General features: G+C 36.4%; 5 protein-coding genes across 6 annotated transcripts in view; all 5 read left to right on the plus strand.

Moving 5' to 3' along the window:
* LOC141829563 (LRR receptor kinase SERK2) overlaps positions 1-16912 on the plus strand; it is a 17796-nt gene extending 884 nt beyond the window's left edge. The window contains exons 2-12 of the mRNA XM_074717075.1: positions 180-307; positions 7591-7723; positions 7869-7940; positions 12770-12913; positions 13000-13071; positions 13456-13521; positions 13604-13674; positions 13801-13941; positions 14206-14547; positions 15094-15488; positions 16367-16912. Coding sequence (XP_074573176.1) covers positions 241-307; positions 7591-7723; positions 7869-7940; positions 12770-12913; positions 13000-13071; positions 13456-13521; positions 13604-13674; positions 13801-13941; positions 14206-14547; positions 15094-15488; positions 16367-16681 — 1818 coding nt within the window. The 5' untranslated portion in view covers positions 180-240 and the 3' untranslated portion in view covers positions 16682-16912. The remainder of the gene's footprint in view (positions 1-179; positions 308-7590; positions 7724-7868; positions 7941-12769; positions 12914-12999; positions 13072-13455; positions 13522-13603; positions 13675-13800; positions 13942-14205; positions 14548-15093; positions 15489-16366) is intronic.
* Positions 16913-31429: 14517 nt separating this feature from the next.
* On the plus strand, positions 31430-35774 carry LOC141830206 (putative respiratory burst oxidase homolog protein H). The gene is made up of 15 exons (XM_074717689.1): positions 31430-31882; positions 32454-32616; positions 32700-32748; positions 32845-32958; positions 33075-33494; positions 33579-33965; positions 34039-34134; positions 34244-34359; positions 34437-34539; positions 34602-34690; positions 34785-34935; positions 35014-35160; positions 35241-35369; positions 35444-35522; positions 35590-35774. Exons 1-15 carry the CDS (start codon positions 31483-31485, stop codon positions 35697-35699), a joined length of 2553 nt encoding a protein of 850 aa, XP_074573790.1. The 5' UTR covers positions 31430-31482; the 3' UTR covers positions 35700-35774.
* Positions 35775-45134: 9360 nt separating this feature from the next.
* On the plus strand, positions 45135-53873 carry LOC141829385 (uncharacterized). Its single transcript, XM_074716843.1, has 5 exons — positions 45135-46404; positions 46521-46660; positions 47541-47764; positions 49325-51227; positions 53125-53873. The coding sequence occupies exons 1-4, from the start codon at positions 45135-45137 to the stop codon at positions 50025-50027; spliced, it is 2337 nt and encodes a 778-aa protein (XP_074572944.1). The 3' UTR covers positions 50028-51227; positions 53125-53873.
* Positions 53874-55434: 1561 nt separating this feature from the next.
* LOC141830028 (NAC domain-containing protein 22-like) lies at positions 55435-56538 on the plus strand. The gene is made up of 3 exons (XM_074717506.1): positions 55435-55585; positions 55663-55952; positions 56055-56538. The coding sequence occupies exons 1-3, from the start codon at positions 55435-55437 to the stop codon at positions 56493-56495; spliced, it is 882 nt and encodes a 293-aa protein (XP_074573607.1). The 3' UTR covers positions 56496-56538.
* A 6147-nt stretch (positions 56539-62685) lies between these two features.
* Positions 62686-70941, plus strand: LOC141829030 (O-fucosyltransferase 16-like). 2 transcript variants are annotated; one of them, XM_074716440.1, is made up of 9 exons: positions 62686-62972; positions 63197-63287; positions 63439-63515; positions 67635-67741; positions 67844-68030; positions 68310-68491; positions 69639-69741; positions 69814-70145; positions 70232-70941. In XM_074716440.1, exons 1-9 carry the CDS (start codon positions 62772-62774, stop codon positions 70686-70688), a joined length of 1737 nt encoding a protein of 578 aa, XP_074572541.1. In that variant the 5' UTR covers positions 62686-62771; the 3' UTR covers positions 70689-70941. The 2 variants fall into 2 exon arrangements, with proteins under 2 accessions (XP_074572541.1, XP_074572542.1); XM_074716441.1 differs by having other exon boundaries at positions 62687-62972; positions 67653-67741.
* The last annotated feature ends 881 nt before the right edge of the window (positions 70942-71822 follow it).

The raw sequence follows: 71822 nt of genomic DNA on the forward strand, positions 1-71822 counted from the left end.
TGGCCTAGAGTTTATCTGTTGGCTCATTTTTCTATGCCCCTATTGCTGTATTATTGAGCTGTGGATTGACGTTTTGTTTTTATATGACCTAGAGTTTATCTGTTAGCTAATTTTTCTGACTAAAGCACATTCATTTCTTGTATTTCTGTAACTTGGAAAACTGAAGCTACTTCTTATAGGGCTTCTTTATCTGACAACTACTTGATTAAATGAGCAAGGGGCAACGACTTGTCAAGAAATATGGTGGTTGTTTATCTATTCTGTATATTTATGTTTTTGCTGTCCAGAGTTGAATCCGATTGGCAAGGTACTCCACTTCCATTTAAGACTATCTCTAAAACTTGCATATAAGAAACATTTGTTGATCTGCTTATCTTCTAGTATCAGTTATATATACAGATCTGAAAAGGTAGAGCTACATAAATGAGAAAAGAAAAACATCTATGTCATCTGAGTGTTCATTGTTGATCTGATTGTCTTCTAATATTAGTGATATATACAAATCAGAAACGGTAGAGCTTCATAAATGAGAAAAGATATACATACATGTCATCTGAATATTTATTGTTGATCTGATTATCTTCTAGTATCGGTGATATATATGGATCCAAAAAGGTAGAGCTTCATAAATAAGAAAAGATATGCATCTATGTCATCTGAGTATTTGTAGGACCTGAAATAGTTTTATACATTAGTAGAGTTAACAATTTTTTTCCTTTCAGATTATTGATTTAATAATAAAAAAGTTTCATTGCCGTTGGATTTAGAAAGTTATTTTCAACACAATATACCTCTAGTTGTAGATGGTAGTCAAATTGTGCTTTGGTTATTCCTGATTTTTTATCAGGTTCTCATGGTGATTTACCAAATTATGTATCATAAATGGAAATTATCCGTTTGTTTAGAGATAATAGAAAGAGGGGGATTTTTTGCTTCCTTTATGAAATGGATAGAATTACTCTTAATCTATGCTAGACATACTTTAGGGATTTGATCTTACTTCCTTGTTGTGTACTAGTGTTTCTTTACATTTTTGAGTGATTAATTACCGATGGTGTCCTTTTCATTTGCTCGAGCTCCTCCTCTCCTGAAGCTACAACCGCCTCTCCAAGGTATCAAATTCGGCGGCTTGAGAAAAAAAAAACATGTTAGGGTTGGCTAGCATAGAATTAAGGATTTGATCTTACTTCTCTGTCGTGTATGAGTGTTTCTTTACATTTTTGAGTGATTCATTATTGATGGTGTCCTTTTCGTTTGCTTGGGTTCCTCCTCTTCCGAAGCTATGACCGCCTCTCTAAGGTACTAGATCCGATGGCTTGAGAAAAAAAAGCATATTAGAGTTGGTCAATTTTACCGCTGTGGCCACTCTGATGCCTAAGTTAGTTCCGATCTAAGGTGGAAGACTAGTAAAGATGCGAAGAAGAAGAAAGAAAGAAAGTGCAGAAAGGAAAGAGAGCTTGGGGAGAAGAGTTGTCTCCATGCAAAAAAAGAAAACCATGCCCCTCTCACTTACCTCCATTGGTTATTATATAGCTAGCGGCAAAAAATCTTCACGTGGGATGCACTTACCAGTTGTCTATCTGAGAGGCGGTTAGAACACTGGAGGTGACAACTGTTGAACTGCACTGTAACACTGTCAGGCTTTTGGCTAAGTGCTACCTTTTGTGAGTTGTCGGAGGTTGAGGCAAATAGTCGATTGTCGTTGACATGCTTCTTAAGTTCGAATGGGTATAACGAAGGCTGGATGCTCAGGAGCGTAGAGCAACTGGTCCGAGCTGAAGGTCGAGTTGGGAATTCTCAGGACGGGACTCTAGCTACTTGGGAATCAAGGCCAAGTGCTCGGGGAAGGTGACCAGTGAGTTGGGTTGCTTAGGAAAAGACTGGCGATTCAGGGTGCTTGGGAGGAATAACTCCAAATACCATGACATGCCCCCCTTCAAGATGAGTTGCGGAATGAAGTCGAATGAATTCTGATTAACTATATGGCGACTCGGGATGCTTGGGAATAACTCCGGATACCATCACATGTCCCACTTCAAGTTGGACTGAAGAGCAGATTTGAAGGGGGAATATGTGATAGTGTTTGGAGTTATTCTCGAGCATCCCGAGTCATCATATTCTTAATCAGACTTTATCCAATTTTGCTCCTCGATCTGACTTAAAGGGAGACATGTGATGGTATCTAGAATTATTCCCGAGCATCCTGAGTCGCCATATACTTAATTAGACTTTATTCGACTTCACTTCTTAGTCCGACTTGAAGGGGAAACATGCAGTGGTATCCAAAGTTATTCCTCTCGAGCACCCTGAGTCGTTAGAGTCCTTTTCTGAGCAACCCGACTCATTGGTCGCTTTCCTCGAGCACTTGGCCTCGATTTCTGAGTAGCCAAAGTTCCATCCCAAGCATTCCCAACTCGACCTTTAGCTCGAGCTAGTTTATTTGTGCTCTCGAGCATTCAGCCTTCATTATACCCATTCGGACTCAGGAAGCATGTCAGCGACAGCCGACTACTTGCCTCAATCTCTGACAACTCGCAGAAGGTGATACTTAGCCAAAGGCCCAACAGTGAGTAAGGTTCAACGGTTGTTGCCTTCGGTGTTTTAACCGTCTCTCAGATGGACAACTGGTAAGTGCATCCCACGTGGATATTCCTTTCCGCCAGCTATATAATGACCAACGGAGGACAGTGAGAGGGGCATGATTTCTTTTTGTGCGCAGAGTCCACTGAATCTGGTATCTTGGAGAGGCGGTCGTAGCTTCGGGAGAGGAGTCCGAGCAAACGAAAAAGACACTATTAAATACCAATAAATCTTGGAGTGTATCCAAATCTCCTTATTAAATTTCTTTGAATTAACTTTGTTTCTTACACCTCTAACTCTAGTTGATTCAACTTGTCTAATTGTAAACTCTTTTGAACATGTCAATACCATCTAAATATATTTTCTCTTGGATTAACATCTGTTGTAGTAACTGTGTTACTACACTAGTGTATTTTTATTTATCTTTTCTTAGGATGGCACACATCCATGTTATCGTTCTTATCTCTTTTACTATAATGCTTCATGTCTAGTTGGCTAACTCCTCAATGCTTTGATCTATAAAAGTATGGTAGGATGTATTGAAGTTTATAAAAATTAAGAAAACTTCTGTACATCTTTATTGTATTCTAAGTGGTATTACAATTCATTTTTTATAGTCTTCAAAATAACTAAAATAAAGATAAGAAGCTAGGCTATGTAAATATAAGGCTAAGGAAAGGTTATTATAAAAGTTTATAACCATTCTTTCTAATATCCTGTTCAAGTCAAAAGATAAATATCTATCATGCCTAACTTGTTACATAGAGATAAAAATAAATTACTAAAAAGATGTTTAGTAAAGATGCCGACAATTTGTTATTTGGAAGAAATGTATTATGTACTAATCCTCTTAGACATAATTGCATCTAGGATTTAAATGACATCTCAACTAAATGTGGTTTATGCCTTTATGTAATGCTATTATTTGCAATGTATTGTTTCATTATCACGATGGATATTCATTCATTCTATAATGTGAAAGTTGATATTTACATTTTATATACATTATCTTTATCATTGTTGTTTATTATGCTTTGACACTAAGTTGTATTAGAATATTTTATTTATTTATTTATTTTCATTTTCATGTTATAAGGTTGATGTGCAAAATAATGAAGTGGATTCTAATATTAATATTCAATAAAATATAATCAACATACTAATATTTGAGTGCCCATACTTCTAGCAAAGTAAACCTTTTCTAAGAATCTTTTAATATGTTAAAGGATCCTTAGCACCATCTCTCAATGGTAGTTCTTAGGTTGCTATATGAATTGACTCTCAACACCTATTGCAAATTATATATTAGCTTGGTAATTCTGAGATAGATGACTGCTTGATAGACTTTGATGACAATAAAACTCTTTAAATTCATTATCTTTTCATCATGGATTATGATTCAATATAGTTGGAGTTCTTACTGGTCTATATTGAAATATTATAATTTCTTGCAAAAGATTCATAATCTTTTCTTTGAGACAATGTTCCTTGAGAACTATAAGCAACTTCTATTCCTTCACAAATCTTTAATGAAAATCTCCGATATGATTTTTTTATGTCTATCATACGCTACATGTCACTTCCTTTTATTAGAATGTTATCAAGATTAACTAGTAAAATTAAAATACTTATGGTATTGTATTGGATAGTGTATGGTTAGCTTTGTTACATATGAGGCTAACTTGAGTAACTTTATTTGAGAATTTTTATACCATAATCAAGAACTTTATTTAAGACCATAACTTGTATTTTTAGTTATGTATTTTTTCCCTCCCCCTAAGTAACATAATTTTGAGGGGGCTCTATATAATTTTTTTAGAAATGTCGTGATATAAAAATGCATTTTTGGCTTCCACGTGATAATTCACTAACTCAAATCTATTAGAGGGATTAAAGTATAAAGATTAAAATAAGTTGAATAACAATTTAGAATATCTCAAAGTAGTCCATTTTAAAAATTTGTCTTTTGACAATGGATCTTGTCTTATAATGATTAATTTTACTATTAAGAGGACACTTTAACTATGAATACCCACCAACATGATATAGAGTACACTAGCATGAAGATGCATAAGTTCCAATGCATTTTATGATTGAAGAATATATATCTCCTTATTCATTACCTGGCTAATGTGGATCATAAGAGCTTTATGAAGTGACCTAGGAGTCTTTACACATGACAAGAAGATGGTGAACTCATGATAAGAACCTCGATTTTTAAAGGAAATTTGTGATTGGATGTATGGTAGTAGTATGTTTAGCTTTTCTGAGACCTTTGAGTAAGTAAATTTTTAATAGGAGGATTTAATGTTTGTAGACTTGCATTTTTTTTTGGTAATTTAGGTATCTAGCTTTTATGATCCAATTAATCTTGGAGATGATCAGTCCGGTCCTATGGAAGTTTCCGACCAACTACCAGGGTAAATCGAGAAGCGCAGATGGGTCTTGACGGATGGTCCAACATCACAAGTTTTTCAAATTGCCTAGGCGTAATGTGTCTTGGGTGAGATTTGAACCTTCATTGTCTAGGGATCCCATCCCACCTCTTACCATCGCACCATAGCCTTGAGGGCGTTTGTAGACTTGCAATTGAAATTGTGAGTGGAGCTTATAAATTTGAAGATATTTTTGTATGTTGACAATACACCTATTGCGGATTGATGGATAATTTTAGAGGAGAAGTGAATATGGCTAATGCCGGGAGTGGAATGTTTCAAATGGTGAAATATGGTGTAGTTTCAATAAAATAACATCAATATAAAGTTAAGGGAAACAAGACACTAGATTATGATACTTTACTCTTTTTTAGTGTGACGGTAGCTAAAAAGAATTTGATGAGTAATCTAGGACGGAGTTAATAATGTATAGGTCCTATAATATGTACAAAACATAAATATAATGTATAAACAATGTAAAACTCAAAGGTAAAGAAAAGACAATTAGGATAAAGGACATGAAAAAGGTTATTTTACCATCGAATACGGAAGAAGACGTATGGTTTATGAGAAACATGGGTTGTGGATGAAGAAATTTGTGTACAGTGAGTTTGGCAGGGGGGAATTGGTAGTTTAGGTAAAGGGAGAGAAAGGTTGGTTGGGTTGAAGCTGTCTTCATCTCAACTATGTCCTCAATGTCTGAAATTGTGTTGCTGAAGATGAATGAAATTGCATTGAGAATGGGCGCAAGTTTTGGAAAAGTCGATAAGCCTCATAATAACATAGCAAGTCTTACATGTATAGGATTGGAATAATGGTTTAGTAGTTTGGCAAGCATTAGAATCAACTTTTTTTCTCCTCACATGAGATATTGGAATGGCCATAAAAGGGTTTAGTGGAGTTTTTATGGGTTTGCTCGAGCTATTGAATGTAAAGGCATAATTTTCTTGTGTTGCAGACTTGTGTGGTCATTATTCAATGTAATTTTTCTCCTAGTGTTCATTATTTGATTTAATTTTTCTCCTAGCATCAATATGCATCTCTTTGATTGGCTCAGTCAAAATTCTTAGTTTGGTGGAAACAAGTAGATATACATAAATAACTATGAACCAATACATACCGTCATATGTCTTAGTAAAATTATTATAAGCAAGAATTTAATTCAATTTGTTCATTTGGGATCATAAGGTAGCATGAAAGATTCGGCAACTGGGACTAAGGCAAGTAGCATGTTGAATGATTTTTAAATAAGGCAAGCAACCTAGGACTCTTCTTGAGTAATACATATTTGGGGTCATAATGGTTCTTTAGTAAGGAGAACGGTCAGTAAAATGACTTAGACACTTTGATTGTCACATTGTTGGTAGTGTGATAAACTTTTCCTATGGGGCTGAATCAAGGATCCAAGGGGCTCTTTTGGGTTTAAGAATTGGAACTCACTTATAGGCTCTTGAGGTGCTAAGTTTGGTCTCATTCTTGGATTTCTAATTTCTTTGCTGAGTTTGAGACAAGTCATCAAGTGACTTTTCTGAAATTCAATTCTTTTGACTCACTTAAAAATTCCTTAATTTCTAGAGGGGTGACTAAAGCTCCAATTGCCGTCTTGAGATATTGACATCATTGTTGTATTTTTCTTGTCCTTCTTGACTTTTAGGTTTATGTAAAATTGAGGGGCATTTTTTGTTAATTACAATTTTTTTTTGGCAAGGTTGAGCATAGTGCTTCTTCCATTGTGTTTAAAAGCATTTATCATCTCTCTTTCATCCAGTGTAAGCAAGAGAGGTTGTACAACCAGAGTGTTCAAGTATGGGGGTAACTTTGATGGGAAAAATGTCACACCAAATTAAGTTTCCTAGTTTGTTCATTCTGGGCTTTATGGATTTCAGCTTGTTCTCCTTTTTTATTTGTATATTCTCACACTTAGTATATACATTCAATATTTTCTTGCATCTTGGGAATATTGCTATGATGTTAAGGTATGGTGAACTAGTTTTTGATCACACTACCATGTTTTTGTTTTTTTGATAAAAATCAATTAGTTGCTAATCATCCAACAAATTAAACAAAATACAATTCTCAGCAAAGAAACCATGGTTACATGAGGATGATATGGACCACAATGAAATGCACCTAGATCAATCATTTTATCTACATATATTAGTATTTTATGATAGGATTTTGCTTAGAGGTGTAATAAAATGCCTGTGCGATTATAAGTCTAAATGAATTCTCTAGAGCAGATGATGGAGCTGAGGTTATATTCCTTTTTTCTCCTAAGAATTGAGTTCCTTTTGAGGTATTATCTATTGGCTCTGATATTGCTTGTGAATCTTTCTTGGACGTTGATGTCATCAGAAATGGTCCTTATAGTGAAAGGTCCAAATTTGTAATTTCTCATGCTAGAAGTTTACATACATTTTCTGTTGGTAAATGTATTTGCTACTGTTGACAAATGATTATTTGAATCTTAGTGGACAGAATATAAAACGTTTATGTGGTTGGTTCATAGGGTTTCATGACCTTATTTACTTCATTGAATTATTTTATGGATTGCAAGGAATTAATATGTTTTCAGGTGATGCATTATATGACATGAAATTGAGGTTAAATGTCACTGGGAGTCAGCTTAGTGATTGGAATCAAAATCAGGTCAATCCTTGCACATGGAACTCTGTTATTTGTGATAGCAACAACAATGTCATTCAAGTGTAAGTCATTTGTTGTTCTCCTCTTAAAGTTATATGATTTGTATTATTATGTAGATTTTATGAATCAGTTGCAATGAATTGTAAGTTTCATCTGTTTGCTGTGTTATGAAAGCCATATTCTGTCATTGTGATTTTGTTGCCTCAGAACGTTGTCTTCAATGGGATTTAATGGAGTTCTATCACCAAGAATCGGAGAACTTCAATATCTAAATGTTTTGTAAGTATAGTTTTACCAATATTTAGTTACTATGTAACCAAACCATTTTGTCTTTCTTCAATAGATTAGGCACCAAAGAATTTGTTTCTAGAATTTATTCTACACCATACAAGTTAGTGAAGTCATTGTTTTCAACTTCTCAAACATGCTATGATTGCATTGTATAGTTTGATGCTCCTGTGTGGCAAAAAGGTGAAGTCACTCACCTCAAGCACCTCTCAATGTTGGTCCCACAACGATTTGAAGGGAGTAAATCATAGTAACCGAGCGACTTCTTCAGGTGGGAGAGATTTTATTCCCTAAGAGATTGTTCCCTCGGGAATTCGATCCCTGCTTTCATGTGGCAATCTACCACTCGAGTATCAACTCGACTATGTTTGTGGGGGCGTATAGTTTGATGTTCTTGCTAAGTGATGTTGAAATTGATAGAGTTTTGATATAATGTTTAGCTACATTCCACTTGAAATATACACCATCACCATGATTGGCTTGCCAAGTCCTATAACATCATTTTCTTGTTCCAACAAGGATATCTAATTGTAGAATGCAATTGTTACAATGATAAATTGGTAACATAGAGACATAAGATGGATGAAGTATGTTATTTATTATTCGTTTAAATCTAACCACTATCAACAAAGGGTATAGAAATCATGGTTTACAATATCGATCCATTTTGAAATTTCGATTTATGATTGGAACGATATGGTTTTGGTATCATAGCATAATGATATGTTTCTATATTTTTTAAATAAAAAATATATTAATTAAAATTAAAAAATTTGATCTAAATATTAAAAAAATTAAAATGCAAAAAATTTAAAAATTTTGGGATCGTAGGGGTGTCGCAATCCTTCTGGGACCTTGTGAGGTTGTCGGGGCCTCTATGACCCTCTGCAATTCCGCATAGGTCAACACGGGATCGCAACGCCTTCGTGCTCCACGAAGATTGCCGCGATTCTACTGCGACCTGTTGTGCCAGTGCCGAGCTATAGGTGGAATGGTAAATTTTGACCGTTTCACTCAACACGGTATGAAATTTTAAACCATGATAGAAATTACTAGTTACCTTAAATGCAGAATGTCGCAAGAGGCACAAGTGAAGCTATTCTGTTTATACCTGCTATTGTTAATTACTATTTATTATCATTATTATTATTTAGGTTTTTACTCCCTCACACATTTGAACAATGTTTGACTGTGGACATATACAGCTCACTATGGTTTCTTGTATAGGGTTCATGGCATGCAATAGCTGCAAAGTAGTTGGGGCATCAATCACTTATTATTGTTCTGATAGGAACCAAAATTTTGATACTTTGTACTTAGCTGAATGAGTTCAAAGTAAGTGATGACTTTGATCTACATGAACTTGTTATGCAAATGACAAAGATCATATCGCATAAGAATGATAAATACCAAGGATTGAAATTTCGAGCCGTATCATGCAATACGATCGAAATTTTTTATTCCGCCGATGGACTGGCACAGGCACAACACCGGCACTGCGGTTTCGACCGGGAAACGCCTTCGGAGGCATCGCCCGAGCGCGGCGATGCCTCTGGAGGTGTCGCTCGGGTGCGGCGATGCCTTCGGAGGTGTCGTGCAGCCTCGGCGAATCCTCCGGAAGCGTCGCTCGGGCGAGGCGACTCCATCGGAGGTGCTGCTGGGGCCCTGCGATGCCACCGGAGGCGCTGCGCGAGCCCGACGACACCTCCCCGCGATCTGTTGCAATTTTTATTTTTTTTATTTTTTAACGTAGTTTAATTAAGTTTTAATAATCAATTCTTAGCTATAGTTCGGGATAATTTAAATAAACTTTAATAAAATCCATAAAATTAAAATTAGCTTAAAATTTATTTTTTTTTTAAAATTTAGATTATTTTTTATTTTTTAATATATTTAGATTAAATTTTTTATTTTAGTTAATATACCGGGCTGCTCTTTTTATATTTTATTTTAAAATAGCGAAACTATACCGGCACGGTATGATACGGTACCGAAACTGTATCGTTCCGGTCGAAGATCGAAACCTCGGCATGACTCGATATTTTAAACCTTGATAAATACTTCAATATAATTTATCTAAACTTACTGTCTGTCAGAAATTGGCATTGGATCCATTCTATAGAAAGGTTGTGTCATATCATCCTTTCACATAATGTTTCTTCCATCACATAGTTATTCTATTGTGATCAACATGTTTTGTGTAACTTGTGTTGGTGTTTGGCAAAAATATGATGGCAAGGTTGATTTCTCTGATAGGAACCTGCGTCCTATCTTGCGAAAAATAAAAAAAAAAGAAGGGGATAGATGATTACTTCGAGGGGATCGACCTCCAATAATCAATAGAATTGATTAATCCAAATAAATTGCTTTATTGCTTGTCTTCAAAAGATTACATAATGACTCTATATATAACCCTATAATAATACCAAGTCAATATAAAAAATAATAATAAATCTAATAACCTATTCAAAAGATAATTATTAATAAATCTAATAACCTTATCTAAATTAATAACAAATCTAATAACATATTCTAAAAGATAATATTTTGAAGGGGTTATTTGAATAAGTCTATTTAGGGATCGTATCATTCCACTGCCCTTCAAAACAATCTTGTCCTCAAGGTTGATCTTTTTATTCTTCTTTTTCTTTCGATGATTTGTATAAAATAGCTTCTTATTGTCCACCAATTGAAATCTCCTTTTGACGAAGTCAAATGACCTTTTATAATTCCTTCTTAAACATGAAATTTTCCTTTAGGTCTTCATTGAAAATTTATGAGCATGCCAATACTTTCTTTTTCTTCACTTAACCTTACGTCGGGTCCTCATCGAGTTATGATGAAAAAATATTCCTTGATATGTCAGATGTTGTTGGAGATGACAAGGCATTATTGCTTTGTTCACTAGAACAATGATAAATCCCAGTTAGTCCCATTGACTATCTCTGGGGGTGACTGGCCTTTAAATTTTACAAAAAATTTGGAAATGTAAGCAAGGATTTAGTAACAGGAAGCTCAAAGAAAAGAACTACCTGTGTCGCAAGACCTGTTTTCTACATCTCTGCCACACTTACGAGATGCTAAGCCATCAAATTGACTGAGCACGTTCACTAGAACAATGGAAGTAGAGATTGGTGTAAATCCAATGACTTCAATTATGGGTGTCGCAAAGTTTAGCTCCTCATATATATATTGTCTTTGTAACTATCTCGTTGTTATTCAATGAATCCTTCTTCTTTTATTATTTGTGGAGGTTGTAATCCTTTTGATACATGAATTGATTTTATCGTCATGACATCTTGTTTTTCATTGACACTTTCTTGTATTTTTTCTTCATTGATATCATCTTTTTCCTTTGAATCCTCTATTGGTTCATCCATTAATACTCTTCTTTGTGTACATTAATGACTTCGATGCCACTCATCATTTCTTCGCGCTTCCTCATTGACTTGCTCTTCTTGAATTTGTGCAAAGGGTAATGCAACTTTTACAGTGCGAGGATAGCGCGTCTTCACCTCTTTTTAGATGTTAAGATGAAGTCCTTCAATAAATGTATTCAACAATTTTCGTTCTGATCAATTACGAGTTTGGTTAAAGAGTCGAAGAAAGCGATTATGATATTCTGTTACTGTGGTGATCTGTTGAGGTGTAAAACGAGTTAGAAGACCATCTACAAACTCTTTCCATATTATAGATCCATGATATGACATATATAATTGATACCATCGGAAAGCCTCTCCATCCAAATGCAAAGAAGCTATTTCGACTTTCGAATCATTTGATGTGTCGTGTAGAATAAAATATCTTTCTGCTTTTAAAAATAAATCCAGTAGGATCTCTACTTCGCCAACAAGGGAATTCATCTTCATAGGATCTCCAATTTGTCATAATATGAAATTAACCTTGCTTTGATACCAAGTTGATAGGAACCCGCGTCCTATCTTGCGAAAAATCGAAAAAAAATAAAAATGGGGATATATGATCACTTCGAGGGGATCGACCTCCAATAATCAATAGAATTGATTAATCCAAATAAATTGTTTCATTGCTTGTCCTCAAAAGATTATATAATGACTCTATATATAACCCCATAATAACGCCAAGTCAATATAAAAAATATTAATAAATCTAATAATCTATTCAAAAGATAATTATTAATAAATCTAATTACCTTATCTAAATTAATAACAAATCTAATAACATATTTAAAAGATAATATTTTGAAGGGGTTATTTGAATAAGTCTATCTAGGGATTGTATCATTCTCTAAGACTAGTTGGATGGTGAGACTGAATGTTTACCATTGGAGATTTAAGACAATATCAGCTATACATGAAACTTCTCAAGTTAACCATGACAACAACAAAAGGTATTCTTAGTCATCAAGCCAACCTGCCAACTCTAAACAATCATGTGTATGTCAAATTCATGCATGCACACAGCCTTTTTACATACCGAAACTGAACACCCACCTCTTCTCATTGACCTATATGTGTGTAAACATTCACACAAGTATGCAGACTATCTGCTAACAGGAGTTAGGATAGTTTCAATTTCAAGAGTAAAAAAAGCAGAGTGTAGGGAAACTGTTAAGATGATAAGAGATTGATGTAAATCAAGCTATTAGGAACTTATATGAGACCTTTCTTTTTAATGCATGAGTAATTGCCAGTTTTGCCCCTAATAAGTATGTCTCGTTGTACTTGAACATTGATCTGAATTACATAGAATTTTTTGTTACTTGGTAATGATGATGGCATCTTTGAATATTTCACTTGATAATCAGGTATCCTCAGATGATTTGACATGTAATTGTGTAGGTCATTGCCAGGTAATAATATAACCGGGGAAATACCAGAACAGTTTGGCAACCTCTCTAGTTTGACCAATTTGGATTTGGAAAATAATCGTTTCAGTGGAGATATACCAGCTTCCCTTGGCAAGCTTTCTAAGCTTCAGATATTGTCAGTGGGATCATAAAATTTTCTGATCTAAATCTTTTAAGTAGACTTAAAGACTTGCCTTAATTTTTTTTATTGTCATTATTCAGGATTCTTAGCCAAAATAATCTTACTGGGAAAATTCCTCCTTCCCTCACAAATCTTGGTGCCTTAAATGACATGTAAGTGTTATTTCTCACATAGACAGCGACTGTAGCTGCAGGAATCTTAGAGATACTGTTTTTTTTTTTAACCCTATGACTGAATTTATATTAAGAGTTTGTACATGAATGAAAGGATCAATCAAAGCAGCTGCAGTACATAGAGTACTGGGAGGAAGCATAGTAGCTGTAAATATTGTAACATGAAAAGAAAATACCTGGAGCTTGGATTCAGAATTATTGAAAAAGGAACAGTTTTGTTTTTTTGTTATTCAAGTGAAAACACATAGTTGCAATACACAGTGTTTTCTTTTTCAAAATGAAGTTTAATGTGCTTCTCCTATTGTTATTGACACATTGCCATTATATTTCACATAACATTCTACTATTGAATTGAATGGACAGTCGTCTAGCTTTCAATCATCTTTTTGGAGAAATACCTGGAGAGCTCTTTCAAGTAGCTAGATACAAGTATGAATAATCGTGTGTAAACTTTTGAGCTTGCTCTTTATGCTTTGAAACCATATCTATGTTATTTATTTTCCTTGTGCAGCTTCACAGGAAACAATCTGAACTGTGATATAAATTACCAACACCCTTGTGCTTCTATCATGCCTGTTCAAGGTAAACATTTTCAATAATTTCTTTTGGACTTAAGAGTTTCATCATCTATGGTATGTAACTTTTTGAAAGAAAAAAAATATTTTGCCTCATATTCCAAGCAGCTGAATATACTTTTGGTCTTGGTAGGAAAATCCCAAAATTCAAAAGTAGGAATTGTGCTTGGAATTGTTGGAGCTGTCATATTATTGCTTGTCATGGGTGTCATATTTTTCTTATGCAAGGGGCACAGGAAGGGTTATCGACACGAAGAATTTGTTGATGTTGCAGGTTTAGTACTTTCTTACACCTGTTTCTTTGGTTTTTGATAGGACCTTTTGCAAATCAATTTTGTTTCATGTGACGAGCCATTAACTTTGTCATGTTTCTTTCTTGTGCTCTACATTTGTTATACTACTTTTTTTTATTCTCGCTGAAACAAGAACATACACTGAATTAAACATCTTGCAAATCAGAACTGATATCTATGAATCAAGTACATAAATTTAATTATCAAAAGTTTACCTGATTGATTATTTTACATATGACATACAGGTGAAGATGATCGCAGAATTGCTTTTGGACAGTTAAAAAGATTTGCTTATCGAGAATTACAGATTGCAACAGATGGATTTAGTGAAAAAAATGTCCTTGGCCAGGGTGGTTTTGGAAAAGTATACAAAGGAGTGCTTCCAGATAGCTCTAAAATTGCTGTAAAACGATTAACTGACTATGAGAGTCCAGGTGGGGAAGCTGCTTTTTTACGTGAAGTAGAGATGATAAGTGTTGCTGTCCACAAAAATCTTTTGAGGTTGATTGGCTTTTGTACCACACCGACAGAACGTCTTCTTGTTTATCCTTTTATGCAAAATTTGAGTGTTGCATACCGGTTACGAGGTAACTCTCAGTTTATACTGAAATCTAATCTGGTTATCTCTCTCATGGCAGCAAAGCTAATAAAAGAGCAAAGGAATATAGTGCTGTGCACATGAATTTAACTATTTGTTTGTTAATTTATGCATTGGTTTCTTTTCTTCTCAGTTTAATGACCATATCTTGGGCCTTTAATCTGACAAGTTAAAACCTCTACCTTGGACTTTCATTGATTCATAATTTTTCTGTAAAGAGTTTAACAGATATCCTGCTAAAGAAATGGGCAAAGCAATCTAACATTTAGTCTTGGTTCTTCTTTGTATTCCTGCATTAAGTTCTTCATGTGGCATTCCAATCAGATTGATTGGTGGTAAGTGGTAACCGTAGAAGGTTTAGGAATTGATAACCTTCCAGCAACCAGATTGAAATGACAATTTTGTTATATCTACTTGATTTAAATTTATGTATCTTGTGCTTGTGATAAATAGGAAATTATGTTTATCCATTGATCACATTGCTATACTTTGTTCTGCAATTGATGTTGATGGTAATACTGTTAAGTGATTGCAGAATTTAAAATAGGGGAGGCAGTATTGAATTGGCCAACAAGAAAAAGAGTGGCACTAGGTACTGCACGTGGATTAGAGTACCTTCATGAACATTGCAGTCCCAAAATAATACACCGGGATGTTAAAGCTGCTAATATCTTACTTGATGAGGACTTTGAGGCTGTAGTAGGTGATTTTGGGTTAGCAAAATTGGTAGATGTGAGGAAGACATCTGTGACAACTCAAGTTCGGGGAACTATGGGTCACATTGCACCTGAGTATTTATCCACTGGAAAATCATCGGAGAGAACTGATGTTTTTGGTTATGGAATTATGCTTCTTGAACTTGTCACCGGACAACGTGCAATAGATTTTTCGCGCTTGGAGGAAGAAGATGATGTTTTATTGCTTGACCATGTAAGCTTCATTATCTTGATAAACATAATTTATTTATTTCAATTCAATAATTTCTATTAGCACAAGAAATTTTCCACAGTAAAACAATCCTCTATTTTTGTAGGTTTAGCATCATCTCATGTTTTAGTCTTCTGCTGATGCAACAAAAGTTACATATCTAAAACTCCTTGTAAACATCTTCCAAGAGAAAATTGCAACGTGCATTTATCTTGGATTTTAAGTCTCCCTTTCCTATCCAACTAATCATTTTAAAGTATTTTGAATTAGTTAATATAAGCGTTTATAGGCTTCAACCGTTAGAGAGTAAACTAAAGCTAATTTATTTTTTTGTCGGAGACCTTTCTGGTAGATTGATCCACTTCTATAGTAATTTCCTACTTCACAGTATAGACAAGACCAGTTTTACTTCATGAATTCATACATAGCATTTAATTAAGTCCTTACTTTTTCCTATTCTCTGTTCTATAATCCAATGTTTCTAAATTAAACTGGTCAATGAACTGATGTGGACGCTGATTCTACAATTCAATTGCCAAATCTTTGCCCAGATTGAATTAGAAAATGTAATTAGTAAAATTAGGTAGGCAGAAGTTAACTTGTGCTAGTTCTTGTCCCTTACCTCCTGGGTTAGGCCTCGAAGTGGACTTTGGTTGGGACAAGGTTCTCTGATTAACCAATTCAGTTGGACGTTCTGGTTTTCTAAGTATTGCTGTGCTATGATGCCAGACTCTATCAGTTTCCTATGACTGGAAAATTTATCAAGGGACATTAGTTTTGCATGACAGTTCTAGGTTACTATTTCTGATTTAAGATGAAGTTAGAAGTAAGATTGTTAGTGGTTTATGCCACCTCACTGCAAGTTTTATTTTTCTGCACAGGTGAAGAAGTTACAGAGAGAAAAACGTTTGGCTGACATTGTCGACAGAAATCTCAATAATGAATATGATGGCCATGAAGTCGAAATGATGATCCAAGTTGCTCTTCTTTGCACCCAAGCTTCACCGGAGGACCGCCCGACAATGTCCGAAGTGGTGCGGATGCTTGAAGGAGAGGGTCTTGCTGAGAGATGGGAAGAGTGGCAGCAAGTAGAAGTGACCAGAAGGCAAGAATATGAAAGGATGCAGAGAAGGTTCGACTGGGGAGAGGACTCTTTGTACAACCAAGATGCAATTGAGCTGTCCGGAGGAAGATAACACGTAAGATGTGAAGTAGGGAGGAAAAGACATGTCTACGTCTAATGCAAGCTGTACTGTTGAAGCCTTTTACTCTGTTTCCTCAGTGTTTCAAAATGGTTCTTGCATTTTGTACAATTTCAAGATGGTGCTTCTCCTGTTTTGGCAATTGAATTGCCATTTTCTCTTGCATCAAATTGCCTTGATGGAAAAACCAATTTGGGTCATGGTTTATTCACATTTCTTTGCGCTCCCTGTGGTCTGTTTTTCTTATTCTCCTTCTGAGGTTTTAGCTATGGAATTGAATCGATTAAGTTATTTTTCTTCCATCACAAGGCTTCCATTTCAGATCTGCTCATCTCTATCACCTGTGTGACTGTCTTCCAGAGCCTGTAACTTGAGTAGCAAAAGGTTGATAAGCTCCAAGTTTGATTTTCATTTGAATCCATATATTATTCCTTAAAATCACTTTGCAGTTTCAATGAAGAAAGAATGCACAAGAAGAGGGAGATTGCCTTGCCGCCTTAAGTTTCAATGGAGAAGACGAAGTATGCAAGGGAAATCCTGGAGGGGTTGTATTATATTCAATGGGATGCATATAACTTACATGTACGATCCCTCTTTACTTTATATTTTACTAAATTCTTGATTATGAATATAGATCGTATCAATGTGTTAATTATGCGATGATTAAGCCAATGATATGTTAGAGATGCTCGAATCGAAACACCATATGAGTGAGTTGACCCAAGAAATGATATTAAGGATCCTATTAACCTTTAACCCTTATTAGCCATTTTAGTGCACGACTAATATGATGCTTTCCTATTTGTTATTGCAATATTTGGCATCTCCAGACGTCAAACTTATTTTACAGCTTGTTTCAAGTAGGAAAAAATCTCTATTATGACACTTCAATAACTCTTGAGATTTAGAACCCAATCAACCTTGTTAATTGTCTTTCCTATTGTGATGTTTATTTGACTTTTTTAATTTTTTTTATGAAAGGTAAATGCTTTATAATGTCAAAAGTGGGATGTACAAGTTAGACACCTACAAAGCGGTAGACATGCATCTGAATCTTAAGAAACATCTTATCTACTCTGGGTACATGATTCTCATATTGATATCTATTTCTAGCTTGTCACAAAAGAAAGATCATACATGACAATTAGATATCTAGCCTTATGAGCCGCTCATCGCCTTGATATGCTTCGTCGACAAGTATGAAATAGGCACGCTGAGGTGGTTATCTCCTGTTGGATGCCTAGCTAGATCTTCACTTTAGCCCATATTGCCATGCTAACGGGGCATTGGAAGAAAAGGTGAGCACATGATTCATCCGCTGTGGCACAACAAACAAATTTTCCACACTTGTAAGGGGTGTATGTCATTTCACAGGGAATCAACCTTGAGCAAGGAGCCAAAGTGTAAATTTGTGTTTGGGTGTAATGTAAGGCTTCGATACAACCTTAGCCCATGCCTAGATTGCCCCTTTTGATCGGAAGAAATCATAAGCCTTTGCAGGGCCCTACTGCTCTGCAACATACAATTCTATCATCTTCATGTTTGCACTGCCTAGTCCGCCAGCTTGCTATAAGAGTTGGTCATGAATTTGCAGCAAGCATTTAACTTTTCTTTTTCTTCAGTATTTCTTTTAAAGGTGGAATCTACTACCCTAGCGGCCCCACATGGTCGTCCTCACGATTATCTATGAGGAGGTAAATCAAAAAGTTACAGTTGGTCATGACGAAGGAGGGTATTGTTTCGGTTTCGTCGAAATTCGATCCTTGTCTACTTTAGCAACTCTGTTCCGTCGTATCCAACTCAACGATGCTCCGGGAGCAACGTTTAACTTATCTTAGTTCTATGCACGGTTATAAATGAATTGGGCATTCTTGAAATAGCCTTCATGTTTAGTTTGATAAAACTCATTTATATTCGTTCAATAGTAAAAAAATATATAAAATAAATAAATTTAAACCCTAATAAATTTAGTTCGTTAATTTTATGAATAAATTATTCATTAGATTGTGTGAAATTTAATTATATATTTCTTAATTTTTTTAAAATTCAAATACATAAAATATAATAATTTTAAATTTTAAATTATTCATAATATATTAAAAATGAAAAAATTAATATATATTTCATGTATTAGATAAACTTTTAATTTAATTTATTAGGATAACAACGTTGCTAGTTAAGCTCGATAAAAAAGTTGAGCTTGGCTCAAGCTTAATAAAAATTTTAATAAATAAATTTGATAAGTAAATAAACAAGTTTGAATATAATTAGGTTTGACTCGTTTAAACCCCTAGTTCTATGGAAATGGAATCAACCTTTTAAGCAAAATACACAATATGGATATGTGGATGCAACACAACTCTTGTGCAATATAATTAGAAGAATTATTCATTATCAAACATGTGGAATGTCTTCAATGACAATCCAAAGGCCAATATCTAAGTTGATGGAGATATATCTAATTATAAAACATTAGGACAATAGAATTAGCAGTGCCATATTATAAAAAAGAGATCCACAAGCACCCTTTTTAGTGTAATTATAGAAGCATGGTGAAAAGCCATACCTACATATTAAAGCTACAAACCCACATGAGAAACAGCAATGAGTGTATTGTCGTGTGTGTTTTAAGTTTAGTTTTCCTTTTAATAGTCTTTTTCAAGTTCCCCACATTTCTAGGTTCGAGTTTACACTACTAATTGAAAAAGTTAAAGTTAAAAATACTATGTTTTACTTAAATCTAGTTTCTTACTTTTTTACCATAATTTATCAAACTAAACATAAATCTCCTTTATATTTGAGATCCACCTTAATTTTAGAAACTAGATTAATTCATAACTTCAAACACTATAAAGTAAATATCTTTCTTAATTTAATATGATTTCAATTACAAAAATTAAGCCCAACAAAATCACACTTTCTATTTTGATTGAACTTAGCTACCTCTCTATAAGAAGACAAAAGTAGAACTTAATAATCACATTGTTGTTGACAACTATGTTTAAGTGAGAGGTTTATGTTTGACAAGGTGGTTGAATCATGAATGTGCAAGTTGATTTGGTTAAGCAAATGGGCTAGCAGATGGATGAAATAGCTGAATTACCTAGAGAAAAGGATGGTTAAAATATTTGTAATTTAGGTAGAATATATCCATTTTAATGTATAATTATATGCTTATTTTGAAGTGAGTTACTTAGAAAATCTGAAAACTAATTTTCAAAGATTATTATTCATCGTTGGTCAACCGAACAACTTAGTTTGGTTGATTAAGCACTATTGGTCAGCTAAACAAGTTTTGTTTGGCTAACTAAACTCAATGGATAATGATAATTGTATGATAGTTAATTATTTATTAATTGATGCGATGGGGCTTTGATCGATCGAATAGCTTCCTTAGTTGACTAATGTATATAGATAAAACTATATTCAAATTTTAGATCTTGGAAAAGGTCGTGGATAAAATCAAATTATAATTCTAACTAATAAAAACTCGGTCTTTGCGCAATACACATATTCTTTACAAATTTTTTTGTTTTGTTTTGAGCAAATATTTTCCATGAACTTGTGTACAATCTTCTATATACATACACATGGCTTTCTTCGTAACTCTTTATCTTCCTTTGTGAATCATTTATATTTTCTCTAGGGTGAGATTGACTTATTTTCTTTTTCTCTCTTCTATATTCTAAATAGGAGCCTAGCTTGAAGTTTTTATCTAGATGTCATTATTCTCTTAGATCGAATCCAAGAATTGTAAGACTTGTATTCACAAGATTGTAAAGAGCATTCTTTCTCGACCACTTGTTGATAGTGAAATTTGTTAGGATCTACTAGAAGGTCTAGTTTGGCTAGAGGGGGAGTGTTAGCAATCATGCCCTAAGTATGTGTTCGCAAGTGATTTTGATATTTGAAAAATATTTAAGTTAGGCAATGATGTTGATCTCATATGTATGTTAAGTGTGCAAGTAAATTTGACATAGGTTGTAAGTGCAATAATTAGAAGTCCAAGTAGGTAATTAGCATGAAGGAGGTATAATAGGTTGAGGTCAAGCAGATGTTAGACAATGTGAGGAATTTCTAACAGATTGAGGTTAACTGGATATTAGGTAGCAAAGTTCTAATAAGTTGAAATCAATTGGATGTTAACTAGTAAAATCCCAACAGGTCGATAAAGATAGGATGTTAGGCACGATGAAGTCTCAAAAGCACGAGAAGTCTCTAGGCATGATAAAGACCTAGAAGCATGAAGGCCTCTTGGCACAATTAAGTCCCCGATGGATGAATGACCTCTTGATAGGTTAAGGTGAAGTTTCGAAAGGAGAGTGAGTGCACTTGTATTGGGATGAGGGGAAAAGAATGGACTTGATGTAGAAATAGTTAAGTTAGTTGAATAATTGACTGATAAATCATATTAGCCGATTGGGTAAATCTTAAACTTGAAACCATGAAAAGAATGAGGTATTCTGAATTGGAGTAATTTAAAATCATAAATAGAATGAGATATTCTACTCAAGGTATTCAGAGTTCTTGGAATCCAATCGATTGAGAACCAATAGCAATCGACTACTACAATCGACTCGATCAAAAATTAAAATAAATAGAATGGTTCTATTTGATCTAGAATTAGAAATAGTCAATTGTAGTAGTTGATTCATTTAGAGTAGTTGATTGACGTGCAATTGAAAATCTAGAAAAGAGTCATTATTTTTTACATCAGCCAATAATAACAATTGGATAATCACCAGCTACTATTGGAGATGATGAGAAATCAACTATTACTGACCTAAAATTGAGGAACAAAAAAAATCTAGAATGTTGCAAGGATCACTATATATATGGGGGATTGGAGCCATGAGTAACAAGCTCTTGTATTCTTGCTTTCTTTTCACTTCTTTGTGCTTAAACATTTTATCATTATAAGAAGAGATTTCTCCACCTTTGGTTGCATGCTAAGGAGGAGGATTAGAGGTGCTTTTAAGGAGTGATACATCTTACAAATCAAGATTGTAGAGTAGGAATTCTTGTGAAGATTGTCAAACCATGTTAAATTCCAAGCATTGTAGTTTGTGTTAGTGTAATCAACCTCTGGTTAAAGTTAATAAAGTTCAATTTGAGTTTCAATGTTTGATCAATATAGATGGTTGAGCTAGATGTCAAATAGATCAAAGTTGATTAGATACTTGATAGTGAAGAAGTCTAAGTGGATCACGACTAACTAGATGTTGAGTAGCGGGAACTTCAAAAGGGTAATAAGGGAGAAGTCTAAGTGAGTCATGATTGATTGAATATTTGACAATTGAAGTCCAATAGGTATTGGTGATAGAAGCCCTAACAAATCTTGAAGGGCTAGATGTTAGACATGCAATAGAAGTCCTATGACTGAATGTTAGACAAATGAGTGAAAATCTTAATAGGTCTTGGAGGATTGGATATTAAGATACATGAGAAATCCTAATAGGTCATGGAGGATTGGATATTGGACAGTTGATAGGAAGTTTAAGCAAATCAAGTGACTAAATGCTTTGCATTGACCAAAATCTAAGTGGATCATAGAGGACTAGATATTTGGAAAGGTATGCATACTTGGTAGATTAAGGGTTATTGGATGCTAGGCCTATGTTGGAAGTCTTAGAAGAATGAACTCTAGAAAATGGGTGTCCTAAGGCAAGGTAAGGAGAAGTTTTTGTGGGTCAACGATAGCTGAAAATTGATCAATGGTTGAGATCCTCAAAATGAGGAGTTCTAGGCAAGGGAATGTTGGTGCAATCGACCTCTGATCAAGGTTGACCAAGCTTGAGTTGACTCGAGTTAGGTTTCGTGTTTGATTTTGATGTTTGATCAATATATTAAGTAGTCGAGTAAGACATCAAGTAGGTCAAGATTAACCGTATACCAGATACTTAACATGATGAGTATGGTTGAGAAAATGGTGTGTGTTTGAGTAAAGAGTTAAGTAGGCCAAGTTGATCAGATATTTGACAAGAAAAGGAAAGTCCAAGTGAGTCAAGATTGACTAGACATTTAGTGATTGGAGATGATGAAAATCTATGTGGGTCACAATTGATCAGACACTTGGTCAGAAGTTCAATAGGGAATAGTCTAACTGAATCATAAAAGATCAAAAACTTGACATATGAATAAAGTCTTCGTAGGGCAAGAGTGATCGGATGCTAGGCAATGACGAAATCCCGATAGGTCAAGGGTGAATGGATATTGGGTCACGCTAGTAGGTTAAGGTTAATCAGATATTAAATGAGACTAGAGTTTAGTCTTAAAAAGGCTAAATAACCATAAATCCTAAATTCAAGATTTGAGGTGAGAAAGAAGGCTTGCAACTCAACTAGTCGGTTGAATTGTCCGGTTCAACTGATGGCTACCAATCGATTGCTTGGTTCCAGCAATCAATTGGTAGCACTATAGCAGTATACAAGATGTGTTGTAATTGATTGATATGAATTACCAATCAATTAAAAAGTGGAACAATCGATTGTTGGTGTTTAATAATTTATTTCTAAGGTAAAATTGAACTGTTAAACTACATGTCAAAGCAACGGTTGAATTCACAAAGCATCAATCAATTGGTGGACTCTAGGAATCTATTACTAGGCGATTTTTAGTCTGAAAGAAATAAGAGGGAGATTTAAAAGTGCTAGTTCTTGAGAAGACAAAGTACTGCTGTATTTTCTATCATCAAGAGGCAATCGAAAGCGACAATGAAGCATTCAAAATAAAGATTTATGTAATAGTGGTGGTAGATCGCTAAGATTAGACCTTGGAGTAGTCATTTTGGGAGGCGACGAACCAAGTAAAATCTTAGTGTTATGCATGTGGCGTTGGTTTGTTTTGTGCTTGTATTTTCTTCGGTTGTATATTTTATTCCACTGTGTGTTAACCTTTAGTAGATGAGAACAAAATCTAGACAAAGCAATCGAAACTATTCACCCCCCCTCTAGTTCACACCGGTCCTAATAAATGGTATCAGAGCAAGACAAGTTCTTCATTAGATTAACCTCTATTGGAGCACAAAAGCTAGAGGTAGAAGATAAAGTTTCAAATTTTGAATGGGACAAATGAAGTTTAAAGTCGGACTTTAATATGACATTTGAGTTCCATCATCTTTCAGATTAGGAGGGTTTGCTCTATGGAAGGCATGAATGGAAAATTTCCTTATGATGGACATAGAGCAATGATTTGCTCTAACAGAAGGATTTGAAGCTCTTAAAGACAAAAAGGAAAAACTTTTTCGGAAGAGTAAATAGACTGAGGAGCAAGTCAAGAGATCCGAAGCTCGCAATAAGGTAATCAAGATTTTGGTTAATTTGGTGCCTAACAATATTTTGTGTAAGTTAGGTAAATATAAGAATGTAAGTGAACTATGGAGAAAGTTAGCCAAACTTCATGAAGATCTATCATCGACACACGATGATGATAAGTCAAAGGAGGGAAACTCATTGAATCAAGAAATTGAGGATTTGGACATTGAGAGGTGCTTAACATCCAAGGATGAGCTTAAAGAAGCATCCACTTCAAGGGTTGAGGGGGAGGATGAATCAACAACATTGAAACAAGATGAACCCTCAACCTTTAGAGCTGATGAAGAAGAAGTTCATGTCATCCCTACTATTGAAAAAGGTATATCAATTTCAATTATCAAAAACAAAAATCATATCATATGCTTTGAGTGTAAGGAGAAGAGGCATTATAAGAGTAGGTGCCCAAAGTTAACAAAGAAGAAAGTTCAAGTAGCACAAGGGAAAAGGAGAAGTCAAATAAGACTGAAACCTTGATACGCAAAAGCAAGAAGCACATAGTGTGTTTCTGGTGCAACCAAAGAGGACATTATCAAAATCAATGTCCAAATTGAGAGACATCAAAGAAAGGGCAAGGGAGAAAGTTTAAATCAAGGGGGGAGCTCATAAGGACAAACCTAAGGTATTATTTAATAATACAATTTTCTTATATCATGAAAAAAATGCTAGAATAAGCTTACGATTTTAATGCTTACTATCATGATAATAGAAAGCATAATAATTCGAAGAATAATTTTATGTCATATCATGCTAAAGTAATACCACCCAAGGATACCAAGAATCTAGGTAAAAATCTTAAGAAGACTAGGCATTTGCATAGGAAAAAAAAAATCCAAGGAAATCATAAAAAATCAAAATTTTAGGATTTGAGGATGAGGTCAAAACTTAATAAGTTAGAAAAGACCATTAGAAAGATGAAAAATATATTCAAAGAGTCAAAGAAATAAGATCTAGGCTTATATAGGCAAGAAAAATCCAAGGGCAAGAAAGGTTTGAGATACAAACCTGTGTCCAAGGATAATATGCCCTCATATCACAAAGTCCCATATAATTATAGAACTAACTTTAGATCTAGGAGTCAAGTTAAGGTTACATGGAAGGTCATCCCTAGTGTTGACCTTAAGGAGACTAGCATGACTAAGACTTTTAAGAATCCTAGGAGAGTCATTAAGAAAGATATCTAAAGAGGTTATCTCTAGTAAGTACCTAATACATCTAAGGAGCTCCAATAGATGTTGAGTTCCTAAGAGTGAGATCTCTTCACACTAAATAATTTTAGAGTATATCAACCTTAATTGGAAGGGTAGTTAATCCAACCATGGTGAAGTTAATATTTTAGGAAGCTTTCAAGGAACTGTGATATCTTGAGAATGAAAATTTCAAGTTTTATCCTTCAGGATTTTATAATGTGACAATAAAAATTTGAGGTATTGAGATTAATTAAAGTGGCACAAATATGATGAATTCAAAAGTGTGTCAAGTTGGATTTTTGCCACATTCGAGGGAGATAGACCGCCTATGTCAAATCATGTATTTGACATAGTATTAATTGATGACACTTAAATGGAAAATCTAAGTATTACTTTGTGCTACAATTACTATGCTTGTGTGTCACATCATATGTCATGATATCATATATATTATATATTTATCTTGTTATAATAATATGAATTGATATTGTCATGTCATTATGAGTGCATCTTGTAAGTTATGATAGATTTCTCTTTGAAGTTATGCATTTAATGTATGCGCTCATTTACACATATTATTTTAATGATTATAATTAAGGACAAATATGGCATGGGTTGATATCCTAAATAGGATGTTCAAATTTGAAAATGCCTAGATAGAGATGATGATCCTTTAGTTTTAGGAAAAAATAAATTTCAAATCTCATAAAGACTATAGGATGACTCGTGTGTGTATTGAGATATTTTAGACACAAGTAAGATTAAGATAAGGAACTAAGTTTAAGATGTTATTTGATGTATCAAAATGAACTTTAATTTCATTAAATCCAAATGAATTTTATATGACCAATCATGAGAAAAGCTAATTATGTGTAAATGATGGACATTTAACCGATAAATTATGGTTGGAAAATATATATGAAAACCATTTCAAAATCATTTTAAAAAGCCATGGTGAAATCTATTTGTTGATAGGAATCACCATTGATTAGGTTAATATAAAGTAAGAGTGAAATATTAAAATTTTTAATGATTTCTAATTTTATATCATTCTTTAAAAATAAGATGTATTTTCATAGAAAATTATTTTTCGATAGTATTTGACATAAATAATGTCTGTATGAAATTTCATAATTTTTAAAAAATTATGAAATTACTTATGTATTTTTAGAATTTGGATTAAAAAATTAAAATTATAGTTTGCAATCCACCAATGAATTGCTATCAGAAATCAATTGATTAATACCTATATTTTTGGCTAAAATAGATTTGTTTAATTCATTTAAGCTCACTCCTAGGTATTTTAACTATTGTTAATCATTTGATATGCTTGGATAAATATTCAAAGGTAATTTTCTTGGTGAAAATGAGAAAGAGATATTAAAAAGAGAAGAATATAAAATTGAGGAGAAATTTAGTTTCAAAATTGAATCCTTACTTCATAACTTAAATTTTGGAACTTCCTAAAGGTTTAGGAATATCAAATCATTATTGGTGTAATGATAGAAGTTGGAGAGTGCTTTAAGGGGATGCCCACTTTAAATGCATGAGTTGGATATGAAAAGGGAGATTTGAAAATTTTGAGAATTGAGGAGAAGAATAATAGATGTATGATCAAGGTTGAGTATTAGATGAAATGGAAGGCGGATAATCTTCAATTGAGAGATTAGATTGGATTAGACGAATGAAACTTGAAAAAAGATTTTTGATATGTGCCAAAGGAGGATAATGTAGGGTTTAAGTTAAGAAATCCTTGTTCATTATTTGACATGAGAAGAAGGATGAAGTAAAAAAGTTGGACTAATGAGTTAGCTTAACTTAAACATATTATTAAACATCAAAAAGGAAAAGATTATTGATGCATGATCGACCTAAAATCAAGGTTGACTAGGTTAACCAAGCTCGGTTTGACTTGAGTTGGATTTTGATATTTGATCAATATGTTAGTTAGATGTCAAGTAGGTCAAGGTTGACCAAATATTTAATAGTGAAGAAAAGTCAAGTAGGTCAAAGTTTACTAGATACTTAACAGTGAAAAAGTTCAAGTGGATCACGATTGACTGAATATTTGGCATGAGATGAAAAGTCCAAGTGAATTATGGAGGACCAGACACTTGACATAAGATAGACACGAGACGGAAAGTCCAAGTGAGTAATAGAGGATTAAACACTTGGCACGAGATAGAAAGTCCAAGTGGATCATATAGGATTGAACACTTGACACGAGATGGAATGTCCAAGTGGATCATGGAGGACTAGACACTTAGTATGAGACAGAAAGTCTAAGTGGATCACAATTGACCGAACACGTAACAATGAAAGAAGTCCTTACAGGTCATGATTGATTGGATGTTAGGCATGATGCGAGAAATCCAAATAAATCAAAGAAGATCATATGTTTGGCAAATGACGAAGTCCCAATAGGTCAAGGTTGATAATTAGGATATTGGCAATGAAAAGTCTCAACAGATTAAGATTGATCAGATGTTGAGCAAAGGTAGGGTGAGGTCAACCGTATAACCAAGACACGATTTTAGCCTTGAAAAGGTTAAAATTAGGGTTAGTAATCGATTATTAAGAAGTAGCAATCGATTGACAAACCCTAAATCTTCAGAGTTTAAAAGGGTTTGCAGCTTGACAAATCAACTGGTGCGATCAACTAGTACAATCGATTGATAAAAGGTGGCAAGTAAATAGAATGCTTTGGAATCAATTGGCCAGTTCAACTAGAAATAAGCAATCGATTGGTATGACTCACCAATTGATTAGTCAGGTAAAAAGAGCTATTTTGTAGATTTAAACGGTTGGATTTGATGTGACAATCAATTGGTGATGGTAATCAATCAATTGCCAAGCAAAAATTAGCCTGAAAATAACCCTAGAAAAGGGGGTTCATGGAGATTTGAAGATGTCGGTTCTTGAGGAGTTAGAGGCGAAGTGTTGTTGCATTTTCCACCATCAAAAGGTAATCCAAAGCGACAAACAACGATCCAATGTCAAGTTTATTTGTAAAATTGTAACTTTCATTTGTATTTGTGAATTTATTTTGTATTTCATTTTTGTGTTGCTTTGTATATAACATGTGTTGTAAAAGACTTCTCAGCCATCGAAAGGTATTCGAAAAGGAGAAGATTATATAGTGGTGGTAGATTGCTAGGATTAACTCTTGGATTAGTGACCTTAAGAGGCAGATTTCAAGTAAAATCTCGAAGTTGTGTATGCGACATCAAGTTTAAGTCATATTTTCTGCTGTGCATTCAAACAAAGAACACAAGATCAAGACAAAGCTAATGAAGCTATCACCTCTCTAATTTGCACGGGTCCTAACCAAGGGAACCATAGGAGTGAAATGATGTCTATTTTGGATGAATTTGAGACCTCTATTGTCATTAAACACTTGGTAAAAAGTGTTTGACAATCTTACAAGACTCAAAATATAGAAAATAAATATGGAAATACTCAAGGAAACTCTAAAAATGCAAAGGTTCTTAGTTGACATAATCTAAAGTTTCTTGGATTATCAAATACTTTTGGCCAAAGTTGTTTGATGACAAGTAATTGACTGAAATCACATCCAATTAACTAGAGTCATCTAGTTTGTTGAGTAACTGGTTGATTAATGGTTTGGGCAATAATGAGTCTAATGAAGTCGGTTGTCTAAAGGGCATTTTGATAAACAAGTGTAATCTTTGATAAATTCTAAAGTATAGTGTGTCCTTTTTATATTCTAAGAACTTAAGTGTGCCCCATGATAAATTAATAGAAAATTTAACATAGTTTTGAGATTTTAATCTGCATTAATGACCTATGACTTGTCCAATAGTTGCCCTCAAATTGTTCCACTAGGACCACCACTTTACAAAAAGTATTAATGCAAACTTTGCCTAGGGGGCATGATTGAGTTGGTTACTACAGAGCAGACTTGTTGAAGTGGACAAGGGTTGAATCTTGGCAAAGTTGAGGCAATGCTCTCCCCATAGTGGTCAACTGCAGCTTCTCGATTTAATCATGGGATCGACTGTGTGAGATCGCTAGGATGACAGATTTTACCTTTTACTAAAGTATTAATGCAAACCTCTTCTAATCTCATCCTTTAGATGTTTATAAATATTATTTCTCTCAAATAAAATAGTAAATGTAAAACTTCAATAAATAGAATACTAAGAGAAACTTTAAAACGCCCAAAAGTGTAGTCAAATAACTAATTAAGCTGTCTTGTAAATAAATCTTAAGTGCTAATTTCATGCCAAAGTGTAAGTTAAACATGGTATAAATGATGCAAATTAATTATCCCAATCTACTAAGTTAACCACACGACTAAATCCCTTCTAATTTTAAAAATACATAAATAATTGACAAAAAAACATTAACAATTCCTTTGGCAACTAAAATTTAAATTCTAGTATGCGGGCTTCTACGACTAGGGGTGCAAACGAATTGAGCAAGCGAATCAAGTTTGTTCGTGAATTTTTTAGGCCGGTTCAAAAAATATTTAACTTGTATTTGAAAATTATCAAATTCGAGTCGAATTCAAACCTATAATATTTTATTCTATTATTCATGAGTCACTTGTGAACCAAACTCGAATTGAATTGTGATTATTTTTACATAATTTTAATTTAAATATCCTTAAATTAAGATCCAAATAATTCAAATTGAACTTGAATTTAAGTCATTTTGTAGTGTAGTTTGATTCTTTTCGCAATGGGAGAGTCAGCTAGGTGATCTACTAGGGTTGATCCCGGGCTGTGGGCCACGAGTGTCGACATCGTCACCCCAAGTTAGGGGTGTAATCGAACCGAGCCGAGCCGAACAGTAAGAGGCTCGAGCTCGGTTCGTTTTTCCTAAGCTCGAGTTCGATTCGAGCTTTAATTCTTAAGCTCGAGCTTGGCTCGTAATGAAATTAAATAGTTCGCGAACAACTCGAGCTCGGCTCGAAAAAATGCTCGTTTTAAAGTTAAACGAATTCAGTTCGAGCTTGGTTCAAAAATAGCACATTTAAAAGTTAAACGAGCTTAGTTCAAACTTGGCTCGTTAATATATAATATTTATAATTCATGTATAATATATATATATATATATATATATATATATATATATATATATATATATATATATATATATATATTCGTGAATTTCTTAACAAACACATTCGTGAGCCTTTAAATGAACATGTTCGCGAACACGTTCGTGAGCCTTTAAACGAACATGTTCGCGAGCTCACGAACCAAATACTGTTAAGTTTGAGCTCGGCTCGATAATATTTTCGAGCTCGAAATCAGGCTCGAGCTCGGCTCGTTAACTTAATCGAACAAACTCAAATGAACTTTTTTTCGAGCCGAGACTCGAATAGCTCGTGAGCAGCTTGGCTCGTTTACACCCCTACCCCAGGTTGTTTTCCTCTTTCTCTCAAATTTTTTCCTTTCTCCCGTAGTAAATCCGAACGTACGTATCTCCTTCTCAACGCCGTCGTACCTCCGAACTACAACACGGATAGGCATTAATGTGTCTCCTACCTTACCTGCTCGAATCAAAATTTAAATAATTAACTATAATTCAAATTTTATTTAGAACTCAGTTCGAGTCAAAATTATTTATATTTTTAAACTTTAAATTAAATTTGAATATCAAATATGTTTTTTAAACTCAAACTCAAATATTAATATTTTCATATTACTTAATTCAATTCGATCAGTTTGCACTCTATCTACCACGACTAACTTTGGTCGACCAATTATTCTCGGTCCATCTACTAGATTTAAAGATATCGGGATGATCTTTACCTTTAGAATAAAGCCACCATCATTCACGTAGAAATAGAAATAGAAATAGAGAAGACAATTATATACGCAAGGCATGCTTTCACCATTCGAGCCATGGACTCGAGCTGGATTCTAGCTTTCAAAAGAAGAGATCAACTAATTTTATTTTATTTTTTTAATACAACTGGAAACCGTGTTAGAAATATTTAAAATAAAAATATTTAATCAATAAAATAAAATAAAATAAAAATTAAAATATTGCTAGCATTAGCAACCTCTCGATTGCTATTAATGTCCCAACAATTACCTCATCAAGCAAAACCATACCACCTTCCCTCCACCTTTTCCCTCTTCTTCTTCTTCTTCTTCTTCTTCTCTTCCGCGACCTCCAAATCAACGCGGTGCCAGCTGCAGCGCTGCAGCACCGTCATCGACGCCGGCGCCGCAGTGGAATACAGAGAAGAGCGAGGGCGATCCAAATCCCCCGCCCACTGCAACTACGACGGGTTCCAGTGATCTCGTCGATTGAGTACATGGATATCCCCTTTTTCGACGATCACATTGCGCACGAGCTCCAGAGCATCGTCGTCCTCTCCGACCAAACCCAGCGCGCTGACGCCGAGCTGCCCTCGTCCAATGCGGCCCGCTCGAAGTCCCCCGGTTGTCTCCCTTCCCAACCCTCCCAGATCAAGGTAGGGTTCAGGGGCTCCTTCAAGGGTGGACCAGCCCGCAAGAGCCCTGGCAGCGCCGGGAGGTCGAATCCCTTCGTGAAGATGACCCGGGCGGCTTCCAGCGCGCAGATGGGGCTCAAGGGGCTCCAGTTCCTCGACAAGGCCTCCGGCGGTAGCGAGGGGTGGAAGGCCGTCGAGAGGCGATTCGAGCAATTCGCCGTCAGAGGAAGCCTTCCCAAGGAGAACTTCGGCCGCTGCATTGGTGCGTTCCTCCATCTTTTGCCTATCATTTCCTTTTTCTCCTGACCCAAAGATTTCTATAAAAATTGGACTTTTTGCTTGGCTATTCGTACTTAGTGAACTTCCAGATCAGATCCCAAGCCAAAAACAAAAAGATCAAACTAAACAGAAAATTGTGTAAAATATCGATGTTTTACTCAGGAAAGTCATATCTAGTGAACTCTTAAAGGTTAACTTAAGCACATGACCAGAGAAATCCTTTGATGAAAACTATTTCCTTCATGGCCCTGTTTTCTTTGGGATTGGTTTATTAAATGCAATCATATACTACATAATTCAGCATAGATGGCCAGTAAGTGAATTAATTGAAGTACAACTCTGGTGAAATAATTCTGTATTCAATTTGAAGTTCAGGTGAGGAAAGAAAATTACTTCAATGAAGAAGAAAAAAAAGGGCAAAAGTTGGAGATAGGACATAGAATGTTCTTGTAAATTTCTTTACTTTTTTTATATATAGCATTTGAAATTATATGTACGGGATCCATCAAGTGTACTAATTTCTTATTATCCTTGTCTTCATTATCAATTGTTAGGCATGGCTGAATCAAAAGAGTTTGCTGAAGAGCTGTTTGTTGCTTTAGCAAGGAGAAGAAACTTGGAGCCAGAAAATGGAATAACAAAGGATGAACTAAAAGAGTTCTGGGAAGAAATGACAGACCAAAATTTTGATTCTCGGCTACAAATATTCTTTGACATGTATCACTTTCTCATTCTTATCTACTTCCAGCCTTGACCTTATAAACATGGTTTGACATTGTCTGCTATGACTTATTATATAGGTGCGATAAGAATGGTGACGGAAAGCTGTCTGAAGAAGAGGTGAAAGAGGTATCTAGTCAAAATCACTCAATGAATTCTTTCATGTAGGAGCTATTTTAATGTTCTTTACACTGAAGAGAATAAAATTTCTGTACCACTTCATAGATAATCATACTGAGTGCTTCGGCAAACAAACTTGCAAAATTGAAATCAAGTGCAGCGACCTATGCTGCTCTCATAATGGAAGAGCTTGACCCTGATGGCCAGGGCTATATTGAGGTACTGAGTGATGTATTTTTCAATGAAATATCCAATGTCGGAGGAATTTTAAATCTGGAAGAACAAATGACTTTTAATACCAGACTGACACAATTAACTTGCAAATTTTGTCTCAGCTTTGGCAGCTTGAGACATTACTTAGAGGTATGGTTAGCTCACAAGGAAATGAGAAAACATTAAAACGTTCACATAGCCTTGCAAGAACATTGATACCGAAGAGATACAGAAACCCAGTAAATCGATTTGTTAGCAACACTGCAGATTTTGTTCATGAGAATTGGAAGAGGATATGGGTTATTTCCTTTTGGTTGACATTGAATATAGTCCTAGCTTCGTGGAAGTTTGTCCAGTACAGAAGGAGAGCAGCATTTGAAGTGATGGGTTATTGCGTCTGCATAGCCAAGGCTGCTGCTGAGACCTTGAAACTAAATATGGCTTTGATTCTCATCCCTGTCTGTCGCAACACCCTCACAAGGCTCAGATCAACTCGTCTTAGCTCAGTATTTCCATTTGATGACAACATCAACTTCCACAAGGTAACAGAGATTTCCCTATAATGAAGCATTCCTGGAAACACTGTAAATATTAAGTTATGTTTTTTGTTCACTTAACGTTTGCAGACTATTGCTCTGGCAATAACTATTGGAACTTTAGTGCACACCTTTGCACATGTAACATGTGATTTTCCGAGGCTCATTAACTGTCCGCGTTCCAAGTTCATGAGCACATTGGGATCTGATTTCAACTACAAGCAACCCACTTATCCATCTTTGCTAGCAAGTGTCCCAGGTGTCACTGGTATTCTGATGATTTTCATCATGGCATTTTCTTTCACTCTAGCAACACATTCTTTCAGGAGGAGTGTGGTCAAGTTGCCATCACCCCTCCACCATTTAGCTGGGTTCAATGCATTTTGGTACGCTCACCATCTTCTGGTTGTTGCATACATTCTTCTGATAATCCATTCTTACTTCCTATTCCTCACCAAGGAATGGTATAAGAAGACGGTAAGTCCTACCTATTTTTCATACCTTCTGTCGTATGTAGACATTTTTGGCATTAACTTTCTTGTATGCACAGACATGGATGTATCTTGCAGTCCCAATACTATTTTATGCTTGCGAAAGAATAACTCGGAAAGTTCGTGAGAAAAGCTATGGTGTCAGCATTGTTAAGGTAATCTCCTTAAATGCATGTATGTTAGAACTCAAAAAATCTACTTGCTTCGTTGCTTGACAAAGGTGCAAAGTTGACATCTCATCTTTCACATATATCTTTCATACAGGCAGCAATATATCCCGGTAACGTCCTCTCCATACATATGAAAAAGCCACCAGCTTTCAAATACAAAAGTGGGATGTACCTATTTGTGAAATGTCCTGATGTTTCACCTTTTGAATGGTTTGTGCTTAGCTTCAAAATGAATATGAGTAATAAGTGATTATTTCTGGTGTTAAGTAAAATCATTTTCTCAATAGGCATCCATTCTCAATCACCTCTGCACCAGGAGATGAACACTTGAGCGTTCATATCCGAACCTTGGGTGACTGGACGTCTGAGTTAAGGAACCTATTTGGAAAGGTTAGTTCATTTAGAAAATGTCTCTTCTTGCCGAAGAAGTATAACATTTGCTCTTAATACAGGTTTGTCAGGCTCAGGTCATCTCGAAAAAGGCCAACCTTGTTAGACTTGAAACCACAGTTGTGGCAGATGTTCAATTTGAAGACACAAGGTGAGTACCACTGCGTAGCAGTCGACATCAACCAATTAAAAGCAACATTACAAAATCCATCGAGCTGTGACGAGTAACATAATCTCTTTTTCAGATTCCCTAAGCTCTACATAGATGGGCCATATGGTGCACCAGCTCAAAATTACAAGAAGTATGACATTCTTTTGCTCATTGGACTAGGAATCGGCGCAACTCCATTTATTAGCATACTGAAGGATCTCCTGAACAATATAAAGACCAACGAAGTATATATTATCTGAAACATTTCCCTCTACAAATGTCAACACCTCATGTTACTGACTGGTGTATGGTTCTTCATCTAGGAATTGCAAAGAATGCATAATCCAGATCCCAACATCATCAAATCAAATGGCCCGGGAAGGGCTTACTTCTACTGGGTAACAAGGGAGCAAGGATCGTTCGAGTGGTTCAAAGGTGTCATGAATGATGTTGCTGAAAGTGATCACAATGTACATCCCCAAATCCCTCTGGTTTGACCTGTTATTGGTACTTCCATTTCTCATAGGCCCTTAACTGATTCATTTCACAGAATGCCATAGAGATGCACAACTACTTGACAAGCGTGTATGAAGAAGGTGATGCAAGGTCAGCCCTCATTGCAATGGTTCAGTCACTCCAACATGCCAAAAGTGGCGTCGACATAGTCTCAGGGAGCAAGGTAACCCAAGCTCCTCATATTCGCATAATGCCAACACAATCACTTGTTTCTAATCTCCAAGTCATGCTTGACAGATACGCACACACTTTGCAAGACCAAACTGGAGGAAAGTGTTCTCTGATTTGGCAAACGCCCACAAAGCCGCCCGTATAGGTGAACTATCTTGAAACATGGTCTTCACTCATGTTTTCGCTATGTGACTCTAACACGTGGTGTTCAGGTGTTTTCTACTGCGGATCTTCCACACTTACAAAACAACTTAAAGATCTTTCACAAGAATTCAGCCATGATACCACTACTCGGTTTCACTTCCACAAGGAGAACTTCTAAAGAAGACAGGATGATACAGATAGGAAAGAACATAGAGATAATAAACAGGAAAGAATTCAGTCTTGCTCTTTAAATTGTTACATCATACATACACATTATTTAGATTTAGCAAAGGTGTGTATAGTTGAGTGGAAAATTTCTAGGGATATTTGAGCATGAGTTGAGAAATTGTACTCGGCCATGGTTTGATTCGCTCATAATAGTTCAAGATTATTATTATTTATTTAAAAATTATAAGTTTATAAAAATATAAAATATAAAAAAGAATTGTACTAAGTTGTCTATGTATCCCTTTAGGGTATAGGGAAATAAAAGTCATATAGTTAGTTAATTATTTTTCATTCTTTGAAAGTTATATTTTTTTATTCATTTTATAATTTTCGTTCAATAATTAGTGTCTGAGATTTAAAAAAAATCAAAAACAAAGTAAATCCAGAAGGATATTATATTATTTTTGGTTTTTTATACTAATGATTTTTTATTTAATATTAATATTATTATATTTTAGTGTGATGAGATTAATGTATCATATATGTTATTGAAGAAAAAACCGAAAAGGAAGAGAAGGAAGATTAGACAGTGATATGAATCGTAAGTTTGATATTCATCTTACACATATTTATATACTTTACAGGAGACAACATATTAAAGACTATTCTAGAAAATAACACAACCATATCAAGAGTTGTTGACCAGAAAATTAAAGCCTTCTAGAAAATAAGCAAAGAACATAAATGACAACCCTAGAAGGTAGGAAAAACTTGGGAAAAGATGACATATTGAATATCACTTTTCCCAAGATATTAACTTTCAACATTCCCCCTCAAGCTGGATCCAAAAGATTTTGAGATCCAAGCTTGCTTAAAAGGTATTGAAACTGAGCTGAAGGTAAGGCCTTGGTGAATACATCAGCCAGTTGATTTTGACTGCGCACATAACAGGTTTTAATAAGCTTTGACTGAACTTGTTGACGAATAAAATGACAATCAACTTCTATATGCTTTGTTCTTTCATGGAACACCGGATTAGCAGCAATCTTCATTGCGGCTTGATTATCACAGTAAAGAATCATAGGAGTAGCACAAGGACATCCTAAGTCTGAAAGGAGACTTTTAAGCCACACAAATTCACAGGTTGTAGTGGCCATAGCTCGATATTCAGCTTCCGCACTAGATCGAGCAACAACTTGTTGTTTTTTGCTTTTCCAGGAAACTAAATTTCCCCCAACTGTTATGCAGAAGCCTGTAGTTGATCTTCTATCCAGAGAATTACCAGCCCAATCCGAATCTGTATAACCCTCAACATTGGTGTGTCCATTTCTGGTCATAATGATTCCACGACCAATGGATCCTTTCAAGTAGCGCAAAATTCGTTTAACCAGGATCAAATGCTGATCAGTAGGAGCATGCATATATTGACTAACAATATTAACAGCATAGGACAAATCTGGTCTAGTAATTGTCAAGTAAATCAGTTTACCAACAAGTTTCTGATAGTGAGCAGGATTCTTAAGCCCTACACCTTTGGAGAAGGGCTTTTGTTTGCTATCAAGAGGAGTGCGAGCAGGTTTAGAATCAATCATCTTGGCATCTTTGAGCAGATCAAGAGCATACTTCCTTTGATTAAGATAGAACCCTTTGCTGGAATTTGCCATTTCGATTCCGAGAAAATATTTCAAGGGACCAAGATCCTTTATAGGAAATAACTGTTGAAGATGCTTTTTCAGTTTTTTGACAGACTCAACATTGCTTCCTGTCACAATAAGATCATCCACATAGATTAGAACCATCAATTTTTCAGAATCACCAAGTTTAACAAATAGTGAAGAATCAGCATTGCTTTTTGAGAATCCCATCCCTTCAAGCGCAGCACTCAATTTTGCATGCCAGGCTCTAGGACTTTGTTTTAGTCCATAAATAGATTTGTGAAGTTTGCAAACCATGTTGTCATCATTCTGTTTCAAGAAACCAGGAGGTAATTTCATAAAAACTTCTTCCTCAAGATCCCCATGTAAAAAGGCATTTTTTACATCCATTTGGGATAAAGGTCATCCATTGTTAATTGCAACTGACAGCAGAACACGTACAGTTGTCATCTTTGCAACTGGAGCAAAGGTCTCCTTATAATCCACTCCATATTCCTGAGAAAAACCTTGAGCCACTAAGCGTGCTTTACGTCTCTCAACTGAGCCATCAGAGTTAAATTTGGTTTTGTAGATCCAACGACATCCAACAGCTTTCTTCCCCTTAGGGAGAGGTACAATGCTCCAAGTAGAATTCTCAGCAAGAGCATTTAGTTCTTCTTGCATAGCATTTCTCCAAACATCACTAGAATTAGCTTCTTGAAAGGTTTGAGGATCTTGGATAGTAGAAATTTTAGAAAGAAAAGCAGAATGTGCAAAAGAGAAATTCTTATAAGACAGATACTTTGAGATTGGATGTCTTACAGAATAAGCAACATAGTCTTCCATTCTCTTAGGTTGTTGGCGATGACGAGGAGGATTTCTTCGAGGCACTAATTCTTGATAAATCTGATCAGGATGATCATCCTGTTCCGGATTTAGTGGAGCAACACTATTCAAAATGTTATCAGGTGATGGTGCATTTGATGAACTAGATTGATTCATTTCTGAACCAATGCCTTCAGTATTCAAAAAAGGGAACAAATCTGTACTTATTTCCCTTTTATTGGAATAGGAAAAATATGGACTAGTTTCATCAAATCGAACATGCCTTGTGACAACAACCTTCCTGGAACATGGATCATAACATTTATATCCTTTCTGTGTATTTGAGTAGCCAAGAAATATACATTTAACAGCTTTTGGATCAAGTTTATCTCTAGAGTTGACTGGAACATGAACAAAACATGTACAACCAAACACCTTCAGATGAGAAATATCAGCTTTTTTGTTCATTAAAACTTCAAATGGACTTTTGAAATGGAGCACTCGACTAGGAAGTCGATTAATTAGATAGGCTGCTGTAAGGACCCCAAAAGACCAAAAATGTTTAGGCAAATTCATTTGAAACATGATGGCTCTTGTCTTCTCTAATAAATCTCTATTTTTTCGTTCTGCAACTCCGTTTTGCTGTGGTGTATAAACACAGCTAGTTTGATGCACAATGCCATTAGTAGCTAAGAAATTAGTCATATTGTGGGAGGTAAATTCAGTGCCATTATCAGTTCGGAAGGTTTTGATTTTTGCAGAAAATTGATTGACAATCATAGCATGAAACTGTTTGAAAGTTTCATAGACATCACTCTTAGATTTCAGCAAATAAACCCAAGTGACTTTAGAAAAATCATCAATAAAGGTCACAAAATACTTGAAATTGTCAATAGAGTCAACAACAGGACCCCATACATCAGAATGTACTAATTCAAAAGGGCTGAAACTTTCTGTCATGGACAACTTAAAGGGAAGTTTGGATGACTTAGAAAGATGACAAGTTTCACAATCATGAGCTTCCATTGACACATTGGGCAAAATCTTTGAAAAAACATGACTGGAAGGATGAGCAAGACGTTGATGCCACAAAATTTGTTGATGACTTCTAAGAGCTTGAAGGCTTCTAGGAATACGAGGATGAGGAGATACATAATAGAGCCCTTGAAAGAGAAACCCTTCACCAATCATTTTCTTGGTGATACGATCCTGAAAAACAACCTTGGAAGGAGTGAATAAGGCTTCACAATTAAAGGTTTCGACCATTTTGTGAACTGACAATAACTGGAAAGGAAAGGAAGGAACATAGAGCACTTCAGATTCTATAGACTCTGACATGAGTTTAATTTTTCCCTTCCCCTTAATTTGAACATTCTGACCATTGGCAATGGACACAAATGAAGACATAGGCATATAATCACATACATTAATAAGATTATTAGTTATATGATCTGAAGCACCAGAATCTACCACCCACAAATTTGCAGTTGAACTAATTTTCAAAGCAGTAATAAAGGCAGATAAAATACCTTCTTTGTTCTTAGAATTTGAAATATTGGCATCAGTAAGAAAACTTGCAAATTTGCTTAAGAGCGCTGTTGGCTTATCTTGGCCTTGTTCAGTTTCTGAAGAAGTACTTGTGCTTTGTTTGTCATGCAAAAAATTTGCAAATTCATTAAGCAAAGTGATCGGATTAGAAGTAAAGGATTCAGCAGAATGAGAAGCAACATGAGCTTTGGAGTTGAAACTACGTTTCTGATCACTTCCCTTTTTATCCTTGCTAGATTTGATTTTCAATTCTGGATGAAGAATCCAACAACGATCAACAGTGTGTCCGATACCTCTGCAATGATCACACTTCAAATCCGGACGCTTTCCCTTGTAGGGGTGTTTTTTCTCATTAAGAGAAAGGTAAGCATGAGGATTAGAGGCTTTAGATAAATCAGAATTAGGCATAATTTTTCGACGAACCTCTTCTCTTTGAATGGCAGCACAAACATTTTTCAAGGAAGGTAATTCAGCAGTCATTAGAATGTGACTTCTGAATTCTTCATAATCAGAATCAAGACTTGCAAGTAGCTGGAATACCCTGTCTTCCTCAACACGTGTCTTAAGAATGACAGGATCAGTGGTGTGAGGGCGATAAACTTCTAGCTCGTTCCATAGATTCTTCAGTTTACCGAGTATACTTACAAAGGATTTTCCATCCTGCTTGAAACTTGCAATTTCTTGCTGGATTTGAAAAATTCTAGCAGAATTGTTTTGATTTCCATACATATCTCGAACAGCTTCCCATAATTCTAGAGAAGAAAAAGAGTAGCTAAAAATTTCAGCAATATTCCGTTCCATGGAATTCAATAGCCAAGACATAACCATTTGGTCTTTGGCTAGCCAAGCTTCATATTCTGGTGCAGTCACTTCAGGAACTTTCTCCTTGCCATTAATGAAGCCTAGTTTTGATCTTCCACCAAGAGCAATAGTGATGGCCCTAGACCAGGGCAAATAATTGTACTCATTGAGTAATACTGAACACAATTTGTGAGAAGTATTATGCTCAGCATCAAAGCTGTTAAAAACAGCAGTTATCTCACTAGAGGATGAAGAAACTTTGTCAGTGTTCATGACAAATAGAAGGAAATTAGAGCCTAGAGTTTATATAGAAACTTCCTGCTCTGATACCATGAAGAAAAAACAGAAAAGGAAGAGAAGGAAGATTAGACAGTGATATGAATCGTAAGTTTGATATTAATCTTACACATATTTATATACTTTACAGGAGACAACATATTAAAGACTATTCTAGAAAATAACACAACCATATCAAGAGTTGTTGACCAGAAAATTAAAGCCTTCTAGAAAATAAGCAAAAAACATAAATGACAACCCTAGAAGGTAGGAAAAACTTGGGAAAAGATGACATATTGAATATCACTTTTCCCAAGATATTAACTTTCAACAGTAATTTTTATGATTTTTTATAATTAAGCCATTTTTGATAATTTCTATCTTTTGTATTTTAGGATTTCAAGTCTTTCAAGATTTTAGGCATTTTGAATATGTTAAAATTTATTTCTTTTTTTTTTAATAATTTTTTATTTCTTTTGATCTTAGAATTTTAAGTATATTTAAATAATTATCTAATTTATATTATAAATTTTTGGTTTAATAACATTTTCGATAATACAGTTTATTTTTCTATGATATTCTTTTGAATCAATAGATTTTAGAAGATTGATATTCGATATTATTAGTCTATCAATATAATCAATATAGGTCCTAGGATAATTATTATCTTGTTAGATGTCATGATCTCATGTGAAACCTAGTAACGGTGAGATAGTTTAAATTTCTCATGGCTTATTTGTGTGAAAATGAGTTGAAAGAAGTGCATATGTTTATTTATGTTTGTTCAATTATAACAATATATATATATATATATATATATATATATATATATATATATATATATATATATATATATATATATATATATATATATATATACGAGTTTGATATCTGCGCGAACGAAAAAACACGTCCCGTGCGCACGCGATCCCGATCGTTCATCGCGAAAAATCCACGCCGTTCATCACGAAAAAACACTGTAGCTTCTCTGCGTCGTTGACGTTCTCGCCGCTGCCGCTCCTCCGTCCGGCCACCGGACCGGCGGCGATGGATTCGCAACTCACCGGCGCCGGGACTGGTGGCCGGATTCCGGCCGAATTCGGCCGGAATCCGGCCGATTTTCGATCGGAATCGACCAACAGTTACTGTTGGCCGATTCCGGCCGAAATCGGCCGGATTCCGACCGAATCACGGCCGGAGACCGGCCGCGGTCGACGCGCTCGGCGCCGGCGCGTCGACCGCTGCCGGTCTCCGGCCGTGATTCGGCCGGAATCCGGCCGATTTCGGCCGGAATCGAAAAAACGCGTCTGTTGGCCGATTCCGGCCAAAATCGGCCGGAATCCGACTGATTTTCGGCCGACAGTGGCCGGTGGGCTGTGTCTTGTTTCCGACCGGATTCCGGCCGTAATCCGGCCGGAATCCGATGCCGGAATGTGCGCCGGCGAGTGGCGCATCCAACGGTCCGGGTCCGGTGGCCGGCGGTGATCGGACGGCGGCGCGACGACGGCGGAAGTGGACGGGGGTTGGCGGTCGCGCAGGGATCGCGTAGGGATGAGTCGCGCGGGATATCATTCTCTCTCTCTCTCTCTCTCTCTCTTATATATATATATATATATATATATTACTAACCTCTATGCACATACATTCATCTGAATGTACCTTAGGATTGAGCTCGTGATCTGTACCTTTTGGGCAACAAACCAACCAACCAACAAGAAGCATGCATGATGGATCACTGATCACGTGCGTGATCTCCTCTAGCTCATTCGCTATTTCTCCTACATGCCTGCACATGTAAGCAACACAATGCAAGAAACACGTCATGTGAGTTTCACATGCATGAATGATAGATATATAGGCAAACGTACGTGTAGCTGCTGAGGCACCATGTTTGCAGGAATCTAGCTAGCTAATTGGTTGTTAATTGGGCGATGAATCACGAGAGGATTAAATCTAATGCCGCAGGCTACCATCTATCTCTATCTATCTATAAATAGCATGGCTCAGAACACATACGATGCTAAATAGCAATTCGGGGGTGGATTGAATTAGTTAGTGCATGATAAATATTGTTATATATACGATCGAATCTCGAAGAAATTGATAAAAATATCTTTTTTATAGTGATAATTACATCTTCTCGATTTATCTCCTCATATATGATTGTGGGAGTGACTATATGGAATCACTAAGCCGATAGATTCCATCTTTTATTATAATAATAAATTAAATAACATCACCCAGAACACATACTATACAATTATATTTGATCAAATAATTAAGTGAGCTGCATGACCCACAATCTCATGATGTTTACAATTAAAACTTTTAGCCCTCGATAATAATGCAATGACAAGCAATGGTAGAGTCAGTCTGATTGATCTACCCGGGTTGATCTCGTGTTGTGGGCCATGAGCGTCAACATAGACGTCATTATCCTAGGATGTCTTCCTCTTTCTCTCAAGTTTTTTTTTCTTCCATCGTAAATCCGAGCTTAATTATATTATCTTCTTCTCAACGCTGTCGGCCCCCCGACTACAACTCGAATAGATGTTAACGTGGCTCTGCCTTTGGCGGCAAGATACTCAATGATTTACTTAAGCACTCACGGTTCGAATCTCAACTACGACACACTATAGAGTATTTTTCCTCCAATACGATAAAAAATCTAAAACATTTACTGTTGAATACGGAGTCACACGTGTTTTCGAATTTATCTCAGTGGTTGATGGAAAACTTTAGTAAGGCCGAACTGATCATCTCCGAGATTAATCTAATTATAATAATTGGATATTATCAAAAGATAAATACCCCTTGCAATAAAAGGTGGGATTCGTCACCTCAGTAGTTTCATATAGTCGGTCCCAACCATCTATAAGGAAGTAAATCGGAAAGATACAATTAAAAGGATATTATTTTAATTTGGTTGAGATTTGATCTTTATCCACTGTAACAATTCAGTTCCGCTGAAGTGCGCATACATGTGACGTGTTGGGAATTGACAGATTAAATTCCCTCTGTAGACTCACAATGGAAGCGAATAGAGACATACATTATAATCCTAGCTACTTTCACACTGGAGATCATTTCTGGATTAGGTCCCGTGGTTTTTCCTTTCTCGATCACATTAAGGAGATTTTTCACTTAAAATAATTGGTGTTATTATTCTACTCTCTAAACTTATATTTGCTTCCGCATTGCGTTTACAAAGGAGAAAATTCAATCGGTCAATTTCCAACAATGTCATTAGAGTAGAAAAGTTTACGTGTTGGTTTAAACAATTAATGACTTGAAACGCTACATCAAAAGTTTCCTCACCTCTTTATTTGATGATCACAGTATAAGATAAGACTTATAAAAGTTTACGGATCTAGAATCGCACGAGTGAGATACTACTGAAAAATTCTTGGGACATAGTTGAGTTGATTACGACGGAATAGACTTATAAAAGAGGGCAAAATTTTGAATCTCGATGAAGTCGAGCAATACCTTCATCCATCGTGGTCAATTATAATTTTTTAATTTATTTCTTCATAGATGATCAGCCCATCATGTGAGACCGCTAAAATGCAGATTCTACGTTTTTACAAAAGAAGAGATACTGCTGAAAAAAAAACAATCAAATTACAACCCGTCCGGTCAAGAAGAGTTACAACCACTAAATTACTATCATACACGAGTCGGCCACCGAGGTGGACTCGCCGGTCCGACTCGGAATCTTGACGCGGAATCCGACGGCGAGCTAGCCACCAAACCGAAGAAATAATTGGCGGCACGGAAGGAAGGGCACTTTCGGCATATCAGTCTATTAGAAAAAAAACAAAAAAAAAAGTAAAAAAAAGGAAAAAGGGAGCAAAAGGAGGCGCATAGAAAACGCCTTCATACGGCAGCGACCGACGTCAAAATTACGTGTCCCGTGTCGGTCTTTCCTCTCCAGTCATCGGAACACGCACAACGGGAATTTTATTATTCCGTTACTGCCATGTCAGATATCTTCCTGCCGAATAATTACGTTCTTTTTTATAAATATTTTATTTATTTTCTCTCTCCTCTTTATTAGCGAGGCAGGAGTAGGACCGGGTAATATTCTCCAGTGCTTGTTTCTTTTTCCTTTTCTGATTTAAAAAGAAGAGAGCACAAGGAAGAAGAATGGTGATCGCTTTTGCTACGATTCTACAGCGCGGTGGAGGATATCATGCTTCTGGGTGTACTGCGACGGATTCCACCGCTCTTTTCGCCGATCGCCGCAGCCTAATCCCTCCGGTTGCTGCTGGATCCGGCGCTTGCTCCTCCGGAGAAGGGCCGGTGGTGTGATCGTCGCTGCTCGCGTCGCCTTGAGAGTGGATTTTTTTGGGTGGGATATGGGCTGCGGAGGCTCCAAGATCGAGGAGGAGGCCGCGGTGACGCTCTGCCGCCGGCGCTCGCAGCTTCTTGCCGAGGTCATTCGGCGTCGCTACGATCTCGCCGACGCACACTCCGCTTACGTCCGATCCCTCGCATCCGTCAGCACTGCTCTCCGTGAGTTGCTGAATGGGCCGCTCCCGCCTGCTTCCCCCGTACTCCCCCTCCCCGGCCAGCGGAAGGGTGACTCCCTCCCGCCGCTCACCCCTTCCCCTCCTCCGGCTGCCGTGGCACTCCCCTCTGCTGCTGTCCGTGGCCACTATCGTTCCCACTCTGGCTCGCACATTCGTTTCCGCCCTTCAGATTCTGATTCGGACGATGATTCGCCCCTTCACTCGGATGGTGCTTCTCCGATTCACCACCTCCCTGCGGATGACTCTCCGCCCGTTGGGCGGACCTACGACAACCTCCACTATGCGCGAAACCGCCCCGCAGAGTCGTCGGTCACCTATGAGCAGCAACGTCCGAGTTCCGAGCCGATACGCTTCGGCAACGTTGATGAACCTGCTCCCGCGGCTTACTCTTACTATGGCCACCCGTATCCCCCTCAAAATTCCAACTTTTACCCTTCCCATCCTTCTTATCCATCATACGTCAACTACGGTGGCGGTATCTTTGGATCCTCCTCACCGCCTCCAAACATTCCGCCACCTGCCATGGGAGCAAGTGGGAATCCTACTCCTCGTGAGCCTCCGCCACCTCCGTCGCCCAAGGCTTCAACATGGGATTTTCTCAACCCGTTCGAGTCGTATGATAATTATTATGCTCCATATACCTCAAGCCGAAGCTCAAACGAGTTGAGAGAGGAGGAAGGAATCCCTGATCTGGAAGACGAAGAACAGGAAGTGGTCAAGGAAGCTTATGGCGATCCAAAGTTCGTAGCATCCACATCAGCCGCTGCAGATGGGGATCACTATGGTAAGGCTGCTATGGGGTCAAAGGAAGTTATGATCGGAAGTGTAGGGGAAGATGCCCACAGAAAGTCGAAGTCAATGGAGGTAAGGAGTACCTCGGAGCAGGAGGTTCATGTCGTGGAAAAGAGTGTGGTGACTGAACCAGCCGAGCGGCACAATGCAGATTTCATGGTTTCTAAGAATTATCAAAATGATTCTGAGATCGTGCAGGAAATAAAGATTCAGTTTGATAGGGCTTCCCAATCGGTTGTTCAGGTGTCCAAGATTCTTGAAGTGGGAAAGGTTCAGTATCAGCACAAGAATTCTGTGTATAAAGGTGGAACGTGTTTACGATTATCTTTCAATTTCATTCTCGATATATCTTATACGTTTGTGAAATAGTTTCATTAGTAACTGTTCTCTTTGTTTTATTTTGTTTTGTTTTTGAGACAGTTTCTACCGGGATGATATGTGGATTTTCTTTATTTTCAACTTCTACCAACAAAGATCTTTCATATGAAGAAGACTACAGTCTTTCATCAACATTGCAGAAGCTCTACAATTGGGAACAAAAGCTTCTCGAGGAAGTCATGGTTAGTGCAAAGATCATCCTTTTTAGGTCCAGTATTCATCTGATCTCGATCCTGTTTTTTTTTTTTTTAAATTATTTGGAGGCAGTGGCCACAAGCAAATAACGTGTGAAACTAGGCAGCTATTAATTTGAGAGAACTAAAAATGCTGGGTCTGGGGCTGTTACAGAAATGTAATAACAGTTATAGCACTTGATTATTTGCCCATTTCCCTTCCTAAGTAATCCTTGAATTATATCTTTATTCCATTGGCCAAACATCTTAATGAGAATTTCCCCCTTTTTTTCTTTCAACGGCGACTTACCTTTCTCAAGGACATTTTTGCTCAACATTTAGCAATAGCATGTAACTGACATTTGCATTTTAGGGCCGAATCCACATTTGATTATTGATGTCACCATAGCTATTATGCTTGCAATATGTCAGTCATAATTCTGAAATAGGAATCGTGTTTAGATGACCTGTTCTCGAATCAATCCATTACAGCACCACAGTGGTTGAATTCATCTATTTCCTGATGAATAGGTTTATATGCCTAAGTAGCTGTATATTCATTCTTGCTCATTGTGTCATACTCATACAAAATGTAATTTGGACAAATTATCTGATCTAATCCTTATAATGTAGCAACTTCCAAAAATATTTTGATGTGAATTGCAGGCATCCTGCTGGAGAATTCCTGCATACCCCACAAAGATATTGCAGAATGAAATTCAGATATTTCATGGAATCTTTAATTGTAGTTTTTGTCTCTACCAAGTATTCTACTGAATATTTGTCTCATTTTCTTAGAAACATTTATTCCATGAACATTTTTCTTATACTAAATTAGGAAAGAGAAATGTTTGACTCACTTTATGAACTTATGTTGTACTTATGGCAGGTTGAAGAAGAGATGAGGGTGCTATATGAAAGAAAACTCCAATACTTGACGCACTTGAGTGAAAGGGGTGCAGAAGCTGAAAGGCTTGGTGCAGTGGAAACTACCATCAGGAAGCTATCTACAAAGATAAGAGTAGCCATTCAGGTTGTGAACACAGTTTCAAGTAAAATCAGTCAGTTAAGGGATGAAGAATTATGGCTACTAATTAAAGAACTAATTAGTGGGTATGTGATAATCATTATTCCCTCACCTTTATCTTATTGGTTTGGAAATATTTGTTGTGGAATAGGTACTCCTGCCAAAGATAAAATAGAGGAAGCACACAATTTTACTTGAATCTGATATGAGCTAATATGTTGGAAGCTTTGGTAGCTTAACTATTTGCATACAATGCAGCTCATCTTATATCTGGTATTCTGCCCTTTGGATACAAAGAAGTAGGAGTTTAAAAGATATAGTAACACTTGTCTTAAAGTTATAGACTCTTATGCACAGTCCTAGTATTCTTTTTTCTCAATAACACCCTATAATAATTCTTTAATTAACAAATTTATTAACAATCTTTGAGCATGTTTAATCATTTTAATCTATTTTCTCTTATTATATATTAGATTTATATCTAATTGTTCCCAGATCTGAATTTTTTTTAATCTTTTACCGTAACTTCACATACCTATTTTGGTGGTTTGGTCTCTTTTATACTATCTTTTTATGTGTTGTTGGGCAGTTCCTTACAGGATAACACTGACCAATCAAAAATACCTTTACTTATACTTCCTTTGGTACACTATATGGTAGTGTAGAATAATTAGCAAACAAAAATGAAAAGTTATTTTAATAGAGACAATAATGATATGATGGATATGTGAAGCGAGAAAAACAAAAACTATTATTATCTAGGTGCAAATATGATTGCTCAAATATGTAGAAATGAGCAGAGCTAGATTAAGATGATAGAGAGATGTTCAAATATGATCAATGGATGGACAAGTTAATCAATTGCAAGATTTGTGTAGGAAGTGCGTCTCCACATTATGTGACCTTTTTGATCTCCTGAACTTTTAATTAAAATAATCTTGACAATTTTGAAATAAAAATTCTATTGTTGATCAAACTTTCTTTCAGTTTTGATTAATTTCTTTTCTTTTGTTAGCAGTTCATCATATGGCCATGTCCAAGTGTGTGGTTAAATGACCATTTTTCTTCTTCAACTATGGATTAAATTTTCTCCCATTGATGTCTTATGTGACTTCTTCATTTGCTAATTGAACTTTATTAGGATATGAAATAATCACCTCTGATAATTCTACAACTGTCGCAGCAGATTGGTCGGGTGAAATTAGTATCAGGACTTGCAAAGTTTATCCCTTCTATGCTTGGTCGGGTGCAATCAACAAATGTCTGTAGGTCTGATAAAAATATATCAACAATATCAGTTGACTTTTCCTTTTGCTGTCTTACATGCCATTGAAATAAATCTAATAGTGATTAGTATCAATTTTGTATCTGTTCCATTGAGCTTCTAGAGACTAGATGTAAACTATCAAAATATTGTTTCATCATTATGGTATAATCCTATACAAAAATTTCCAAACGCTAATCTAGTCTGAGATTGTATATGCTTCATTGAGGTGAGATAATATGTATCATTGGTTTAAGCTTGCATGTAATAGTGTAGATTATGCTGGATTACATGGATTTGTAACAAAATTCAATTATAGATTGTTTTAGTTTTTTCTTTCTTATTCATGCAACAAGTTCTTATTGTCAGTTTAACCTTTCAGGTTTAAGGAGATGTGGAAAGTTATATCAGAATGCCATCATATTCAGTATCAAGCAATATCCAAGACAAAAAACATGGACTCTATTGTGTCTGGGGGAAAGCTTTCTGATAATACTCGTCCAGACACAGTAAAGCAATTAGAACTGGTGATGGCAGAATGGATTGCCAATTTCTCTGCTTGGGTTAGCGCTCAAAAGATCTATGTCAGTGCTTTGAATGAATGGCTGAAGAAAGGTATCCATTATGAACCAGAGGTTACAGATGATGGAGTGGTTCCTTTTTCTCCTGGAAGATTAGGTGCACCTCCTGTATTTGTGATTTGCAACTATTGGTCTTCCAGCATAGAAATGGTATCTGAAAAAGCTGTTGTTGAAGCAGCAAAGGATTTTGTTGATACTGTTCATAATATTTGGAAAGAGAACAAAGTTTTGCTGCAGCAGAGATTGTTGATAAACAAAAATATGGATAGCAAGCTAAGGTCAATGGAAAATGAACAAGAAGAACTTCTTAAACAGAGAAAAAAATTAATGATAATTTCTGGTGATAATTTGTCAACAACTGAACTTGTGCATCATGAATCGGCTGTGACTAGTCTTCAGTCCAATTTGAGGCATATCTTTGAAGCTGTAAAAGATTTTTCTGCTAATACCATGAAAGCATATGAGGTACTTTACAAACAAACTGAAGAGACACAGATTTGCTGAGGGGAGGCAAGAGAGTTGTAGGATATTGCATCATTTTGATTGATCATCCACACAACTACTTGACCTTGTTGAGATTACTATTCTTGGAAGAATGTGAGCCATAGCTCTGTCATAAGATTAAAGGTTTGTCTCTGGCATATATCATCAGATGCTTGGGTAAATATTTGCTCCTCCACCTTCGGCAATTGGATCAAGGCTATGAACCAGCTCCACTTCATATGTATCCTTTGTTTGCTGTTCTTTCTCAAAGTCATTTCCAAAAAGCTCAGAGTGAGCATAGGAGAAATGAATCTGAGATGAACTTCTGAGTGTATCATAAAACATTGGCAGAAAACTTGGCATGACCTTCATAGGTGAAGATTCCAATGATTCACGATCATGTATAGGATCCATATCACGAGCATATCACTCTAGATAGTGCAACCTACAAGGTCTGAGTAGCTTTATATCATTGCAATGGAAGGACCAAACAACAGGAAAATGATTTCCAAACTGCAATATCGGAAAGTTAGGTGGTATATGATGATTAGTTGGTTTAAGTCTTGGTATTTGAGAGTAGACTAGGTAATTTGCTGCTAGCTCCGAAATATTCGAATCTCCATGTGTGTATCACACACCTGAAATTCCAACACCGTTCCTTTAAGTTGGATATGAACATCCTCATCGATATTCTGACATTGATTCTCCGAGTTCAATATTGACATCCCCATTGAGTGTGTAAGAAATTGAGAAACAACTGTGCCAGAAACTTAGATCCATATCTGTGTTGGATCTATTCTTACTGAAATCTAGTAGTGGTCTACCACTGGCCCAGATCACCTTTTCAATCATTTATGTAATTGTACAAGAACTTCTGCCAAAGTATCACATACCACTAACTCAGCTCCACCTCTCGACTGCAGTCTGTACTTTTCATGCTGCTCTGATTGGTCCATAAGCTAATCGGTTCGTCAACCTTGCTGTGCAGTTGGCGTACAGAAACAGTGTCTTTACAATATTGGTTCTATGCTCATTGACTTGTGATTTACTGCAGTCTTATCTGTTCTAATTAACCAGCAGGATAGCAGATGAAATGGGGTATGAACTCTGAAGGTCTTATGGCAGAGATGGGAAATCTAGATAAGCACATGACTGTTTAGAATCTGATGTAGGCACTGACTGAAGCATGCTGAATTGCTTATTTTTGTTAGGAAGGCCAAGGTAATCCCTTTGCACTAGAGTAGCACAGATTTAACTTATTTTTATAACTTAAAATTCTTATATTCTGTTCTTTTGTTTTTTTTTAATTCATATTTTATGCTAGTGCTACCATAATCTGGTGCCTGATGGATATTTGGTCATGTATTTTCCTTAGCTCTGTACTTTCGGAGGTGAAATTATGTGCAGCTCTAGCACCAGCTATTTAGTGACACTTTGTTTCTGAAGTAATGCGGAATGGGATAAAATAAAGTTTAATCTATGTTTGGTTAATTAGATTGGATTGAGATCAGTGGGTGATCTGTCTCTGAACATTCTAAAGATTTTATTTTCTTGAGCATTTCAGGAGTACATTTTTTAATATTATTATTGAAGGGGAAATGCTGATTCCAACTATGCAGTTATACTAAAAAAAAAAAAAAAAAAACTATGCAGTTATACTGCCCCCATTGTAAGTCTCTGCTAGAAAGAAACACAGTCACTTAAGTTACAATGTAGAACTTAGACTATAGATTCTATGGAGATAGAGATACTCAGTAATCAGTAGGATCTTAACTTTGTAAAGTTTACCATACTAAATCATCAATTGATGTGCATTCTAAATACGCCTCTGCTATCTTATTTGCACTGCAAATTTCCTTCTTGCAACTTGTATACAATGCATTCTCTAGCTTTTTAGAAATCATCTCTTACTGCAGCTGAATGCCGCTGCTCTCAGCACCTGGCAGATAAATCCTCAAGTGTTGTAGGTTGCAGCAGTAGTTTTTTAGAAATTATAAAATTCCAGTACACATGAAATGTCTGAGATGAATTATTAAGCAGACACCACTTGAATTTTGCCAAAGGGATTGTGAAAAACTGTGTGGATAATGGTTCCTTACTCTGACTTGATAAGCAGTCAACAATCTGTAGGGTCCCCCAACAATCGACTTGATAGCTCTCCCCAAAAGGTGCTGGAACCTATCCAATGATAGGGTCCTCACTTGCCTAAGCCCTCATGGTTTTGTTCTTGCTCTCCCCAAAACTCATGCCAATGGAGATCCTTTTAAACCCATGATCTTTCCCATGTGTTTTAGATGTGGGATGTTTGGCAACCCAACAATCTCCCCCAAACAAAGGACCACTGGAAGCTCCCCTACCATTTTTCATGGTTCATTTTTCACTTTAAGCCTCCCCTACTTCCTTTATTTTTCTCGAGGGTCCCCACATGGTTAGATCTGGATCATGGCTCATCCGGCGGTTAGTCCGGTGAAGAGCGGCCTCGCTCTGATTGTAGTGTCCCCAAGGATGTCTGTATCTCCACAATAGCATGATATTGTCCACCTAAGCCCTCATGGTTTTGTTCTTGGGCTCTCAAAAGACTGCCAATGGAGATACTTTCCATCCTTTTAAACCCATGACATGTGTTTTAGATGTGGGACTATGTTTGCACCCTTGCAACCCAACACAATCGACTTGATAGTGGTCCTAACCTATCTAATGATTCCTCACTTGTGACAATAGAATTTTTAATTGAGCCATTGTACTTAATTCCGGAAGAGCCTCTTGATAATCTATCCCTTTTAAAATATATCCAATATGGCATTAATCACATAACTAGTAAAATTCTTTACTAGATTTAGTGACAGATCTAGCATGCCATTAATCATATCCTAAAATAACAAATTCACACACTATCCTAACTGCAAAATTAAATTAATAAAAGAACAAATTAGGAATGTGGATTTTTCTCTAATGGTTTGCTAGCTCTGTTTGTAGCCATTCATTCTTCGTGCAATTGGTAAAATAATTATCTTTATGCATAGGAACTACCAAACAGAGCTAAGTTATATATGGTGAGGCACTAATCAAAGCAACATGGATTTACCATTTTCTTGTCCATTGTTGTATTGATTTGCAGGATAGATGGATCAAGCAATGATGAGTTTGAATGCATCAGGAAGATCAAACAGGTTAAACAGCTTGAGTGGGATGCACAGACAGAGGAAGACAAAGTAGTCTGATGACCTGGGTGGGTCAACAGATAAAAAAGGTCGAACATCACACGAGCTTGATGGATCGAATAAGCCTTTTTCAATAAAGCCAAGCAGAAGATGACTTCGACTGGTTCCAAAAATGCTTATTGTTGTGTTGATTGATGGTTATGACATGACCCAACTCAGCATGCACTCATAAGACACAAGTCACTCAGCAGCTCTGCAAGTCTTCGTAGCCTGATTACAATGCCCGGCGACTGGTTGCTAAAATCTTGTCTGCAATTCTATCTCCTTCAGAGTCTGCACAATTTTTCGGAAATATTTTGTATTCCAGAAACAGACTACTCTGTTGTTATACATGTTTAGGAAGTGAAGCAGGGTGTGACTGACCATGAAGTCTCTTCGTTCTTCACAGGTAGACAGCATCAAGTCCAGAGGAAGTAAATCATCATCACACAGCGAACGGTACTTGGCATTTAGCTGCCCGTGATTAGTGGCTGTTCAGGTTCATGACTCCAGATCATATGAGGCCAAGTCAACGAGAGCGACTGATAGATTTCTAAAACTACGATATCTCACTCGATACGGTAATGATATCTTGAATGAATCTATGAAGGCAATGTTTGGTCAAAAATGGATTTTTTTTATATCGTTCATTTGTTCTGGTTATGAATGCTGCGTTGTCTCGGAACAAAGTCAATATGAAGTTAAAAACCGCGTGATGATGCAAAAGGTGATACTTCACATTATGATTCAACCATGGATTTGAATTATGGATTTTTGAATAAGAATTTAATCAATTTCACTTATGGACCCATACAATCTGTCCCACGATCACATGTGAGGAGGTAAATTGAGAAGTTGCAGTTGGTTAGGAGGAGGACATTGTCTCGGTTTCGTCGAGATTTGAATCTTTGTCTATTTTTACAACTCTGTTCGATCGTAATCAACTCATATATGACCCGAATTGTCCATATTTATATAAATATGTTGTGAATTATATTAATGCAGGTCAAAATCTATATGGATCATCATGCGTACGATATCGTCGGATCTATATGGATCATCTTGTGCCAGGAGGTACCGGGAGTCATTCAATGAGATCCTAGGATGTTTAAGTCATCGTGATGGGATGAAAGGAATAGAATAATAAAATATAAAAAAAAGAAAGGAAAAAAATAGAGTTAGATATTAGATGTCATTTTCATACCATTAGCTGTCCATTTACAGAAAACTATGCTTTGAAACTCTAATAGGTTATTGAATCTATATGGATCATCATGCGCCTATGATGCTTAAGTTATCATGATGTCGGAATAGAATAATAAAATATAGAAGAAGGAGGGGGAAAAAAATAGAGTTAGATATTAGATTTCATTTTCATACCATTAGCTGTCCATTTATAGAAAACTATGCTTTGAAACCCTAACACGTTATTAGATCTTGGAGTGAAAGGGCATTATTACCCGGGTCATCACATATATTCATATATACCTTTTGGAAGTATTTCATCAATAATACTCATATTTGAAGTAGATGTTACAATTTCAAAACCCAATAATCATACTTGAAGGGTGAACTTAGATTTATAAGAGCCAACTTGGGCAAAGGCAAAGAATATGCTGACAAGTGGACAAAATAAAATCTCCTCCCTAAACATAAGCACAGGCACAACGAGAATGGCATGTATACATTAACAATTCATATAATCCACAGTGATCTAGAACATAAGAGTTTGTCTTTAATTACTTCAACACGTCCACTCTCCAACAATCCTTCCAACACAAGCTAAAGATTAATACGACCATGGATCGGGCTTAAACTTACATTTCTTATACAATTAAACAACTAAACCATAGAACTTAACGGTCAAGCCCACTTAATTATTAGCAAAATTTAGTCGGCGGGCTTGTTTTTTTACCATACGTTTCGCTTTAGACAGCAACTCGCAGCATTTTCAATTACCAGGAAGGAAGCCAGCAGAAAAGACACCAACTCTATCGATTTCGCATCGGGTAAAAACTGGAATGCTGGATCGCTATCGCTAGTCCAATTCACGACCTTGTTATTAACTATTCTACTTTATTTAGACTCGCAAAGTTCCATCCGGTCGCTTTCGGGATGTGTGAGGCAGTCCAGTATATGAGCAAACGCAGATGAAGCATCGAGGAAGAACCAGAGCAGAGCAGAGCGATCGAACTGTTGATTGAAGTTAGTTAGTTAGTTAGTTGGCCATGGAACTCGATCTTCCGGGCTTCAGATTCCATCCCACAGAAGAGGAGCTGCTGGACTTCTACTTGAAGGGCGTGGTGCAGGGCAAGAAGCTCCAGCTCGAGATCATCACCACCATTCATCTCTATCGCTATGATCCTTGGGAGCTTCCCGGTAGGTGATTGAGATTCTTTTATTAAGATCGAGCGAGCTCGAGTGTTCTGGTTTGTTGAATCTGTTGATGCGGGCAGGGTTGGCCAAGATAGGGGAGAAGGAATGGTACTTCTACGTGCCGAGAGACCGGAAGCAGGCCAACGGCGGCGGACGGCCGAGCAGGACGACGGAGAGGGGGTTTTGGAAGGCGACCGGGAGTGACCGGCCCGTCCGCAGCGCCTTCGACCCGAAGCGGCTCATCGGCCTCAAGAAGACGCTGGTCTACTACGAGGGCCGGGCGCCGCGCGGCACCAAGACTGACTGGGTCATGAACGAGTACCGCCTCCCCGACCCAACGGCCAACAACTCCGTCAGTCCGCCGCCCAAGGTTTGGCGCGTTAACGATACTGACCTGACCGTCGGGAAGGGCATGCATAATAAGTATGTGGGCTGATCGATCTCGAACTTGGTTTGTGAATGTGATGATCAGGAGGACATAGTTCTGTGCAAGATATATAGGAAGGCGACGTCGATGAAGGAGCTGGAGCAGCGGGCGGCGGCGATGGAGGTGGCGGCGCCGACGCTGTCGCCGTCGCAGAATTGCGAGTCGGTAACCGAGTCCTGGCCGGATTGGTCGATCGACGAGAGCTTCCAGCTGAAGTCTATGGAGTTCCTGGATGACGTGATCGTGATCGGGAGCAGCGAGGCGGAGGAGGCGGCGGCCGCGGCCGCAGCGGTGGCGCTGGTCGACGAAGAGGAGGAGGTGGACTACGCTTCCACAGCGGCGAGCCGGAAGCCGAGTCTGCCGGAGCTGGAGGTGCCGAAGCCCACCGGACTGGAGTGGCTGCAGGACCCGTTCTTGACTCAGTTGCGGAGTCCATGGATGGTGGAGCTTTGCTCTCCTTCCTACGCCACCATTCTCAATTTCTGAGCTCGACGAACTCGAAGAACAAGCAGAAATGCACAGAACAATACAATCAGGTGAATAAACGATGCTGAGTTCTTCTAACAAAAAGCAAAAAAAAAGAAGGATAGAAAGAAAGATTTGGACAAAGCCAAAAAATTGAAAGAAAAAAAAAAGCAGTTGACGATGAAGTAAATCGAGGAAAACTTTGGATGAAACGTCCATTCTTCTCGGAGTAGAAAGACAGTGCAATCCGAGCTGTAAAATTAAATATCGTCGTGTGAATGATTTTCTCTAGAACTTCATGTTGTAAAGATATGCTTTTATTTTAGAATAAACCAAACTGTATAGTGTGGTCTTGTCGGGTATTTAACAATGAATTCTAATATTTTATACGGTAATATTATAATAGATGATTAATTTGATTTTATTATCTTATAAATAGAAATATTTAATAGAAATAAAATAGAAGATAATTCTTTCATCTTCTACGTATTAAATTATAATAAGTTATCAGTCCGAGCGCTCTTTAAGGTATAAACTTATACATAATTTTTATTTTTATTTTTTATAGATAAAGCACATCCATTACCTTCACCAATGATTGTTCGATCATCTAATACTAAGAAAGATCTTTTTCGTCCACTATAAAAAGGAGAAAACATATCATTGATCTAGAAGTACCATATCTTAGTGCATTTGGTGCATTATTATATCTCGTTAATCACACTCGCCCGGTTATTACATTTTTGTTAACCTTCTAGCAAAATATAACTCTTCCGAAGACATTGGAATGGTGTAAAACACATATTTCGTTACCTTCATGGTATAACTAACATGTGATTATTTTAATTGATAAGATCAAATTCATTTTTAGTAGGTTATGCAGATGTAGGTTATCTTATCTTTCAAATCCACATAAAGCTAGATCCCAAACAAATTATGTATTTACACGAAGAGACACTGCTATATTATGGAAGTCCCAGTAGCCACATCTCTGGGGGTGGCCGGTCCGGTCCCACGGAAGTTTCCCACCGACCATCAGAGTAAATCGGGAAGCGCATACGGCGGCCAATCCAGATGCTCAGCATCCTTTGATTGCGTTCCCCATTTGGAGGAAAATTTCTGCAAATACGCCATAGCTGGGGATCGAACCGCGGGTCTCTGAGTTACAACTCGGATGTCCTACCGTTGCACCATAGCCCCGGGGACTATATTATGGAAGTCAGTTAAATAAACTTTGACAACGACATCGTCAAATCACTCTGAAATCATTGCAATGTATGAAACAAGTCGAGAATATATATGATTAAGATCCATGACGCTACATATTCAAGAATCATGCAAACTAACAACAATTAAAGAAAGCCTAATGACTATATTCAAAGATAATGCTACTTGCATTGCATAACTAAAAGGAGGTTATATTAAAGGGAATAAAATAAAGTATATTCCCCTAAAATTTTTCTACACACATGAACCCCAAAAGAAAGATGATATTGATGTCTAGCAAATTCGTTCTAGCGATAATGTAGCTTTTATTCACAAAAGCATTGTCGATATTAATATTCAAGAAATTAGTGCACAAGATAGGGATGCATCAATTAAAAGATCAGGAATACATCAATTAAAAGATTTTTAGTGATTAAAATGAAGAGGAGTATTTAATGTTGTACTCTGTTTCCTTCATTCAAGTTTTCCCACTAGGTTTTACTGATAAGGTTTTAATGAAGCAGAGTTAGATTTGTTAGGTTGCAAGGGTGCAAATATAGTCCCACATCTAAAACACATGGAAAAGATCATGAGTTTAAAATAATGAAGATATCTTCATTGGCATGAGACCTTTTGGGGAGAGCTCAAAAACAAAGCCATGAGAGTTTAGGCCCAAAGTGGACAATATCATGACATTAGCGATTGACCGCTCTTCACCAGACTAACTGCCAGAAGAGCCATGATCCAGATCTAATCATGTGGGTTGAACCTTAAAAAAAAAGGAAGTGGGTGCTCCCGTGTTTGGATCAAGAGGACCAGACACCAGGCAAAAAGTTCTAGTTGCGGCTAGGCAGGAAGTCCTAGTAGGTCGGGTGGACCGAGGACCAGTAGGTCGGGTGAACCGAGGATCAGAAAGTCCTGGTGGGTCGAGGATTTAGACATCTAAAATACATGGAAAAGATCATGAGTTTAAAAGAATGAAAGATATTTCCATTGGCATGAGACCTTTTGGGGAGAGCCTAAGAACAAAACCATGAGGGTTTAAACCCAAAGTGGACAATATCATAATATTACGGAGATATTTTAATTCTATCGGTTCTAACAGGATTCTCCATCAACCATCTAAGGGGGAGTGTTATAATAGATGATTGATTTAATTTTATTATTGATTGATAAATCATTATATTTTTTTCATTTTTATATGAGAATTTGGTTAAAATAAAATAGAAGACAATTCTTTCTTCAATTCTCTCTTCTTCTTCTATTAAATTACAACAATACATACATTTCCCAAAAAGTAATTTTATATTAGAAAATTATTAAAATTTTAAAATAAATTTGAGAGATTTTTTTTCAAAAAATAAATTTATTTATTTTCTTTTAGGGGATTGATGAGTATTGATTTAGTTTGAGACTAGGGGATGGGAGGATTTCTCGATGTATCTGTGGTCGAATTCTTTTGGTAGGTCAGATGCACATCAGGTCAACTTCTATCAGGTCGGGCTTCTATCGGGTTGATTTCTATCAGGTCAACTTCACCATATGCGCATCAAGTTAACTATTAGGTTAGTTTTTGTCAGGTCAGTTGTAGGCCGAGCAAGGTAAGGACTCTGGTAAAGTTTTCTAACGACGATGACTAAAAGGTCCAAAAAGTTAAGGTGTGTGGAACCCCTTCGACGCCCAAATAAAAATTTAGAGGAGATAGAAGATAGTAACAAAGTGAAAGCTAGCTATAAATGTCAATATCACAATGTACCTCTCAATGTTGTCACCATTATTTTATATAGGAAGAAAATAGGTGGCTAAGATTTCTGAAGGACATACCTCTTTCTTCTTTATCAAAGGGTGTGACCTTTTTGTAACTAGCACTATTGTGACTACCGTGTTGTGTCCGAGCTCTGGTTAATTAGACTTAACTTGAATGTGACTTGGTTTGACTTGGATTGAGCTCAGCCATGATTTGGTTGTTGACCCAAGCTCGACCATGAGTCAGTTGACTTGACTTGAGTTCAATCATGAGTTAATTAACTTAATCGTAGTTTGATCATGAATTGTCTGACTTCACCCAAGTGTGTTGACCAAGTCTTGGGCCTAGTTGACTAGAGTTCTCAAAAGAGCTAGTTCGATTGGACTTGAGTTTGTTAGGATTCGTACTACTACTACTGAGTCTTGGACCTGCCATGTGGTTTTGTTGTCTTTGTCGTGTCAAGTATAAAAAACTTTTATGTTTAAATTTGGACTCTAATGCTTTGTTTGCGAGGAGGTGAGGGAAGAGGAGGGAAGGGTAAATAAGAAGAAGGATAATTTTGATCCTTATTTGAGGTGGAGTGAGTTAAGGAGGGAAAGGGGAGAGAAGGGTAAGTTTTACCCTAACATGCTCATGAATCGTTAAAATTTCTTACACTCCGATTTGGGGTAAAAGAGGAAGGGAGATTCAAAAATATTCTATTCCTATTTTAAAATATTAATTTCTAAATTAATTCGTCTATTTAGATATCTCGTCTTTACGCCGTCTCTTCTCACACAACGCGTGTCGTCACTGTCTAATATCCAACCGCCTGCACTCCAAGACGTCGACAGCGACCTTCACCATAAATCTTTTTGAGGACAAGACTCAAGAGAACAGATAACCCTAATCTTCTTCTTCTTCTCCTCCTCCTCCAAAGACAAATACTTATTCAAAGAGCACATGTTGTTTATTTTAGAATTTTCCATATCCCAACTTCTACATGCAACATTGACAGAATTTTATAATTTTTCATTCGTCATCTATGTAACGACCCGGTCCGCCCGCCTGTGGAAATTCTACTTATCCCGACTCCTATTTTTCTGTGGGTCATGGGCCATCGATCATCGACCGTGCCGTTATCTACTAGGACTTTCTACCCTCGCTCAGTGGATTTTTACCTTCCCCAGATTTGAACTCTAGACCTGCAGGCTAAAGTACTAAAGTTTCTTGAATCTGGTAACCAAGTGAGAAGAGTTCTCACTTGATTACCAGATTCAAGGAACTTTAGTATTTTAGCCTGCAGGTTTAGAGTTCGAATCTGGGGAAAACAAAAATCCGCTCGGCAAGGGTGGAAAGTACTAGTAGGTAACGGCACAGTCGATGGTCGACGGCCCATGACCCACAGAAAAATAGGGGTTGGGATAAGTAGAATTTCCACGGGTGGACGGGCCGGATCGTTACAATAAAAAGGCGCACTTGGTTACCAGATTCAAGGAACTTTAGTACTTTAGCCTGCAGGTCTAGAATTCGAATCTGGAGAAGACAAAAATTCACTGGGCAGGGATGGAAAGTCCTAGTAGGTAGCGGCACGGTCGATGGTCGACGGCCCATGGCCCACAGAAAAATAGGGGTCAGGATAAGTAGAATTCCCACGGACAGATGGGCCAGGTCGTTACAATCTACATGCATTATCTTTTTTAAAAAGTGAGGATATTTTTATAACTTTATATATTTAATTTTTATTCTACTTCCTTTTCTCTGAAATAATGTAACACATATTACGTTAATAATCTTTCATCCTTTCCAAATAAGGAGAACATAAATATTTTATTTTCCCTCCCTTTACTTTTCTTCTCCCATTCTGTTAATGAACCTTCTCTTACCTAATCCAAAAATATAGGATAATAGAATTTTATATACTTAAAATTCCAAAGATAATAATACTTATATTCAACATTATTAACACTTAATGCATTTGGCATGCTTTCTCCTCTTTTTTTTTTTTGTTGATAATCTAGGTATGACAATGGGTTGGATTGGATCGGATTCCATATCTTCCATCCACATCCCCATCCCCATCTTCATTTCTTTCCTCATCGGGTATGTAACTTTCATCCTTATCCTCATATCCGTCAAAGGGTTGGATATTCATACTTTAGCCAAATATCTTATTATCACCTATAATTATATTTTTATTTAATAAATAAATAAATATAATATATATATTATAATTTAATCAGATAGGATTCTACCAAATCCACCTCCATACTCAGATATGAAAATCCCTATACTAGATTACTCGATTATTTATCGGGTCAAAAATCCTTTCATACCTTCCTCATTGGGGTCGGGTATCAGATGACTTGAGCTCAACTAATCTTGGAAGTGGACGACTTTCTCCTCGGTTTGCCCACTTGGGTAAATCCGGAAGTACGAACAACTTCTTGTCCAACAATCAACGTCCTAGATTTTTCATTCTATTGGAGGAAATATCCTTCAATGAGCCGTAATTGAAATTCAAACTGTGAATACTTAAATTAATCTATTGAACATCTTACCATTATACCATGCCGAAAGAGGTTTGGCACGCTTCCTCATGCTTCATATTGCTAGGTTTTATTTTTTTCCATACCGCTAGCTTGTTTTTTTTCATAATGTTAATCCAATTATTTATTTAATTTTCTATAATTTTAGTTTTATAAGGAAGCAACTTAAGTGGAATAGTAAAATTTATATGAATTTAAATGGATAAAATTTATTTTAATTTAATTATCAATTGATATAGTCTTTAAGTGGAAATTTTAATTAGTAAACTGTTTATGCTCATCTAAATTCATTTTGGTATATTTTAATAATATAATTATTATACTTTTTTATTTAAAAAATAAATAAACTAAATGAAACGATATCAAAGAAATAGAATTCATATAATAAAACTATATCAAAATTATCCCATTCAATTAAACATCAAAACTCAATTTTAAAATTATAAAAAGTATGCACTTACAATTACCAAAACATCAATCCAAAATCTTGATAAGTGAGAATATATAATTTCTTTTAAAATAAAAAATATAATAAGGTATTATTCTATTTATATAAAAAAAGAAACTAAAAACATTTACGTTTTTATAAAAAAATAGTTGATTATCATTGGGACCCACAAGTCAGCGACACCGATATATTCTAGAAATAAAGCTTATAACGCCCGTTATTTAACTTGTACTGTTCCCGGGAGGCGATGGATCCGTCCGCCGTGTCCCGCGATAGGAAGCGGCCGCCGAAGAGCTCTCCGTCGCGCTTCCGATAGAGAGTGAACGGGCGAACGAGCGGCGGAGGTGAAGGAAGCAGAGCGGCGGGCAATGCCTCCACCGAGGCGGCGCCACCCCCCTGGCCGGTGCCAACCCCTGGTGGCCTCCGCCCTCTCCATCCTTTCCTTTGCCACCTTGCTCGTACTTATCTTCCTCGCCTTCCTCTCGTACCTCGCCCCGCCCCTTCTCGACCACCGGTCCCTCGCTGGCGCACAACTCCGCGGAGTCTCGAATCCCCCCTCCCATCTCACGGTGCGCAACCCTCGACTTTTGTTCCTCTTCTCTTACTTGTCTTCTAAAAAAGTACGGGAAAAGTTCCTCATTTCTTCCCAAGGGTCATATCTTGCTGGTCATTTTAATCGTAGCCCAAAATTTCTGGGGATGCATCATCTCGGTTGGGTCCTTCTTATTCAAAGGAAATAATGTGATTTTCCCCTTACTTTTCTTTCTTTGTTCTTCTCAATTGCTTTGCTTAGTTTGTTGGAGGGAGGGTCAAGAATGATCTCTGGAGATCAAAACTGTCCAAGTTCTACGTTGGGTGTAGCAATGCTAGTAATAAGTTTGCAGGTTTGTGGAAATACATACCAAGCTGATATTCCAAGTACTTATGTGCTGATGAGATGTTAGGATCTTGGCAATAAAATTCTATTAATCTGTTAGATTATTTAATTTTTGAACAGTTCATATTGATGCCTTGTTTTCTCCTTGAATTTAACAGCAGCGAACGCTGTCACTCATCGTGATAGATACTTGATGATCGGAACTAGTGGTGGTTTAAATCAACAGAGAACAGGAGTGAGTGTGTTGTATCCTTTTCTTGATGATCAATACCTTCACGATACTCCTTCTTTGTATCAGTTTTCTTAAAGTATGTTTGATTTATAAACTGGTAGTGTTGGTTTAAGGACATAACTGTTAGAAAGCCTCCACATACTTGTATAGGGACATAATTTCAGCAATCATTCTCGTTTATATTTCCTCCAGAAAATGGATATCAACTACACATCTTGTTTGCATAAAAGGTCTTAGTTCTGGTACAACCTAGGAACTATCAAGGTATGTATATTCTTTAAGACATGTATGTTGTTTAAACCTGAAAACAAGTATATTTTAAATTAGACAGCAGGAATGTTATTTTCTCACCAGGGTTTTTGGTAAAGAAAAAATGGTCGGCCATCACTTATTTTAGTCATTCATTGTACATCCTCTTGGTGAAGGGGAGCCTTGGCGCAACAGTAAGGTTGCTGCCATGTGACCTAGAGGTCACGGGTTCAAATCCTGGAAACAGCCTCTTGCCAAAGGCAAGGTAAGGCTGCGTACAATGGATCCTTTCCCCGGACCCCGCATGGCGGGAGCTTCGTGCACCGGGCTGCCCTTTTTATTGTACATCCTCTTGGTGGATACCGGTTCAATATCTAGTTAACTTGATAAATTGCCCTCCTTTTCTATGATTGGTGTTCTCTTTAAATTGTGACTGGATTTAGAATACCAAGGAATTGCTGTATTCTTATGTGCAATTAAGCAATATACTGATTTGGAATTGGCAATGGTTTTGATCTCCTCCCTTATGACATGAGACAACTGATACATATTAATCTTGAGCTTTAGCATTTGTACTTCCCTATCTGCTCAGTAAGAAAAATTGTTGATTAATTTGGTGTGCTTGAAATAGATGGACAAAATGTTTAAACCAAATTTAATGGTGGTAGACTCTTATAGGCTCTATATAGGATTGGCAATATTAGATGCAATCTAACATGACCCGATCCGAAATACAATTAATAGAGATGAGAAAGTCTGAAAGTGGCACAACATAACCCAATTATAGAAATAGATTGACATGAATTGAGCCGTTTATTAAAAAAATATTAATAACTTTTATATCGCATAGTTTAATTCTTTAGAGAGCTTAGTTAATATTACACTTTGTAAAATTATTTTTAAAATTTATATTTTTTTCATTGACCTTAATGACGCGATATTGTCACTTCTAGCTCTATATATCAACATGGCTGAGGCAGCAACCTCTGGTGTGATTAAGTGTCAAATCTAACTTGAAGTTTAGAATCAAGGCCTAGTTGGCAAAATTGGTTGTTGCTACATGTCAAGGGTAGTAATTTTTTATTGGAGCTCCACAACTGATAATTAGGTTTGCTCTAATACTGTCTATCTCAACGTAGCTTGATAAGAGAATTGATCCATCAGCTTGGGAACCACATGACTCCAATAAATATCATCAGGCTCTACTTAGCAATATATCTAGTACACGATTTCCAGTGGATGTCTAGACAACCCGGCGGTGTTTTTATTTAGTATGTCCTGCTTCATGTCCTACAGATCAGATTAATCTACCTATCCTTAGTGTTACTTTGTTCATTATCTGCTGGAACCAATTTAATGGTAGTGTTTAGAATCTGTGAATGAAGAGTTAAGGAGTTGTGCATATACTTTTTAAGGTTTATTGGGATGGGGAAGGGGTGACGCTAGATTGTGTGTGTATTTCCAAAAGAAGAGGTAAATTGTGGGGGCTTGGCTATCCTGAGAATATTTTTGATAGTTGCATATGGTGATTGTATATACACCTCAATTGATCCTTACTAAAATAAGGAATTCTAACAATTTTTTTTGTGATCATGTATCATGGAGCATAGTAATAATGGTTATGTGGTGGATAAATTGTGACTGGTATAGTTACATAGTCAACCCCTGTAGATCTATTAAAGGATGGACTGACTGATGCACATAGGGTGCGTAAGATTTATGATATCCATTTGTCCTATTGTAGCTGCTTATGCACTTCATGAGCTTATGCTGCAAGGGACCCCATGACTTCCACTTATGGCTGTATGAGGATCTTGTAGGACAAAATTCCTATCTTTTTAAAGTTCATGCTAGGTTCAAGCTAATATTGGTTAGCTTAACTCAGTTTTGTGATATAGACAAACAAAAGCAGGTTGTCTGTATTACTTAGCTCAGTAGGTAAACATTTCAGTTTATTGATTTGATTGTTGATCAAAATTCATTGTTATAAATTGTTTGTTTTGTCTTGCATGTATTTCTCAGATCTATATACTATATTACAAAATATTCATACAAAATTGTGGATTATATTGGAGATTAATTTAATTATTAACCGGTAGATGTAAGTTTTGTTTACAATGATTGCTTAGGTTGATTTATTTGTTGTATGTAATAATTGTATATTAATATATTTGTTTGACAAATGATGATATACATTATTGTCATTGTAACATTTTTTTTCCCAAAATAAAAAATCATCATACATATGTATCTACATACTGTGGTCTTGATTGCTTCTATAAAATCTTGGTTTATTCAGTGAGCTCATAGCCAACTTGGGTAGAAGAAAGAGATATTAATGGAGAATATGAATCTTGATCCACATTATGAACATTGTTTTGCTTTACCACAACACACTTGTAACCGTACAAGGAGCTTTCTTGTATAAGTCGTCTTCCTGCTTACACTGCTAGTCATTGATGGGAGTATCGCCTTACCAAGGGCTTTTAGATTTAGAGAAAAATATGCCTAGCCTAGCCTAGCCACCTCTTTTGATAGCTACCATTGTATATTTTTTTTTTCGTTCAAAAAACACTCCCTAATTTATGAAGTTGATATGTTTTGATAAAAAATATCTGTATGAACAGAAAACACTTCAAAAACAGAAAGCAGTTAAATGTTTCATATCTAAATTTAAAGACTGTAATGCAATTTGAATAATGGTTGAGGAATACCTGATCTTCAGATGATTGTTTCATTTGATTAATACATCAGGCAATTTATTAAAGTATTCTCCAAATCCTTTGGTTTACATTAGATATAAGTTTAATTTCTTAAATCATAGAATTATAGAAATGTCTTCATGACAAATACACACATTAATAGAGGAAGCGGGAGACGAAAGAAGACTTGGCTAGTGATGATAAAATAGGTCAAAATTTTATTTAAATATAAATGTGGATATAGTAGGGGATGAAATCCAATGGCGAAGAAGGGTCCATATAGCTGACTTCACTTAATGGAATAAAGGCTTAGTTGTTGTTATATCGTAGATATATTACTTCGTGTAGTTTTCCCTAGCTGAGTTATTGGATGCTTTGCATTTTTGAAAAGAGCAATATAAAAGAGCTTTTACTTTTTCATACAAGATGAAACAAATTGATTTTTCTAGTATTAGAAGCCACATTTCAGTGGTTGTTGAACAAGAAGCATCAGAATTCAACCCCTTCAGATTTTTTTTTCTGACCTTGACTTGACCTTTTTGTTTAGTACTAATTAAAACCTTTTTGTTTAGTACTAATTAAAATGAGTGACCTGATACCAAATTGTTGTGGTTGGTGAACTAAGTAAAATGAGCACATGCTAAAATGCAATTTAGTGGGTGATCAAGATGGTACAACTAAAGAAAATGATCTCTTGAATGGGACTTCTCGGGCAAATGGAGGTCCATTTGGAATTCAACCCTCAAAATCCTGAGATAAATTATCATGGATTTTGCACTTCAAAGGGATTCTGTTAGTTGTCCATTAGGAAAATGAATTTCGGTACAAATTCAAAATGCAATTGGAAATTCAATTTGATAAATCTAGAAATATGGCTTTGGCATGCTTTAAATTGCTACTCTTAATTGTCAATTGTGTTTGTGTATAGTTTATGTTTCAGTTTCTAATATGTTGTGGATGTCAATTATCAAGTGATATCACATAGGAAATTTTGGTTTTAGATACCTGGGGCATATGCCACCAAAGTTTTTGCTTTTGTAGTTGTATCAGCTTTCCTTTTGGACTCTTATAACAATACTGATTAGCTTGATTAAAATGATAGCTAGTGAAATGGTAGTGCAATTATGACCTCTTGGCCTACTTCTTTGATGAAACGCTAGATCATTGACAGAACTTTGATGTGTCCCAGATAATAGATGCTGTTGTTGCAGCTCGGATCCTGAATGCCACACTCGTCGTTCCAAAGCTGGACCAGAGATCTTTCTGGAAGGATGCCAGGTTCTCTTCAAACCCCTCAGTTGATACTTGGAAAGATATGTATGAAACTTACTACTTGCAGATTGACTGGAAGCTGTGACTTTTGTTTTTTCTGATATACAGCAATTTTGGTGATATTTTTGATGTTGATTGGTTCATCTCATTCCTCTCAAAAGATGTTAAAATCGTAAAAGCACTTCCGAAAAAGGTCGGGAAATATTTCAGGTCTCCATACACTATGCGGGTTCCACGGAAGTGTACTCCAAGATGTTACCAAAACCGGGTCTTACCTGTTCTTATGAAGAAGCATGTAAATTCCTGTTCTCATGGACTAACTGTCTGTATAATATAGTATATCTAATGAGTTTGTATTGTATGTTTTTCTCAATCAGTTAGGTTCTGGTAATTCCATCTCCATGAAACATTTATTTGAAAATCTTATGGTAATGGTAATCTATGAACAATCGTATTTTAAGTGATACTTTTGTAGCATGAGAGTTGGTAAATTTATGAGCATTTGTTGTGTTCTGAAGGTAAATTAGTTTAATATTTCTAGTCTTCTTGCACTGAAAATGTCTGTAAAATGCAGGTTGTCCAGCTTACAAAGTTCGATTACAGACTTGCAAATAAGTTGGAAACAGAGATGCAGAAGCTGAGATGTAGAGTTAATTATCATGCCTTGAGGTTTAGTCATCCAATACAAGAAATGGGTGAGAAGCTGATACGGCGAATGAAGGAAAAAGGCAATCGCTTCATTGCCCTTCACCTGAGGTAAAACTTCAATTCCATTTTGTTTATTTTGATAGAGATTTAGTTCAGAATATATGTGTGTGTGGATAATTCTGCGATTCAAAAGGCAATAAAATAGTTATGACTAGAATACTTGGTTGTTTAGCTGCATAGCTTGACCCTGATTGTTTAGTATTGAATTGATGATGAACATACCTGCACCAATAATTCATGAAAGCTGTGGGAAACAAGTTCATGTATTTGTATTTCATGTTCTTCATGTAAAAACACTGTTGGTACTTTCGGTACAATCAAATGGTTCCAAAAATGGAATAGAAATATGTGTGTGGATAATTCTGTGATTCAAAAAGCAATAAAAGAGTTATGACTAGAATACTCGGTTGTTTAGCTGCATAACTTGACCATGATTGTTTAGTATTGAAATTGATGCTGAACATACCTGCACCAATAATTCATGAAAGCTGTGGGAAACAAGATCATGTATTTGTATTTCATGTTCTTCTTGTAAAAACACTGTTGGTACATTCGGTACAATCAAATGGTTCCAAAAATGGAATAGAACAAAATCAAGAAAGGTAGAAAGATAAAATGTAACTCTTTATAGTTTGATTTTCACTGGATTGGAATGATTTCTTAGGTAAATGAATGGAAGTATATTAATATTTTAAAATTCCCTTTTATTTTAAGCATCATAAGGTTAAATAAGAAAAAGTGCATTCAACGAGTGAATTGCGTATTGCAAATGTTACAACCTGGAATGACGAATCCTGGAGGGCATGGATCCTAATGATGATTCTGAGTGAAATTAATCCTTTCAAACATCTAAAAAGGGTCAAACACAGAGACTCTGGATCTGTGTATCTTTCCAGTTTTCACAGGTTGGGTTCAATTTTAACAGAATTTTACCTGCTTGCAAATTAGATCAATTTAGTCAAAAACATGTATTCCCATGATATGATCTGCCTACTCAATCCAATTCATTATGATTTTCCCTGAAAATTGTATGCATCTGTTTGCATCAACTGTGCTAGTTAGACTGTCTTTCAACCTTCCCAACTCTATCCAACATATTCCAGTCCCTATTTCAAACTTATGTTCTGTGCCTAATCTGGTGCCTTTTCTATTATTGAGATTTGTGCGGTGACATTTCGGTTGGTTTCAATTTCAGATTTGAACCAGATATGCTTGCCTTCTCAGGGTGTTACTATGGTGGAGGAGAGAAGGAAATCAGAGAACTTGGTGCAATACGCAAGAGGTGGAAAACTTTACATGTAAGTAAAACAGTAGGCCTGTTCTTTAGTGAATGTTCCTTGGTAACTAAGTGTGTTACTAACTGTGAGTAGATAAGCAATCCTGACAAGGCGCGGAGGCAAGGAAGATGCCCACTAACACCAGAAGAGGTAGGACTGATGCTGAGGGGGCTGGGCTACGGGAATGATGTTCACATATATGTGGCATCCGGTGAAATATATGGTGGTGATGAATCATTGGCACCTCTGAAAACCCTCTTTCCAAATTTTTATTCAAAAGAGACGTTAGCCAGCAAAGAGGAATTGGAACCATTCTCTTCATTCTCATCACGCATGGCTGCCCTTGATTTTATTGTATGTGATGGAAGCGATGCTTTTGTAGCAAACAACAATGGCAACATGGCTCGGATATTGGCTGGGAGAAGGTGAACTTTGTTTCTATACGATTGCCTAATTGCAATATGTGTCAGGTTGAGCATTGCTGGATTGATCACTTGTATATATTCACCAGGAGATACTTTGGGCACAAGAGGACTATAAGACCAAATGCTAAGAAGCTGTACTCGCTGTTTCTAAACCGAGCAAGCATGAGCTGGGATGAATTTGCATTGAAGGTTCGCACTCATCAGAGAGGATTTATGGGAGAGCCAAAGGAGGTTAGACCAGGCAGAGGTGAATTTCATGAAAATCCATCAACTTGTATCTGTGATGCCGCTGAGGCTGCGAAACGTGCATCTTCTGCATGGCTGAATCAGAGCAACCCTGATGATCAACATAAAAAAAACATCACAAGCAAAAATGTAGGGAAGCCGACATCTAGCGATTTGCCTGAAGAACTAGACTGGTCTGAACTTGACTACGGAGAGTATGCACCTTTAGGTAAAAGTTCATCTAATAATACAGAGATGGACTATGATTCATTTGCAAGAACAGAGGATTCTGAGATTGAAGATATTCTCTCTGACTAGTCAAATTTATCCTTAACTCTGCGATTTTATTGATCATCCAATTCTTCCTGGAATTCTTTTATTTCGTCGGCTGAAGTTGGCTTAGAGATAACTTTTTCTGGTTCGTGATTCATTGCTCCTTGAGTACACTTTTTATCGATAAATCTGATCCAAGTATGCTCTGTAGCATTGTAGGTTGCTACTCTCCCTGGAATTGTACTCACGCATGCTGCTTGTAATGCACTATAGTTTAGGATGTTGGTGGAACGATTCATATGGCAAAAATAATTCTTTGTAGAGATTCCATGTCTTGTAGGTTAACAATTGACTTTTTAAATTGATAATCACTTTCTCATCTAAAACGTTTCGTTTAATGTCTTGTATTTAATTGTTATTTTTGATAGAGGTCGCCATTGCCTACTGAACACCACAGACAGCCTGAAAACCAGCTCTTCTCCATCCCCTTCCTGTCCCCAAGAGACATAAGTGACAACTCAGGTTCTTCAATTCATCTACATGTGTAGTCCTCATCGCAACCAAATAATGGCTCCCAATGGTCAAGCAAATTAGTAGATTTTTCCAAACAGATGTTCGAACAACTGGAGCAAATGTTATCTTGTTTGAAAATAGGAGGAATATATTGCTTGTTATTAAGAAAGTTCAACACTAGGCACCACAAAATATATTCTTGCAAGGAACAAGAACAACTTACAATTTCAAGTATTGCAGCTCTAGAAGTGAACAACTCATTCTGAGTACACTGGAAATCTTGCCACTTGCTAGTATAACATCTGTTTCGATACTCTTTGAACATATCGTTGCTTAGCAGTGTGCTCTTTGAGTTTGTTGATCTTGGATACATTGATTTCATATGCAACATTCTTGTTACCTTTTTGTCTTGGTTCATGCTGAATTCACACCAATTGTATCTTCAACAGGGATGGATGATGGTCCATGTGATGCGTTTGGTTCAAATTGTTGTTGATAACCTTGATTACTTATTTAATATTATATTATATAATCTTGTTTGATTTAAGTAATAAGTGATTCTTGAGTAATACAACATGTCCACCCCATCAGCCAACATCAGTAAAAAGGAGACATATAACCTGGAATACGATTACCTTGCCAGAGCAAGGTGCTTTTTTGGTTCCG

This window comes from Curcuma longa, chromosome 5 (assembly GCF_044706935.1).
Source record: "Curcuma longa cultivar G26 ecotype Majalengka, Jawa Barat chromosome 5, ITB_CL_G26_1.1, whole genome shotgun sequence".
In the NCBI taxonomy this organism is placed as follows: Eukaryota; Viridiplantae; Streptophyta; class Magnoliopsida; order Zingiberales; family Zingiberaceae; genus Curcuma; species Curcuma longa.

Excerpts from the sequence above, each read along its gene's own strand:
- LOC141829030 (XM_074716440.1), top strand. The coding sequence starts at position 62,772 with ATGCCTCCACCGAGGCGGCGCCACCCCCCTGGCCGGTGCCAACCCCTG. Across the intron at positions 67,742-67,843 it reads TCTTTCTGGAAGGATGCCAG|CAATTTTGGTGATATTTTTG; the intron begins GTTCTCTTCAAA and ends TCTGATATACAG. Across the intron at positions 68,031-68,309 it reads CTGTTCTTATGAAGAAGCAT|GTTGTCCAGCTTACAAAGTT; the intron begins GTAAATTCCTGT and ends TGTAAAATGCAG.
- LOC141830206 (XM_074717689.1), top strand. The coding sequence starts at position 31,483 with ATGGATATCCCCTTTTTCGACGATCACATTGCGCACGAGCTCCAGAGC. Across the intron at positions 34,936-35,013 it reads ACAATATAAAGACCAACGAA|GAATTGCAAAGAATGCATAA; the intron begins GTATATATTATC and ends TTCTTCATCTAG. Across the intron at positions 35,161-35,240 it reads TTGCTGAAAGTGATCACAAT|AATGCCATAGAGATGCACAA; the intron begins GTACATCCCCAA and ends TTCATTTCACAG.
- LOC141829385 (XM_074716843.1), top strand. The coding sequence starts at position 45,135 with ATGGGCTGCGGAGGCTCCAAGATCGAGGAGGAGGCCGCGGTGACGCTC. Across the intron at positions 46,661-47,540 it reads AGCTTCTCGAGGAAGTCATG|GTTGAAGAAGAGATGAGGGT; the intron begins GTTAGTGCAAAG and ends TACTTATGGCAG. Across the intron at positions 47,765-49,324 it reads ATTAAAGAACTAATTAGTGG|GTTTAAGGAGATGTGGAAAG; the intron begins GTATGTGATAAT and ends TTAACCTTTCAG.
- LOC141830028 (XM_074717506.1), top strand. The coding sequence starts at position 55,435 with ATGGAACTCGATCTTCCGGGCTTCAGATTCCATCCCACAGAAGAGGAG. Across the intron at positions 55,586-55,662 it reads TGATCCTTGGGAGCTTCCCG|GGTTGGCCAAGATAGGGGAG; the intron begins GTAGGTGATTGA and ends TGATGCGGGCAG. Across the intron at positions 55,953-56,054 it reads CCGTCAGTCCGCCGCCCAAG|GAGGACATAGTTCTGTGCAA; the intron begins GTTTGGCGCGTT and ends TGTGATGATCAG.